The 72,089-nt window shown below is 41.3% G+C and overlaps 1 protein-coding gene and 1 pseudogene across 3 annotated transcripts; both read right to left on the reverse strand.

The window, feature by feature from the left end:
- Positions 1–24,921: 24,921 nt before the first annotated feature.
- LOC120434133 (immunoglobulin lambda-1 light chain-like) lies at positions 24,922–40,407 on the reverse strand. 3 transcript variants are annotated; one of them, XM_039601682.1, is made up of 4 exons: positions 40,099–40,399; positions 25,675–25,986; positions 25,468–25,542; positions 24,922–25,115 (listed from the first exon to the last, which is right to left on the reverse strand). In XM_039601682.1, the coding sequence occupies exons 1-4, from the start codon at positions 40,235–40,237 to the stop codon at positions 24,967–24,969; spliced, it is 675 nt and encodes a 224-aa protein (XP_039457616.1). In that variant the 5' UTR covers positions 40,238–40,399; the 3' UTR covers positions 24,922–24,966. The 3 variants fall into 3 exon arrangements, with proteins under 3 accessions (XP_039457616.1, XP_039457619.1, XP_039457617.1); XM_039601685.1 differs by lacking the exon at positions 40,099–40,399 and adding an exon at positions 27,878–27,972 and having other exon boundaries at positions 25,675–26,101; XM_039601683.1 differs by lacking the exon at positions 25,468–25,542 and having other exon boundaries at positions 40,099–40,407.
- A 31,207-nt stretch (positions 40,408–71,614) lies between these two features.
- Positions 71,615–72,089, reverse strand: part of LOC120434182 — a 5,196-nt pseudogene continuing 4,721 nt past the window's right edge.

Raw genomic sequence — 72,089 nt, forward strand, 5'->3', positions numbered from 1 at the left:
GGACGTCCTGGGGCCTTTCCCTGTTACGGAGTCAGGGAACCGGTACGTGTTGGTGGCCATGGATTATTTCACAAAGTGGCCGGAGGCCTACGCAGTGCCAGACCAGAGTGCATCGACGACGGCGGAGAAGCTGGTGGAGGAGATGTTCACCCGTTTTGGGGTCCCGGCTGAGCTCCACAGTGACCAGGGGCGTAATCAATCGAAGGTCTTCGGGAGATCTGTCGGCGGCTGGGGTGGAGAAGACGAGAACCACACCGCTTCACCCGCAAAGCGACGGCTTGGTCGGCGCGCTTAAACGCACGCTGGCCACCCAGCTCGCCATTCTCACCAGCCGCCACCAGCGGGATTGGGACCGACATCTGCCCCTGGTCCTTTGGTCGTATCGGACTGCGGTTCAGGAGTCCAGCCAGTGCACACCTGCCGCTTTGATGTTTGGACGGCAGCTCCGGACGCCCGTGGATCTGGTGTTCGGGTCCCCCCCCGAGCCGGAGATTGACGGTGGGCCAGAGATGGACTACTACAGGAGGCTGAGGGAGCCGCTGCAGGTGGTTCATGACTACACCCGCCAGGCCCAGGCCAGCGCCGGAGTACGACAGAAAAGAGCCTACGACACCAAGTGCCGGGGGGGGTTTCGCGCCTGGCGACAAGGTTTGGGTGTACTGCCCGGTTCGCAAGAGAGGAGTGTCCCCCAAACTCTGCAGTCACTGGCAAGGGCCGGCGGAGGTCGTGGAGCGGCTAACAGAAGTGGTGTACCGTGTTTGAATGCCGGGCCCGGGGCGCCTGGTGGTGTTGCACCAGGACAGACTCTCGCCGTACCGACCGCTCGCTCCGGCAGATGACGGGGCAGAGGATGCTGGCGGCACCCCATGTTCTGATCCGAGTGACTTTTCCCCCGCCGGTCGGGATCGGCCGGCGCGCCAGAAGAAGACGACTGGACATTTGCAGGACTTTGTGTGGGGTAATGGGGTCGTCGGGGACGACTGACCCCTTAGGTGGGGGCTATGTAGCGGACCAGGGCTGTTCGGGGATTTGTTATGGACATTTATGTTCTGTTTTGTTATTTACAGTTATGTTTTGTTGTCATGTTGCCATGGTTACAGGTGACGCGCTCTCTCGGCGACTGTGTGTGTTTCCAGGTGAGAGAGCGCCTTTTGTTGTTGTTGTGCTAGTGCTGCTGAGCAGTTAACTAGCGGCAGTGTTCTTCTGGCAGATAAGAATAAACGGCTGTGCTTCCTGGCTAACACGGCGGAAAGCAAGACCAAACGAAACCTCTGTCTCCTCCTTCTCTGAGCTCGCCACAATACTATGCAAACATTCAGGGATGAACTTACTCACTTGTTTTACTTCTCTGGGATAGTTTTCGCCGAGATGAAATGCCGCGGTTAGGAAGCATGTAGCGAGGCTCCAAATGCTCCAACAGACCGCCGACAGGTGTCGCAGACAACAGCCGCTCTATCACGTGACACATACTGCTCTGAGCTGTTTTATGCCAAGTAGCGCGTTTTGTGAGGTGATTATTTCTCTCCGATATCCGATCCAGTAATTTAGGTCAGTATCAGACCGATACCGATATGTAATATCCGATCGGTCCATCTCTAGTAATAACTGACCTCCTTAAAGAAGCTGTCTTGGCTGAAAACAAGGACCTCAGTTTTGTCAGGATTAAGATGAAGGAAATCTGAAGACATTTAATTAGTAACAACAGTGACGCCTTCGCTGAGGTAGGAAAGGTTGTTGAAGTTTAACAGCCAGTAAAGCTCACAGCCTCTCAGCTTGCCCATCTTCAGCCTTTGTTAACAGGACGCAGACACAAAATTGACAGACATGGCTCAGTGTCAAGCAGAGTCAAGCTAGCTTCATTTAGCAATAGGAAGATCATTTTGTTTAAACTGACGTCTGTGTTTGAATTTCTTTTAGATGTTTAATGTTTAATTTTCATGTAGGTTATTCTGAAATGTGAAACAGTGTTTAGAGACTGTCCTACCCTCCATACAAAAACATAAATGAAATAAAAAAGGTAAGTAGTGGGTGAATTATTCAACTCTGGTCTGTTTTCCTTCGAACATTTAAAAAACACACTTAATGTCACTAATGTTCACATCATTTATATGTCCTTATTAAAAGCTGTGATGACTTTTATTCTGCTTTATTCAAGTTTTAAAAGGTTTGAACCTCAAGTCTTCGCCTTCTCATTTGGATGCAGGAACAACATTAGGACAAATGTTTTACAAGACTCATGCACAGTCATGATTGTCTGGAAACTTATCAAAGCTCAGAGTGCTGCCACAGATTTATTTGGAATAAGTTCTAATCTTCCCAAATATCAACAGCATGAATCAGACATTAGATAAAACAAATCAAAGAGCCAGTATTCAAAGAAATATAGCATAGATATTAAAACATGCTGAAGGCACTTAGGACCCGTTTTCCAAAAGAAAATTCTAAAGGTGACCTGTAAACATTTAAAGGAGGCAAGAATGATTAAAAACAGACTTGGAGTTGAACACTAAATAACAATCCTGTCACATGAAGCTGTGTTTTGTTTTCAGGGCTTATTTGCCAAAGTTAGCAAACAATGCTCATATGAGCATGCTAACATAATTGTCAAAATAAAATAATCTTAATTATTAGAGCAGTAAACCTACATGAAGCTCAGTATGTTTGTGACTCTGAGATGGAGGTGAAATCTGTGAACCTGGGCTGTGGTTTACTGCTCTCTTCCTGTCACAAACACTGTTTGACATCTGTTCATCTGTTGGTTTTTGTTCAGGCTGCAGGGATCATTTATTATTGTGGGTATCATACTTCCAACGGGAGCAGTAGTAGGTGGCTGAATGATCGAGTTTAACTTTCTCTATCTTCAATTCAAAGATGTTCTGATTCATCTCAACTGAGAAATCATTTTTCTGAGGATGACCATAACCTGAATAAACACTACCATCATCAGTATAAATGCGCAGAATAACTTTGAATGTTTCTTTTTCTTTCTTCTGGTACCAGAAAACATAGCTGTTGCTACACTGTTCAGTCCAACAGCTGAAGGATACTTTTCCTCCAACTCTCTTGGTCAATGTTAAATCATCTTGAATCACCTTTACTGCCATGGTAACCAGTGCTGTAGAGACACAGACAGATAGATGAAGGTTAGTGTGACAGTGTTTGTTACAGGTTCACTCTTCTCTCCAAAAATCATCCTTCCTTTTTCATAATATTCTGCAGGAATAATGATATAAAGTACAAGTCCAGATAAGTCAATTCAACCAATAAAATTTATATTCTTGTTATAATAAGTTTTAATCATAAACACCATATTTGTGCTCCACACGTATCTCCTCTTTAGTGGAAAAATTGGAAAAGTCCTACATTGATTAAATTTTTCTATTAAAAAACTGTAGCACCGATTTAAACACAATTAAAATAAAGTAGTGACTATAATATGTATTTTTTAAATAATATGTGAATATTTTGGGGGAAATTTCAAATATGTATGTCATGGTTCGGAGTCTGTGACTCCGTATATATGTTTTAATTTATTATTATTATTCTGCGGTTTTGTTTATTCTGGGGTTTTGTACTGTCCTTTTTCACGTTTCATGTTCCTATTTTCTATGTCCCCCAGTCTGTGTTAAGTCAAAGTCAAAGTCAACTTTATTTGTCAATTCTGCCACATGTACAGGACATACAGAGAATAGAAATTTCGTTACTCTCAAACCCAAATGAACATTTAAATATAAGAGAGATTAAAAATGCAAGTAAAATAATTAAAAAGTAAAAATTTAAATAAATACAGTACAATATTACATATAACAAAAAAAAGCTATACAATATACAATATTCAGGTAAGGGTAAATGACATTGAGTGTAAACCAGGCAAGGTAGTGCAAATGGAGATTTGGTAATGTACGGTAGGAGATAGTGTAACAACAAAGTCTTATGAGGTAATGGCAGTCCAATGCTCCACAAAGTGACTAATAACTAGTGCAGGCCAGTGAGTGAGTCAGAGTGTGTGTGTGTGTGTGACAGAGTTCAGTGAGACCGTGGAGGAGAGAGGGAGAGGGGCAGAATCGGGAGGAGTTAAGCTTCCTGACAGCCTGATGGATGAAGCTGTCCTTCAGTCTGCTGGTCCTGGCCTGGAGACTCCGCAGTCTCCTCCCTGACGGCAGCAGCTTGAAGAAGCTTTGCATTGGGTGCGTGGGATCAGCCGCTATGCAAAGGGCTTTTTAGTGAGACGGTGCTGTAAATGTCCTGGAGGGAGGGAGAGACACCAATGATCCTCTCTGCAGCTCTCACTATGCGTTGGAGGGTTCTATGACAGGACGCATTGCAGGCTCCAAACCACACAGTGATGCAGCTCGACAGGATGCTCTCGATGGTGCCTCTGTAGAAAGAGTACATGATGGGGCTGGTGCTCCTGCTCTTCTAGTTTTTGCGGAGAAAGAAGAGACGCTGCTGTGATTTCTTGGCCAGTGCTGTGGTGTTGTGCGTCCAGGAGAGATCCTCTGTGATGTGCACACCCAAGAACTTAGTGCTGCTCACTCTCTCCACAGACGCTCCGTCAATGGTCAGAGGAGCATGTTGGGTGTGCATTCTCCTGAAGTCCACAACAATCTCCTTCGTCTTCTCCACATTCAGAGAGAGATTGTTGTCAACACACCACGTGGCCAGGCGTCTCACCTCACTTCTGTAGTCGGTCTCATCCCTGTTGCTAATGAGACCCACCACCGTTGTGTCGTCCGCAAACTTGATGAAGAGGTTGGAGCTGTATGATGGAGTGCAGTCATGGGTCAGCAGAGTGAAGAGGAGGGGCTCAGCACACATCCCTGCAGGGGCCCCGTGTTTAAAATGATGGTGCTGGATGTGTTACTGCCGACCCGCACTGCTTGAGGTCTTCCGGTGAGGAAATCCAACAGCCAGTTGCACAGAGAGGTGTTAAGCCCCAACTGGACCAGTTTTTGAGTGAGCTGTTGGGGATTATAGTGTTGAATGCTGAACTGAAATCTATGAACAGCATTCGAACATATGAGTCTTTTTTGTCCAGGTGTGTGAGTGCAGTGGAGATAGCATCATCGGTTGAGCGGTTGGGCCGATACGCAAACTGGAAGGGATCCAGGGAGGGGGCAGGACAGTCTTGATGTGTTGCATGACTAGTCGTTCAAGCACTTCATCAGGATGGGAGTAAGTGCAACAGGACGGTAGTCATTAAAGCAGGAGGAGATGACTTTTTGGAACCGGAATGATTGTAGTGGCTTTAAAACATGTGGGGACGACAGCCTGGATAAGTGATATATTGAAGATGTCTGTGAAGACATCAGTGAGTTCCACTGCACAGTCTCTCAGTGCACGACCAGGAATGTTGTCAGGACCCGAGCTTTACGTGCATTGATCCTGCTGAGGATCTCCTCACGCTGTCCGGGGACAGAGTCATCACCTGGTCACCAGGAGGGGTGGGGTCTTCTGTGCAGTGGTGCTGTTTTGGACTTCAAAGCGAGCAAAGAAAGTGTTCAGCTCGTTCAGCAGGGGATAGTGCTATCACAGGTCTGTGGTGGGGCTTGTAATCTGTGATGGTCTGAATGCCCGCCACAGGCTCCGTGAGTCTCTGCTGTCTTTGAAGTGGTGAGATATTTTCCTGGAGTACTGTCTGTTAGCTTCTCTGATACCACGGGAAAGGTTGGCCCTAGCTGTCCTCAGGCTCGCCTCGTCTCCATCTCTGAAGGCAACATTCCGAGCTTTCAGCAGCCTGTAGACCTCTCCTGTCATCCATGGTTTTTGATTGGCCCGGACAGTTATGGTTTTCGTGACTGTTACATCCTCAATACACTTGTTGATGTAGGCAGTAACAGTCTCTGCGTACTCCTGGAGGTCAGTGGTGTTGTTATAGGTGGCAGCCTGCTTAAACATGTTCCAGTCTGTGATGTTAAAACAGTCCTGTAAAGCCTCTGAAGCCCCTTCTGGCCACACTTGTATCCGCTTACGAACCGGTTTGGTGACTTTAACGAGCGGTCTGTAAGCAGGCATTAGCATGACAGTGATATGGTCTGAGGCGCCGAGGTGGGGGAGGGGAAAAGCTTTGTAAGCTCCTCTCCGGGTGGTGTAAACAAAGTCCAGTGTGTTATTTCCCCTTGTTGGAAAGTCTATGTGTTGTTGTATTTTTGGAAACACGCACTTTAAGTCTGCATGATTGAAATCCCCAGCCAGGATGAGAAAAGCATCAGGATGGGCTGTCTGCTGCTCACTGATGTGCTGGTACAGTTCATTCAGTGCCTCGTTCCTGTTGTTGACATTGGAGGAGGGAGGGATGTACACAGCGCACAGTGGTATGGCTGTATATTCCCTCGGTAGATAGAATGGCCGGCACTTAATAACCATAAGCTCCAGCACTGGTGAGCAGTGTTTGCAGACCGCAACAGCATCGCGACACCAGGCATCATTGATGTAAACACAAAGTCCTCCCCCGCGGGTCTTACCTCCCGCGACGATGACTCTGTCAGCACGGTAGCATGTTAGCTGGTCGAGCTGAATGGCACGGTCCGGGACACTGTCGCTGAGCCATGTTTCCGTGAACACAAAAGCACAGCAGTCTTTTACATTCCTTTGAGATGAACGTAGCAGTCGGATGTCGTCCAGTTTATTTTCTAGCGAGCGCACGTTGGCCAGAACGATAGAGGGGATGGCGGGTTTGTGTGGGCTAGCCGCTAGCCTAGCTCGGATGCCACCGCGCTTACCCCTCTTCTGCTTCCTCTCACACCGCTTGAGGCGCTTCCAATGTGGGCGAAGTGCAGGAGTGGGGGTCGGAGTGGGGGTCGGTTAAGTTGTGTCATTACGTGTATGTGTTTCCTGTTTTACTTTGAAGGTCTCTGTCTGATGTCAGTGCGTTCTATTTACGTCTCCTCTGCTTCGTCAGCTGTGATGTCTCCCTCCTGTTTCCCTCCTGTTTCCCATCCCCTGATTGCTGGTGTGTGTATTTATAGTGTGTGTTCCCTGGTCCTCGTTGCTGGTTCGGTATCTTCCTCCGTCTTCCTGTGCATTCTCCCCGCGTTGTTCTCCCTACATCTCTGTTTCATGTCTCAAGGTTTCAGGTTTGTTTTTGCTTAGCTTTTCCCAGTTTAGGTTACTCTTAGGTTTTGGTTTTGTCCACCACGTTCCTGTTTGTTTCACCTTCATGTTAATAAAGCTCGCTCACATCTAAGCCAGTGCCAGCGTCTGGGTCCTTCCTCACACTCACCACACGTCTGCCACCGCAGCCATGACATGTTTAGAGTCAGATGACAAACGTGAAAAATACAAATCTGGGTTTAACAATGTCATTTATTCCCTAGATTTTTATAACATCATCACTTCTGAGTTTTCTAAGTATCTTTTTAAACAGTTTGTTTACCAAAAGGCTCTTTTGAAGTCGCTACATAAATGTTTGACTATTAAATATAAACTTTATTTATAAACGTGATGTAAAAAGTTCCTAACAACACATTTATAAATCATTATTACTTTATTTTTAATATCAAATACGATCTTTTGTTCAAAAACCAGCAGATGGTGAAGAATTACTGAGATGATCAAATCCTAAATATTTATAACATCACTAATATTTGCAGAAATAAAGAATAATTTTAGTTGTTCAGTGAGATTTAAACATGTTTCCAGAGATTATTGAGCTCATTGAACTATTATTGAACTCACACTTTGCAAGATTCAAAGTCAGTGAGACAGCTGAGAGGCGTTCAAAAACTGCTGACAAAGTAGCAAGATCCTCCGCCCATTCACTGGAATACACAACAATGTCATCCAGATACACCCGGCAGTTTGGAACATCACCCAAAACTTTGTTCACTAGCCTCTGAAATGTAGCTGGCGCTTTACATAACCCAAATGGCATGACTGTGTACTGGAGGAAACTGTCCGGAGTTACAAAAGCAGATATGTCTGATGCCCTTTTGGTTAAATGAATCTTTCAACATATCCAGTTTAGTAATCAAGGTGGCAGGTCCGATGTCATCAATGCAATCATCGATGAGAGGCAAGAAGTACGCGTCAGGAACTGTCACAGCATTCACTTTGCGAAAGTCCGTACAGAACCGTGGACTCCCATCAGCTTTAATGACCAAAAAACATGGGGAACACCAGGGGCTATGCCAAGGTGTCCGGACAGTGGATGATCATGTGCTTCTTTCATAACAAGGAAGGAGTCAGACAAATCAAGTCATTCTTCTTGGATTGAGATCTAGTTACCACACAAGCAGGAAAAATGTTAGCATACTCTTGCTGTTTAACTTCTAAGCTTGTTTCAGGCTTATCCAGCATCTCAGGCACAGGCAGCACTTTTCCACCAGATAAATCATTCCCGAGGATGAAATTAACCCCTTTTATGTGCAGTGAGGGGAGGACGGCGACTTTACCAACTCTAATGAAAACAGAGGAAGTTATATGAACATTTTGCAAAGGCGCAGACACAAAAGTCATTCCGATACCCTGGACCACAACACTTGACTGACAGGATGACTCAACAGACAAAGGCAAAATACCCTCTCGAATGATAGACTGTGAACCACCTGTGTCTCTCAGTATTGTTACAGACTGGTCGTCAAAATTATCACCTGTTAAGGAAACACAACCTTGTGTGATAAAAAGTTTGAATTAAGGATCTATTTCACTCTGAGATGTTTGGGTTCTGGGAGGCAACACGTTTTTAATCAAACCCATGCCCTTGGGTTGTGGTGGTGTAGTCTTATTTTTTAGTGCAAGCCAATCAGCAATGACATGACCTTCTTGTGACAATAGAAGCATTCACGTACCTCTCAGGAAAGAAAAGGTTGCTTAGCTCTGGCTTCAGGCTGAAAACGATCAGGCTTAGGTGAGCGTGTGATCAACACTTTATCTGAACGAGGGGATGATGCAAACACATTTTTGTGGGTTAAAATGAACTCATCGGCCAAAATGGCTGCTTTGGACAGTGAGGCAACCTTTTGCTCATTTATAAACATTACAGGCTTCTCTGATAACAGATTCTTAAAATCTTCAAACAGGATTAACTGACGAAGAGCTTCAAAGTCTCTCTTCACTTCACTTGTTGTGCACCACTTGTGAAAAAGAACTGCCTTCTCATGTGCGAACTCTACATAGGTTTGACCATTAGACTTCTTGTGATTCCTGAACTTTTGTTGGTAGGCCTCAGGTACAAGCTCATAAGCACGAAAGATGGACTCTTTCAGTACATTGTATTTCATGGTATTTTCGATAGAGAGAGATGACACAACCTCCTGTGCTTTGCCAACTAGCTTGCATTGCAGTAGCACAGCCCACATTTCTTTTGGCCATTCTAGTGCTGTTGCAATTTCAAAAGCATTAAAGTAGGAATCAACTTCTGTCTCTAAATGTTGGCACCAAAGCAATATTTTTGCTCACATCAAACCTACAGGTGTTGCCAGATGAATGTGAAGGATCTGATGTAACCGGTGAGCTGGGTAAAGACTGGCTTTGTGTAAGCCTCATAGCTTCCACCTCTAGCTGTTTTAACTTTACCTCTTTCTCAGCTTCAGTTTCCAGCTGGCATAACTGAAGTTTGAGGTCGATCTCGGCCTTACGTGCTTTTTAGGTTGACAGGGGATTTCTTTAAATCATCCTGCCATTGTTCAGCTGAGACATCTGAGTTAGAAAACACAAACACTGCAGTTGTCTTTTCACTCGCGAGGGCAGCCATGGACGCACGACCTGCGTCTCATCACTGGCTGCGTTGTTTATTTATACAAGATTGTCTGTGTGTTTGTGTGTGTGTGTGTGTGTGTGTGTGTGTGTGTGTAAGAATTACAGAGTTATTCTAAGTTATTCTAAGAACTCAGAGCTGAGGTTCCCTTTTCTAAATCTGTATGTTCTAGAACAGTTAGAGGAAGCTGTAAGTTGTTTATCACAGAAAAGGTACATGTCAAAAGTCACGTAGACATTTGCTTAGTGATAAATAAAAGAATACATTTCATGTATCTGATCACATACACAATTTTCTTCTGACATACGTGTTTTTGGCTCTGTGTGCTCATATAAAAAAAAACATTTGAGATATCAGCTGACTCTTTTGCACAAAATTAATCAACTGAACACTGAAAACAATCATTATCAGCAACAGGTGATATAGATCTGAAAAAAAAAAAAAAAAATGTAAAAGTATAATTCAACACTGTTGCAGCAAATAACCAAAGAGAGTGATGCTGCATCTTGAGATATGATCATAACAAGCTTCAGAACAATAAAATAAATATTATATCTCAAATTACTATAATTATATTGCTCACTGTGTTGCTATTTTATTTTAACATGACAGTGCTATTTATTTATTTTCCTACTTGTAAAAAGGTTGAATTCCTATTATTGACTCTAGTGTGACTGAGCCATGAGGTAGAGCTGCACATATAAAACATTCCTGCAGCAGAAAATCTGCTGCACACTTACAGGATACTGTAAAGCCAAAAATCGGAACATAACCTGCTCCCAAACTGGTTTCTTGACCAGCATGAGTTACCATGGTGACTGAGTCAGGTAAAAAGAGCCACTTTTGTGACCATAAAAACTCTGATTTTATGCTCAGCATATCTCACTAAAGTACAGCACAGCCCCTCAGATTTTACAGAGCCATCTGCATGAACAAATGCAAAATGGATCCAGACTGGATGAGCTGGAATATGACTGGATCCAAACTGGAAAACTGTGTTCACTTCTCAATGTTGTAAATGGCAACTTGTATTTACCAGAGTTAACTTAGTTAAGTGATAACCAGCTTCATGTCACCATTTATCCTCATCGCCATGTTAGGGACGTGAATCCAGATAATGGAAAGACAGCCTGGTTATGCTGATCTCATTTCATAGTAGAGGGCTCTGCAGCCTATTCCAGGAAGCAGGTTTATGGGCCCAAATTGTGGTCATAAATATTTTGTACTTGTAAATCAGGATTTGTATGTGTAAAAAAGATTTGTGTGTGGACATGCACTCAGGTTTCAACTTACAAGTACAGATTTTGACCCTATTTTTTTTCCTTTCAGCAATTGGTCAATGTCATGTCAATCACAAATTTAACTATTGTTAGAATAAATGTACTTTTCCTAGTGCTTATTTTCTGATTATTTTGTTTTATGCATTTACTAACAGGCCTGTATATTAAAGATTATCTTTGAGTTATTAACTGTGTCATAGGTCATTAGATTGCTTAGCAAGACTGAAAAACTGTGCAGAACAGGAAGCTTTGTGCAGAGTTGCAGAGAGCATTTCCTGCATTTGCACTGCTAAAAGAGAAAAACAAGAAATGACCTCTGGAAAGTAATGGGAGGATCAGCTTTAGTAATAGCGGGTGGGATTTTTATGTTATGTCAATTGCCCGAACACAGTGGTCATTGCACGTCTGGTCCACCCGTTAAAGTGGGACAGACTGTCCAGAGAGGGAAAAAAGCACGACAAGAGAACTGACATGTACTGGGCATAGAAATAGCAACCTAGGATTAGATTGGTTAATTAAAAAAGAAAAAGAAACAAAAGGTATCAGACTGTATGACTTGCGTAGCCGCCCGCCCCGATGTGTTAACCGAACATGGCCCTGTCTATTCAAATGACACGTGGAGATTTGGTTTTGTGTTGTGTTTTGTGTTAATGGGGCAACCGTGGCTCAGGGGGTTGGAAAGGGCACTTGTAACCGGAAGGTCACCGGTTCGATCCCCGGCCTCTCTGTCCTGGTCGTTGTGTCCTTGGGCAAGACACTTTAACCTACCGCCTACTGGTGTTGGCCAGAGGGGCCGATGGGGCGATATGGCAGCCTCGCTTCTGTCAGTCTGCCCCAGGGCAGCTGTGGCTACAACTGTAGCTTGCCTCCACCAGTGTGTGAATGTGAGCGTGAATGAATAATGGCATTATAAAGCGCTTTGGGTGCCTTGAAAAGCGCTATATAAATCCAATGGGTTATTATTATTATTTAAAATATCCAGAAGTGCTGTTTAAATAGAAAACTGCTTAACTCTGTTCAGACTGTTTCCATAAATTGACAATAAAACTAATCCAGGACCTTTTACCCAAAGAAAAGCTAACTATACCTGATTGGATTTTACAGTGAGCAGCGAGGGAAGTCAGAAGTGGGTTTGTACTATCAAGGGGGTCTCAGGAAATAAGGCAGGACAGTTGACAGCCCGGCGTAGATGCGAGGTGCTGTTTAAAAGGTCCAATAACTTGTTTGATTTATTTGTTGTTGATCGAATTAATTATGCCTGTTATAAGAGATATGTGTTGCATTTCCATTCCCAAGAATACTGCTCAAGACGGTTCTGTAATCAGAACCCTGGGAGGCATTAAAACATTGTAAAAATAATACATGAACGTTGAGGAATACAATTGGAGGGATGCATGACATTTATGTTGAGGTAATGCAAAAGTTTTATTTTGTCTATTATGGTTTCTTTTGCTACATTCTTAGCTATTATTGTCACAAGCAGGGACGATTAATGGGATATCTCAGGGATTAGGTCATCTCTCTTTAGGAGAGATGAAAAGGAGGACTTTTAGGATAAATGTACTTTTCCTAGTGCTTATTTTCTGATTATTTTGTTTTATGCATTTACTAACAGGCCAGTATATTAAAGGCCATCTTTGAGTTATAAACTGTGTCATAGGTCATTAGATTGCTTAGCAAGACTGAAAAAATTGTGCAGAACAGGAAGCTTTTGTGCAGAGTTGCAGAGAGCATTTCCTGCACTTGCGCTGCTAAAAGAGAACAACAGGAAATGACCTCTGGTTTGTAAAACTAGACATGAAGAATTCGGGTGCTGATGACTTTGCAGCTAGGTAGCAGACATGTAGAATTAAAATAGATAAAGAGACGGTTCTGTAGGGGAGGGAGCAGACTATATTATACACATCCGGCCTGTAATGCTTCAGATCTGCAGATGCTTAACACCGTGCACATCTCCCTTCCGGAAAGTAATGAATAAAATGATTACAAATACTCTGACCACTCTGAGTCTGCATCTTCTCTGTCCAGTCTGAAGAATAAAAGAACCTGGGTCAGTACTATCCAGTCAGATAACAGATGGGCTTGTCTGTCAGAGGGTTGCTTTTTTGAACTGCAGGTCCTTGAACCGTTTGAAGCTGGAGGATCTTTATATAAATATCCTATAAGGCTTATACAAGTTGGGTCCTTTAACTTTTGGTAGCTGTTGAAATGATACAGTTATAGCAGTGGTCAGAAATACCATTATTACTTAAGTATTACTTTAACACAAAATCAGGTTTGACCCGGGACCACTGTTATGAGTCACACTATACACTATTCACATCGGACGCAGCGTGCGCTGTGCTCACCGCTAACTAAGAACGAAGGATCCAGAATTTGTTGTGCTGCCTACTGAGCTCTGCTTGTAAATCGTTTTTAGCGGCCGCTCTAGGTGCACCTGATCCTTGTCGTTTCAAAACATGTATCTCTCTGACTTTATCTCCTCTACGAGAGTTTGTGTTGTATTATGTTCAAATGTTTAATAAAAATGTATCACTCATTCGTAACGAGGAAAGCTTTGTAACTGTCCCGACTAGTGAAGTGTGTGTCATTTCCACAACACTGCTTTTCCTCCGAGGTCACCAGCGCCTTTGAAAATGCTCTGCTGGTCCCTGTGTAAGCACGTCAACCTGTGAGAAAAAGTTTACTTGGATACACAAAGATGTCTTCTTTCATGCTGTGGCGATAACAGACGTGTCCACACACAAATCTTTTTTACACACACACAAATTCTTTTTACACATACAAATCCTGATTTACAAGTACAAAATATTTATACCACAATCTGAGCCCATACAGGTTTAAAAAACTTGATTAACCCTGAGATCAGGAATTCTGAGTTTATGTCCGGAACAGCTGATCAGAGCAAATTCAATCAGCTCTGATTATGTTCACCCTGAGTTATCTGTGTTCATGAGAAGAGAAAGAAAGTCATCATCAGTGGAGGCTCAATACTAAAATTCACCATGACAACAAGTAAATAAAGCGCAGAGCTTCCATTTTAATCCAGTGGACTGAGGAATATGAATATGTGTCAGTGCTGATCTTGATATAAAAACAGGAGTGAAGAAAGGTTTTAATAAGTTTGGTCCACTGTTTCATCATCATAGAGTGAACAAAGTTTGATAAAAATAAAAAAAAATGTAATTTTATTATAATGCCCATGCTCATCATGAAAAAGCTTAAACTCTGATCCGATGAAGCTGAATCCTAATTTTACATTTGATATGAAATGTAATAATTCATCTGTAACCTGACAGGACAAAATGTAGGATACAGAAAGTGAAGATCAAAAATGGAGAAACAGATCAGACACAGTTTACTGATGGACCTGTATGATAGTTACCCATAGCAACAGACCCGGGGGCTGATCCACTCTCAGGTCAGTTTTTATTCAGTAAAAACTGTTTCTGCACCAGTTTATGACAACTTTATTCAAATATTTTACATCATCTCTGAAAACCAATGGTGACAGACATTTTTCAGTGTGATGGAGGCTATAGATTTTGTTTTGAGCTAATTATAAACCTGGGATGTAATCACTGTCTCTGAAATAATAATGACTAATTGATTGTAAAAGTGTTCATGTTAAGTACAAAAAATAACAAACTAAAGTAAAACTGGGATTTGTTTAAAACATAAAATTCTGCAGACAGATATGCGTCCTGTTGTCTTTTCCTGCCAGTGAAAAGGTCAGACAGCAGTTTGAAACTACATATGAGCTGAATTTGATCCTTTGATCTGATGGAAAATTAAACATGTTGCCCTGAATGACCACGATTATGTTTGGAGGAGAAAGGAACCATTAGCAAGCAAAAGAACACCATCCAAACACAAAGTACTGTGCCAACAGCATCATGCTGTGGTGGTGCTTTGCTACATGAGGGAGTTATACTTCACAAGGTGGCATGAAGAAGAACACTGATGTGGTTGTAGTGCAGAATTTTAGGACATAAGTAGGAAATGTACAACAACTACAACTTAAAGACAACTAAGTCAAATTAGTAGGGCGACCATCACAAATCTGATCTCAGTCCAATAAAAAATTATGGAGAGAAGCAAAATTCGACAGAGTCCTAAAAACCTGATTCAGTTCCAGCAATTCTGTCAGGAGGACTGGAACAAATCCCAGAAAGTTCCTGTAATTAAATGAATAAGATTCAATTTGAGGACATGTGAAGTTATGTGAGTTCAAACTCCTGACCTCAGCAGGAGTGTTTTACATGGAATCACATTTGCTGCTGTTAAATCTGTGTTTAGTCCAGTCAGCCTGATTTTTCTTCAGCAGCGATGGTGGGGAATGAAATAAAAATCTCCATGACAACAGTGTCACTAAGCACTGCACAATCATTTCTTGTAGATCCTGTTGTCATGGTGACAGTCTGCAAATTGTGACGACTAAACTAGAATCACATTTATTGTCTTCTATTTCTCCAACTGTGGAATCAGCAGGTCTGACTCTGCAGCAAAAGTTTTCCTTCTCAGTCTGCAGGAAAACCACCAGTTTGCTCAGGTTGTCTTTCAGGACACTTCTGTTGGCTTTTCATCTACTTCCTGTTTACTTTCAGTCAGAGATAAAATAATGTAAAAATCATGTTTATTCTGAAAGCTGAAGGAGGCTCAGACCACCTTTCTAATATAAGCTGCTTGCTCAAGATGACATGTTTCCAGATTTCTCTATGTGAGGATAAAGCAGGACTAACAGAGCTTCAAATAAAGACGGAATAAAAACCTTTCAACATCATGAACAGAAACACTAAATGTCCAACATTTCCTTATATGCAGGACTTTGGCGACAGTGGAAGGAGCAGCTCTCTTTTAATGGAACAAACCTCTGGCACAATCAGGTCAGGGCGGCCATGACCTGCTGGGTTTGGACAATCTGGGAACCCATCGATTAGTCTGCTGACTTAGTGTCTGGATACAACGCCCAATGTTTCTGGGCTTCTGGTTTATCCAGCAGATATCTGAGCCAAGACGTCAATGTCCTGTTATTGCTCATTGTTTATGAAAGCAGAGACATTTTTTAAAAAGTGAATAAAAGTCATGTCTGGATTCTATCTGATGGCGTGATGCATTTTCAGCAGATGGACTCTTTTGCTCTCCTCACAGACTGTTTACCTGCATGCAGCCAAAGCTCGAATGTGGTTGGTCAGAAACACAAACAGAAAGCAGAAATTTTGTCCTGTAATTCCAGATTCAACATTTTCAGATACAAAATCAGTTTATTTAGATCAGAGAAAAAAGAAGGTGATAGAAAGATGAGGCACCATGACTGATTCATCCTCTATAAACATCCACAGGAAACTGATGGAAATCTGTCCAACAAAATCAGCGTCCTAATGAGCCGCTGCTAGAAGGACAAAATCCTGACCTGACATCAGTCCAAGATTTGTCTTTAAAATGTCCTAAAGTGAAAGTGTCTGGTTAAATGTACTGAAAGGTGTTAAACAACAAGTGCTGCTGGAAGAGTTTTCATGAAGAGAACATTAACACTGTGAATGAGGGATGGACTTTGATTCAGTTTGACACAATCTGTTTTTCTTTCACTTTGAATAAATGTTTTTGTGGGACTGAGGATACATTTGTTTACATTTGGAAGTTTGATGTCATCTGTTCCTCTTGTTTCTATCTTAAAACATGAAAAATCTGTTCAAAACAGAAACAAATAGAATTGAATTTCTGACAGCAGTAAATAAAAATCGTCCCTGAGCTCAGTATGTTTGTGACTCTGAGATGGAGGTGAAATCTGTGAACCTGGGCTGTGGTTTACTGCTCTCTTCCTGTCACAAACACTGTTTGACATCTGTTCATCTGTTGGTTTTTGATCAGGCTGCAGGGATCATTTCTCACTGTGGGTACCTCTCCTATAACAGTTGCAGTAGTAGGTGGCTGAATGATCGAGTTTAATTTTTTCGATCTTCAACTCACAGCCGTTCTGTTTATTCACAGCTGAGAAATCATCTTTCTCGGGATGACCATAACCTGAGTAAATGTCACCACCATTCTTGTTAATGCGCAGAATAATTCTGAGTGTTTCATTTTCTTTCTTTTGGTACCAGTACCGATAGATGCTGCTACACTGTTCAGTCCCTCCACAGCTGAAGGAGACACTTTCTCCAACTCTCCTGGTCAATGTTAAATCATCCTGAATCAGCTGTTCTGCTGCCATGGTAACCAGTGCTGTAGAGACACAGACAGATAGATGAAGGTTAGTGTGACAGTGTTTGTTACAGGTTGAGTTTGTTGGCTCCTGATTGGCTGGAAACACTCACCTGAACACAGACAGCACAGAGCAGCAGCTGGGAGGAAAAGCATTTTGTGCAGTGGTGTTTCCTCTGGTGAACCTGGGGAGAAGTGGCGCTCTGATGCAGCTGAGGCCAAACAAGGACGAGCTGTGAGATCAGACGAGGGCCACGTGGTTTCTAACAGGTCCTCAAAGCTCCCATCAGCCCCTGCGGCCCACAGATAAGACTGCTGCTGCTGATTGACAGCTCAGCTGAAGCTGCTGTGTGGTTTCATCGTCTTCATTTCAATCTGACAGCAGATCCAAAAATCTGGGTCACATGATGCAGAAACACTCAAACACATTCAGGCTGCTGTGAATTTACTAACACACACTGTTACTGCTGAATTATTCGCTCATCCAGCATACAATAGATTTCATTGTTAATCATTTTTTGCTCTTCTGTTATTTTTCATGCTTTATATGTCGTGTGGCAGCTTTGAAACAGCCTCAATAAAACAAAAAAGCTTTTTCACTGATTTCCATTTGGCTTTGTAGAAAATACTCATGCATGGTGACGCCTAAAATGATCAGTCTGTAGAAATGTTAGTTATGACATGTTGTGTCTGTCAGGGGTTGCAGTGCGGATGAGGGAAGGAGGACCCAAACTCTGGACTCACAGGAAGGTGAAGGTTGGTGTTTTATTGCAGACGGAGTGAACGGACAGGACAGAAGCAGGAAATGGCTGGCTTGAAAACTGACTGAATGAATGAATGAATGACTGACCTGACGGAACTGAACATAGGACAACCTAACAGCTACAATGACACGACAGAGAACTGGGAAAACTAAGGAACTTAAATACACAGACTGGATGATGATGATAATTGGACACAGCAAATATACCGCTGAACATAATGAAACAGGAAATGATAGGACTGGAAAAAACAGAACATGAACTGAAAACGCTGGGTCAATGACCCAGGAATCCTGACAGTATATCTTACCCTGTGTGTGTTTAATAAAATCAACAGTGTCGCTTAGACACATAAAGAATATTGAGATTAAGTACATATAAACGATAGAGCCCAGAACATGATACTTTGAACCAAGTTTGAATAATTAAGAGAACAATTGATGAACATATTAGATTATTGAGGCGTCGCAGAGAGGTGTTTTCGTTTTCTGTCCTTTACAGAAGAAGGAGCAGATTCCAGCTCAAACCACAGCAAAACCACGAAGGGGTTGGTGAGAATCCAAGAGAGAGGGACAAAAGAAGCACAGAGAAACCTCTCAGAAGAGTGGTTTAGATTGAAAAGAAGATTAAAAGCCTGTTAGACAGAGGTTATAATGTGAGCATAAAGTAACGAAGGGTAATGGGAGGATTATCTTTAGTAATAGTTTGATTTTTATGTTATGTCACTTGCCCAAAGACAGTGTTTTGGCCGGATATGCTCTACCTGTTAAAGGGGGCGAAGAAACCAGGAGTAAATTTTTAAAGGAGAAAACGGGTAAACCAATAGAGACTGTTTCCACAGATTGACAAAAGTAATGTAGGACCTTTTTTATTAGGAAAAGCTAATTATATCTGGATTTTACCATGAGCAGTGAGGATAGTTAGAAGTGGGATTCAAAGAAATTAAATTGGGAAAAAAGGGGATGTAGTACCTAAAGGTAGGACAGCTCACAGCCCGGCGTAAACGGGAGGTGCTGTCGTAGAGCTGGATTTATTTGTTTGATTTATTTGTTGTGGATAGAAGTAATTATGAAATAATAATAAGGGATCATTGAAAATATACAACCCATTGAGGGGACGGATGACATACATGGTTGGGCAATTGAAAGGTTTCATTTTGTTGAGTATAAATGGTAAATGGCCTGCATTTGTATAGCGCTTTACTTAGTCCCTAAGGACCCCCTAAGGGCCCTCTGACCACCACCAGTAGGCAAACATGGGGTTAGTATCTTGCCCAAGGATATTTGGCATGCAGCCAGGATGCAGCCTGGGATCGAACCACCAACCTTCTGGCTAGTGGCTGACCTGCTCTGCCACCTGAGCTACAGCTACCCCAGTAAGAATTCTTTTGTTATATTCTAGCTCTTTTTTCACACGCAAGTAAACTTAATGGGATAAATCAGGAATTATGTTGTCTTTGCTTAAAAAAGACGAAAAGGGGGACTGTTACAAGATAAATATATATTCTTAGTGCTTATTTTCTGATTATATTGTTTTTTGTACTTTGTAATAAAGTCTGTAAGGAAGAGACAGGTCAGAGGATGACAGGTTGCCTTGGCAACAGAGACTTCAGTAAGGGGAAGTAAAGAAACAGGAAGTTTAGTGCAGAGCTGCAGAAGCATATTAATAAAATACAGGAAACCAGACAGAAAAAGCGGAACTAAGTAAACTGTGTGTGTGACATATAGCAGAACTATGTATAACCATGCTGGCTTCTAAGGCTTTCAGTGGGAGCAGACACCCAACAGTAGCAGTAGTAGGTGGCTGAATGATCAAGTTTAACTTTCTCTATTTTCAACTCACAGCCGTTCTGTCTATTCACAGCTGAGAAATCATCTTTCTGAGGATGACCATAACGTTTATCTATGTCACCATTTCTTTTATCAATATAAAGTATCACTTTGAATGTTTCATTTTCTTTCTTCTGGTACCAGAATACAAGGGGCACACTGCTACTCTACTACAGAGCAGCAGCTGGGAGGAAAAGCATTTTGTGCAGTGGTGTTTCCTCTGGTGAACCTGGGGAGAAGTGGCGCTCTGATGCAGCTGAGGCCAAACAAGGACGAGCTGTGAGATCAGACGAGGGCCACGTGGTTTCTAACAGGTCCTCAAAGCTCCCATCAGCCCCTGCGGCCCACAGATAAGACTGCTGCTGCTGATTGACAGCTCAGCTGAAGCTGCTGTGTGGTTTCATCGTCTTCATTTCAATCTGACAGCAGATCCAAAAATCTGGGTCACATGATGCAGAAACACTCAGAAACATTCATGTTCCCACAAACACATTCAGGTTGCTGTGAATTTACTAACACACACTGTTATCTGTTGCTTTCTCCTTTATATATCTTTTAGAATTTGTTCCGATTTTTATTATTTTGTGAAAAAAGATGAATAAATAATATTCACAGCATCTCATTTTTAATTCTTCTGTTTTATTGACGACAGTTTGAATTCACAGGAAATACACAAACACAATATCGGCCACAGATATTCATCACTTACAAATATTGATTTAGTTGTAAGATCATAATATACTTCAAACATTTTCAAACAGGTAAAAAGGAAACACGATGAAAGCAACATAAGGAAACATGAATCTGTAGAAACAGGCAGGTGTAGGTCTGCTGCAGGTTCACATCTGTGTCCTCTGATCATTTCATTTGTGTGTTCATCATCTTTATACAAACAAAGAGCAGAAGAAGCTACTTTGAAGCTACAGCTGATAGAAAAATGATCAGACACAGATTTGATTTTTCATAACAATGAATGTGTTTATTTCCCTCAAATACATTTGACAAGTTTAGGAAATCTGATATATTTTCATATTTATGTGACAAATATAACAAATACTTAAAAATTTATTTAAACGTTGTTGTTGATTTTCAAAATAAAAGCATATATAGTGATAGTCATTTACATAGTTCATACTCATAGTAAGAATCCTTTTCTAAAACAAACACATGTGGTTCGGTTGTGTGTTTAAAATATGTGCACACTGTGGTTCTTTCCCACATCTTCTAATGTGTTTTGTTCCAAGTTGGTTTCAGACTGAAGGATTCATTAAACCCTTTTTAAGAATCATTCAAAATGATGATCATCAATGATAATATCTATAAACAGTAATAAAAACAGGGCTGTGTTTTACGTCAGCTTCAGCTTCATTTATTTGTACCCATGGTTAGATTTCATTTGCAGTAGGCAGTCATCCACCTTTACATACACATTTACACAATAGTACAAAAGTACTTTTTGATTCATGAAAGAGAAATAAGACAAATGTTGCCTTTGTATCATCTCTGATATAGAAGGTATCATTTGAAGATGTGAGTGAAGGACACAAATATTTTGATCTGGTGTTGTTCTACATTTTCGGACTAAAAGACAGAAGGAAGAAAGTGAAAGTGACTGTGCGAGGGGTTGAAGTCCATGAAGTCAAGTGGAGGCCGCTGACTGCTGTTACTTTCTGCTGTACAGGTTAAACAGGGACTCACAGTCAGCCTGCTAGAACATTTGGATGAAGAGAAAAAGGAGGAAAAAGACTTTGAGGGAAAAATCCAATAAGATCAGCATGTTTTGAATGTGGGAATACAACAGTTTCCTCCACCATGACACACACTGGAGCCTCTTTTTGCTCACAGCTTCACTGTTTGTCTCAAAGTTCAGTTTGGAGGCCAAAATTGTTCCAACACATTTGTAAGTTTGCACTAATTTCACTGTGTGAGCCTTAATGGATGTAATCAAAGAATCAGTCAGTGAAATATGAAGCTGTGCTGTAAGTTTGGAGGAGAAAAGTGTCTCAGTGAGTTTAATGAGGTGAACACATGAATACAGAGCACTGACTGACACGTACAGACTCCTTTAATGAGTCGCACACATTTTTGTGACTTCATTAAATGTCAAAGTCAAAAATGACACCTAACAACACACAACAAGCTGCGACCACATTATTGTGTGTTTGCTGTTTGTGTGCTTTGTTTCCTGTTATGATAGCAGGCATACAGCCATGTTCTCAATGTCTCAGCTATCATTGATTATTTCTGCTTTTCCTCTTCTATTAGGCACTTCAACTCAATGAATGACACACAGAAAGATTTCATGACTGTGTTCTTCAAAATAAGGAGAATATGTTATCTGCATCTGAATGACTCATGTTGCCTTGTTTCTACTTTGTTTGCATATTTCTGCTTTTTGGAAACGATTTTCTGAATCATTCAGTAGTTTTTGTAATAATAATGACATTTAGCAACACTTCAAAATGATTCTCCAACATTTAATAGTTTAATAGTTTAATAGTTTAATTATTTATATAGCACATTTAATTACAACAGGAGCGTTGACCAAAGTGCTGTACAAGAATAGAACATACATAATAAAACAACTTAGAGTATTAAAAGCAAACACCAAATATGAATTAACAAATAACAAATAACTCTCATGCTGTATTAAAAGCCAGTAAATAAAGATGTGTTTTAAGATATGATTTAAAAAGACTGACAGTACGAGCCTGTCTGATGTGTAGGGGTAAATTATTCCACAGCTTAGGCGCTACGACTGCAAATGCTCGATCACCTCGATGAACCAGCCTCGACCTTGGTACAGCTAAAAGCAAAAGATCACTTGATCTAAGAGACCTAAGGGGGGTATAAGTCTGCAAGAGGTCAGACAAATACCCAGGAGCCTGTCCATTCAGGGCTTTGTAAGTCAACAATAAAATTTTAAAATTAATTCTGAAGCGGACAGGGAGCCAATGAAGGGAGGCAAGTACCGGGGAAATGTGCTCACATCTCTTAGTACGTGTCAGAAGACGAGCTGCAGCATTCTGGACCAACTGCAGCCTTGCCAGGCAGGTCTGGCTGACTCCAGCATATAAGGAGTTACAATAGTCCAGCTGGGATATAATGAAAGCATGAATCGCCCGTTCAAAGTTTTTAAAAGATAAAAATGATCTCACCTTAGATAAAAGCCTCAGTTTGAAGAAAGACCGCTGTACGACTGAGCTAATTTGTTTTTCAAAGGTGAAATTGCTGTCAAATATAACCCCCAAATTTTTGACATGTGATTTGACAAAAGGCTCAAGACTGTCCAGGTTAAAATTAGAAGTGTTGAGATTGCCGCTTGGTCCAAAAATTATCACTTCGGTTCTGTTCTCATTGAAGTTAAGGAAATTAGAGGCCAACCAGGATTTAACTTCACCGAGACACTGAAGTAAGGGTTCTAGTGAGGCAGGACTGTTTCCCTTCAATTGAAGATAGATCTGGGTATCATCGGCATATGAATGAAAACAAATGTTATATTTTCTAAAAATTAGACCTAAAGGCAGCATATAAATGGAGAACAATATTGGCCCCAGTATAGATCCCTGGGGAACACCACAAGTAAGGGGAGCTGAGGAAGAGATAAAATCACCAAAGCTCACAGAGAAGGTCCTGTCAGACAGGTATGACCTGAACCACTCTAATGGGGTGCCCTTTACGCCACAATGCTCCAACCGTGAGATTAGAATGCTGTGGTCAACAGTATCGAAGGCAGCGGTCAAATCTAAAAGCAGAAGCACAGCTGAGTCACCTGAGTCAGTGGCTAATAAAAGATCATTAAGAACTTTTAAAAGTGCAGTTTCTGTGCTATGGAGAGTTTTAAAGCCAGACTGAAACCTCTCAAGAACATTGTGTCCATTTAGAAAAGATTGCAGCTGAACGAACACAATCTTTTCCAAAATTTTCGACAGGAAGGGGAGCTTTGAAATAGGCCTGAAGTTAGTGAGGACGGAGGAGTCAAGATTAGGTTTTTTAAGTACAGGCTGTACAACAGCATGTTTAAAACAGGCTGGCACAACACCTGAGCTAAGGCTGCTATTAAAAATAGCTAAAATGTCAGAACTGACAACATTAAAAATCTTTTTTAGGAGATGTGTTGGAATAATGTCATTTGGACATGATGATGTCTTTGTGCCATTACATACTTCCTCCACCTGATCAAGACACACAGGCTCAAACTGATCAAAAACAGCAGAGCAGGTGAATATTTTAGACACATCATGTGAAGGCAGGGTGATCATAGATCGAAGCTGTTTTATCTTATTGATAAAAAACTGCAAGAACCTTTCACAGGTGTCTGAGGAACTATTAATACAAGAAGCTGGGGAAATATTCAGGGCAGAATCAATAATTGAAAACAGAACCCGAGAATTATTGGAGCTATTCTCAATAACATTAGAAAGAAATCTTGACTTTTCCTTTTTAACAATGTCCATTAACATTTGCTGTTCAGACTTGATCTGTTCTTACGTGTGTGATATCCAGAATGAAAAACTCAGCTCAGGTAATAAAATGGGAGCTGAGCAGACTGCAGGGGCTTCATGGTCTCTCCTTTGATTCCATTAAAGTTCATTTGTCAGCTCTGAGTTGAGGATTTGAGCTGTTTCTCTCACAGGTGAAGAACACAGATCCTTCCTGGAATCATTCTTGAAGCAGAGTTCATGCTTGTAACTGTCATTGTGTTATTAAAGTGAAAAGCCACAGCTAACGGTGTGGAGGCTGCAGAGCAGAAACCCACACAGCCCGTCTGCTGCAGGAGAGCAAGTTTGGATACAGTCAGTTTGTGCTTCACTCACACGGGTTGTTGTTTATCACACAATGAAAGTAGAATCAAATTCTTCATCTTGAAATCTTTATTATTCACACTTACAAACACAACTACACTGTTTGACATTTGAAAATCAACCAAAAACAAATCAAACAGAAAACTTGTGATAAAAATATACCTGATGATTTTTGTTACTACAATAAAAGTCACAATAAGTACAAAAAGAATTCTAACTCAGAGTAACAATACATGTAAAGATGTATTTATTTCAGATGATCTTCTAACTATTGAATAAAAAGCCAAAATAAGCACAACACATCATAACTAACATTTGTGATACTGATCAAAGTGATGAATGATGAGATGAATTGATGAGATTTGATGGTGAGAAAAGGCGAGCAGAAAACAGTCAGTCAGCATGTGTGCAGTTGGTGGACGCTCCCTTGTTTGTGAGGATCATCAGCAGAGAGAGTCCACAGCAGTACACCAGACTCTTCACTATCAGCACTGTGTACAGCAGGCAGAGCAGCTTCACCCTGCACTGAGACTGGAAGGACACTGAAGGACAGACAGACACAAAGAGACAGACAGACAGTCGGGTTATTCCTCTCACATCAAGGAGAAAAAGTCCAAATAGAAACAGTCACAGCTTCTTCTTCAAGTGGATGAATTGATGTAGTGTTTGTGTCCACTTGGGGCAGAAGAACTCCACAAGCAGCTAACAAACTGATCTCTGACATATTATGGTCTGTCTGCTGTTTGGTGCTGAGCAGCTAGTGTACAGTGGCTTTATCAGAGCTTGTTGGATGAAGATTTGATCAATTAATGACACTTTAAGTCCCTAAACTTGTTCCAGCTCCCTCACTGGACATTGGAGCTGTCCATGCAGAGAGGCAGCAGGTGATCTTACAGTCAGCTGGCTGCAGAGCTGGCAGGTCTGCTGGCTCTCTCTCTGGAGGACAGGAGGCTGCTGGAGCTGGAACCTCTGAAACAGAAAAGGAGTCAAATGTTTGGAGCTGCAGTGAGAAATGTCAGTCCTCTGCTCCTCTGCTCTCTTTGACAGCATCTCCACATGAAGCTGAATCACTGCTGAACACAGTCACCAAGCCTTCATTACCTTGTTGTGTTTGGGCCTCCACTGTGCCCCCCTCGTGCTTCACCCAGCAGCTGTATTTATATGTGTCAGAATCACTCCCATCAACCATCCTGATGGCAATGGTGCGTCCCGACTCTCTGAGCTCCAGCTGCTCTCCCTCAGCAGGGGGCAGCTCCTCCGCTTCTCCGCCGTTCTTCTTCTGTCTTTTCCAGGAGAACTGGACCAGAGGAGGAAACATGGCTGAGGCCACACACAGCAGGGAGCTGTTCCCCTCCAGGTGGGCTCTGGATGTTGCTGGGTACACGCTCACCACGGGCTTCACTACCTGCTCATCTGAAGTTTGACAGCAGCAACAAGCAGCACAGACACACATTCACACAGTCAGCAGCAGCTTCCAGCACTGCACTGCATTCAGTCTGATCCTGGAAACTACATGGACTCTGATCACCAGTGTTGGGACTAACGCGTTATTAAGTAACGCGTTACAGTAACTACGTTATTATTGTGGTAACGAGCACGGTAACTAGTTATTATGCCAAAACCAGGAACGCGTTACTCGTTACTGGGATTTACATACGCTCGTTACTCGTTACTTCGTGTGGTGGATATCGCGGAGCTTCCACAGATTCAATAACATTAGCAAGTGGCGGAAGCCAGCAGGTGGATGAAGGAAAAAGGAGGCAAGAGGAGAGACCCGAGGCGGTCGCCGGTCTGAGTGTCAGGTGAACTGGGTCAGATATAAACCAAGTTTAGGTGGAGTTTATTTTCGTTATGCTGACTTTTTCGTACTGCGTACTAGCTAGCATGACGGAGTTTCTATACAGCTGGGTGGGTGCTATGTTACTGATGTTGAACTTTATTTTGTTCATAAGGTTAGTTAGTAGAGTTTCCAACCGTCCCCTAAAAAACAGAATTGTCTGGTATTCAGAGAAAATATTACGCGTTTCGTACTGAGGCGAAAAGGAACACAGTTTGTCCCGGACTTCAGCTACAATGAAAAAGACACAAAGCTGAAGCTGCACAGCTGCCTCTTCTCTCATTCTCTCCTCTCCCGTTTCTACTTCAATCATGAAACTGATCAATGATCAGCTGATCGGCTTTTCTCTCTTGTTTATTTATCGCCCACTTTGCGCCAGAAAGAGGAAACCAGCGGATGTCGCGCTAAACAACAGCAGCATGTTTAAGCTTGATCAGCTGTTGTTAGAATTTATTTAATATTAATTTCTAGTATCAGCTGATGTTTGCTGGAGCCACAGCTGTAAAGCTGCTGGTCATGATATCGGTTTGGTTATCTGGTGAGAGGGAAACATGCAGATGAAACCAGGAGATGTCCTTACTGAATCATCAGAGCTGAACAGGTGATGGAGAAACAGGTTTACCTTTTAGGTGACATGAATGAGTTGAAGGGAAGTTATGAGCTGTTTCTGAGAGACAAATAACACCAGGATCCTTTTCTAAGTAGCTGACAGCTGGTAACTGTGCAGGGGCGGGTCTAGCAAAGTTTTGCCAGGGGGCCAGGTAGGGCATTAACAGGGAAAGGGGGGGACAAGGAAATACTTTTCTTTCTTATTCTCATTTAAAATGTCTCGCTTTTAAAAAAAACAATTATCTGAGTCTTACAACAAACTATTGATAGATTGATACATATATACCATCAGAACAGTGTACATCACTGTCACAACAGTGTTTATTTTCAATCAAAGGCTTTATGATTTTTCCTATAATAGTCAAAATGCCCGGGACGATTTTTTTGTCCCAGTCCAGCTCTGTATGCAGCTCATCTGCAGTCTGGAGTTACCTACATCTTCCTATTCAGAAGGCAGAATTTCCAAGTTCTGAGTACAATCAAAAGCACCACGACTGCAGTTTTTGTGTTGGATGTAAAAAGCAGGCTAGAATCATGGCGGTGGTCAACGACGGTCCAGGCGTGGGATTTCTCTCGTGGAAATGTGCACATTATTTTTTCCTTTCTATTGGTAGGTGGCACAATGCACTTGTGGCAAGTAAGCAAGCTAGAAGACTGGCAATCTTGCTGGGTATCCAGTTACGGAAGCAACACATTAACAAGAGAATTCTGAGTAAAACCAAAGTTACTTTCCCTAGTAACTAGTTACTTTGAAAGTAACGAGTAACTTGAAGTAACTGAGTTACTTTTTTTAGAGAAGTAACTGGTAATGTAACTAAGTTACTAATTTAAAGTAACTTACCCAACACTGCTGATCACTAAACTACTCATCAATACAGCACAAAGTTCACTACATACACTGGATTCAGCTTCATATCAAACACAGTCATCACCTCATGTCATCATGGCTCACATGTGGACAGTGGCGGTCCTAGCCTGTTTGGTGCTCTGGGCGAACACTCCCTCTGGCGCCCCCCCACCACCCACACACACACACACACGACATATTATGGATTGTACATTAACATAAAACTTGTTGGAACCATACTGAATTTCACCAGAGAAACACACACATACATGAAGAGAGAGAGAGTATGCATAGTATGCAAACGACTACCAAACAGCCATTATAATTCGTCATACAATGAGAACAGGACAAATCAAGAATTGACACTGACTAATTAATATTGTGCTGAACACACACTCTTTTCTACTCTGGAATATTCTCATCAATTTTCTTGATATTTATTTATAATCACCTCTGTTAATCATTGATATTTATAATTGAGTGATCTGTATATATTAGTGCTATTTCTTAAATGTGTAAAATCTGTAACATAATGTATTGTTTGGAGTTTAGTCTGTTACTGTTACTATTTTTACCATTTCTTTTTGGAGCAGTTGTAACCCACATAATTTCCTTAGGGATTAATAAAGTATTCTGATTCTGATTGGTTCAGGATGACCTGCCATTATCCAATAACACATCTGCTTACCTGTATCTTTTGCTCGTTTCTCCTCCTCTTCTTTTCTCTTTTTTTCTAAACTGAGCACCTGATGGCTTTGAACTTTTCTTGTCCATCTTCCATTGGTTTAATTTTGCACTCCATTATGAACACCCATCCCCCAACCCGAGGATCACCACAACATAACCTAACAGACCTACACCTTAGTTCAGAGATTCACTTTGTCTAAGGTTTATTTCTGGGATTTCGCACAACCCAGGATTCAAATCATGAATACATAATGGGCTTGGATTTACAACATTATGAATGAAATGTGCTCTATTTGGAAGCAGCAGGTCTCCCTCCCCTTTCGACGGGTTGTGTGTGAGACTTTAAATCTTAAAACTGTAAATTATACATTTTAAATTCTTATTGATCCCTTTACCCCTGGTCCTAAAGTGTATAATTATTTTCTTGCTCTTCTTATATTTATTGTTTGTTTCCTTGCACTGCTGTAACTGGAGCCTCGTCGTCTCGTCTCTCTATATACTGGACTGTATGTAGCGGAGATGACAATAAAGTTTACTTTGACTTCAGCAGCGAGCAGGCGCAACGAGGGCTCTCGCGCTCACTTTTCACATATAGAATTTCAAAAAAAAAAAACATCGGTGCAAATTATAAGTCTGTATCATAATGTCTGGTGTTTTCGTGTTTGTTGGTTTGTTTTTATTTTGTTTTATTTTGAGAGTTGGTTATTAGATGCTGCTCCAGCCAGCCAGAGAATCCCCCGCTGCCCCGCCCTCTCCTCCCTGTGCCGCAAGCAGCAGGCGCACCTCGCAAACGAGGGCGCCCTTACTCCCAGCAAATCGGTGCCTATGCCATTCCCAATATGCGCTGGCATGATGTCGGGGCAGCATGAGTACGAGCAATTTTTTTTTTTTTTTGCCGATGCCCGTGATGCCGCCCCCCACCACGATGCCGCCCCGGGCAACCGCCCGTGTTGCCCGTATCTAAAACCGCTACTGCATGTGGACCACTCAGCATGTCTTCCGGCGCCGTCTCGGATGGCAGCCTGTCTAGCATGCTCTCTACAGTCGAAAATTACTTTCCCCTTTCTTTCCTTTCCTCTTATTTATTTCTTTTTGTCTACTTAGTTAGTTTTTTGGTTTATACTTCTTCTTGTGTTGTCGAGAAATTTTTATCCGTGTTTGGACTAGAAACTCTTTGTAAAACTACTGAGATGACCGCGACGCCACGCTGCCCCTTTGTCTATAGCCGGGACCAGCTGCTGGGACTAAGACAGCATAGCCATGCTGGTGTTCAGCATGAGATCCCTGCGGCAATCAAGAGGATCTACCGCGGCTGCAGAGCCGGGAAAACACAAAGACTGAGGAGGAAAAGATTCCGTCCTGCTCTCCCGTCAGTAGTGACTGGCAATGTCAGATCGCTGGTTAATAAGATGGAGGAGATCGCGACGCTAACGAGGACAGAAAGTTTTCCGAGAATGCAGTGTTATGTGTTTCACGGAGACATGGCTGCACAAAAACATCCCGGACCAGGTGGTGGATATAAACGGATTTACGTGTGTGAGAGCGGACAGGAACCCAGGCAGCAGCGAGAAGAAGAGGGGAGGAGGACTCGCTCTTCATGTCAACAACCGCTGGTGTTCCCCCAGTCACGTTAAGGTGAGGATGGCTGTGTGTAACAAACACATCGAACTGTTAGTAGTCGGTCTTCGACCACATTATTGTTCATATTATTGTCCAGATCATTGATTGTCATAGTCAATGATCTGGCAGTGGTTTGGATTTCACTCGAGTTCACTGCAGCGAGCGTGGAAAGAACGTCGCACCTTATCACGTATAATTTGATTCACATATACGTTTTTGTGAACTCCATTGTACACGAAGCGATCTTCACGGGTGGGGGGGGCAAAACGATCTGGTCGATATGCCCCCGAAGGCCGTTAAGGCGCTACCGGCAGAGGAGGACAGCTATGTCAGTGTTAGCACGCTGAACGCTATGCTGGAACAGCAACGGGAGTTTTACAAAGATCTGATTCACCAACAGCAAGATAACTTCAAGACATTTGTCCAATTAATCATGGATGGAACTAACAAAAGGTTGGACAGCATTCTAAGGGATGTACAGGATGTTAAATCCAGCCTGCAATTCACGGATGGGGTTGTCACCGAGCTGCAAACTGAAGAGAGATGCATTAAAAGCAAACTAAAAGAGTTTGAATCGGCGGTCAGCAGCCTACGCGGGGAACACAGAGAATTAACAACCAAGATGGATTATTTAGAAAATCAATCGAGAAGGAACAACATTGTGGTGGATGGATTAATAGATGAAAAAGCAGAAACGTGGGAAGGATCAGAGGAGAAAGTCCGACGAATGCTGAAGAACAAGCTGGGCCTGGATAGTGACAGCATTCAAATTGAACGCGCTCACAGAGTCGGTCCATACAAGGAAAATGGACGAGCCAGGCAGATTGTGGTCAGACTACAAAGATTTAAAGATAAACAATTAATTTTCTCATCTGCCAAAAAACTGAAAGGTACTAATCTTTACATCAACGAGGACTTTTCAGAGTCCATCAGGAAGAAGAGGAAAGAACTGTTACCACAGATGAGAGTGGCCAGAGACAGAGGTGATATTGCCGTCCTGAAATATGACAAATTAATTGTTAAACCGAGGTCACAGAACGCCGGAATTAATATTTAGACTTCAGCTGTTGAGATCGATCGGTCTGCAAATGTCTGACCCTATACTTATTCCCGGATTCTCCGGTAAAGATTTTTCAGTAGCTCATGTTAATATTTGTAGCCTTAAATATAAGATTCAGGAAATTCAGTCACTGTTGTCAACAAATACGATAAGCGTGTTGGCTATTTCCGAGACTCATTTAGACGAGGCCTCTGAGAATAATGAATTTGAAATAAACGGTTATAAGTTGTATAGGAAAGACAGAAACAGATTTGGAGGGGGCGTAGCCCTATACATTAATGATAATATGGCAAGCAAACTACGAATGGACTTAATGTTTGACGATCTGGAAATTGTGTGGGTTCAGTTACACCCGCTCTATGGCAGGCCTGTATTAGTAGGTTGCTGCTATAGACCCCCAAGTAGTAATATGTTGTATGTAGAACGAATCTGTGAAATGCTGGAAAGAGTAACTGAGGAAAACAAAGACATGTTCTTATTAGGAGATTTTAATATCAAATGGTCAGCTCCTTCTTGTCCTTTAAGGAAAAAGATAAGTTCATCAGCGTCGTCTTGTTGCCTGTCTCAGATGATCACCATTCTCACCCGGGTCACGGTCAACGCAGGAGGTCATCATCATGTATTGATCACATATATACAAATGCCCCTGAGCATTGCTCTAATATTGTTTCTATTCCAGTCAGTTATAGTGACCATAACCATGTAGGTTTGACCAAGAAAATGAAACCACTGAAAACTGCACAAAAGATTATTTTTCATAGATCATACAAAAATTTCAATGCAGATAAGTATATTAATGACGTAAAAGAAATTCATTGGATTGACATCTGCCTCGAGCGTGACCCTGATATGGCATTATCTATGTTTATTGAAAACTTTTGCTACCTGGCTGACAAACATGCCCCCTTAAAAAGATTTATTGTTAAAAAGAACTACGCACCCTGGCTAGATAATGAACTTAAGGCTGCAATGTCAGAAAGGGATATAGCAAAAGCAAAAGCACATAAGTCTGTCAGTCCACAAGAGTGGGCAAGATATCGCGAGTTAAGAAATCAAGTAACTAAATTGAATAGGCGCAAGAAGAAAGAATATTATCAACTTAAGCTCAAGGAGGCCAATAAGGACAGCAAGAAGGTGTGGAAAGTTTTAAATAATATAATGGGCAGAGATCTTGCTCCGGTGGTGTCTCACATCTACACGGGTGGTACGTTTATAAGTAAACCTAAGGACATAGCCAATTATTTTGTGAATTACTACAGTAATAAAATAACAAATTTAAAATCTAATATGAGCAGAGGCGATCCCACCTTATCACGTCGTCTTATACAGGATGTTATCATGAATAATAAGCAATGCCAATTTAAGTTTGAGGCAGTGAATGTGGAGATGGTAGAGCGCTTATTGATATCACTTCCTGACAATACATCCTCCGGCTCTGATAACATAGACAGTAAACTGCTCAAAGTTGCAGCCAAGTTTGTGTCTCTTCCTATATGTCACATATTTAATAGATCTTTGGCATGCAGCTTATTTCCATTGCAGTGGAAAGAATCGAATATAATTCCCATTCCTAAAAACAAGAATGACGTTTTTAATGGTGTCAATAGCAGACCTATTAGTCTACTCCCCGTTCTAAGTAAAATTATGGAGAGGATTGTCTATGAACAAATTCAACATTACCTAACAGAAAATCAGTTACTCACTCAGTTTCAACATGCTTACAAACCTGGTTATTCCACCAGCTCAGCTCTCATTCACATGACAGATAACTGGTATAAATATCTAGATAATGGGAATTTGGCCGGGGTGGTATTTTTGGATTTTAGTGCTGCATTTGATTTGATAAATCATGATCTTCTGATAGATAAACTAAAATGTTATGGATTTTCACCAGCTGCTTTGTGCTGGATGGAAAGCTATTTGTCTGGAAGAAGGCAAAAGTTTTATTATAATGGTTATTTCTCGGAGGGCTGTGAAATGAACTGTGGTCTACCCCAAGGCAGCTGCCTCGGTCCACTTCTCTATTCAGTCTTCACGAATGATTTGCCGTACGTCCTGGATAAATCTCATCTTGTAATGCATGCTGATGATTCCACCATGTTTTATTCAGCCAGTAGCTACTCTGAATTGACAAGCGTATTACAACAAGATTTGCTGAACATGTTTGACTGTATAAGTAAAAACAACATGATTTTAAACGTGTCTAAATCCAAATCCATGTCAATAGGAAGTAGAGTACGCTTAGTCAACTGTCCACAACTAAATCTTTCCATAGCTGGATCGGTATTAGAACAGGTCACCCAGATTAAATTACTTTGTGTTACCATAAACCACCACCTTTCATGGTGTCAGCATATCAACTCTGTTATTAAGAAAATGGGACAGGGCATAGCTATAGCTAGGAAATGCTCCTTTTATATTACTTCTTCAATTATGAAAGATGTCATTAATGCACTAGTATTATCTCATCTAGAGTACTGCTCAATCATTTGGTCAGCAGTTAATAAGACAGATCTGAACAGTTAAAAGTAACTTTTTGAAAAACTGTTATATTTAGAGCATCTTTTCAGTGGAATAAGTTGCCTTATGCAATTAGAGAATTGGCTTCTATTCATAATTTTAAAAATCACCTAAAAGCCTATTTAGGCAGTTTTTAATTTATTTGTAAATATTGTAAGAGGGTAATGTCACTTCTAATAGAAATTCTGTATTTTGTTTGAGTGTTTTTTATATTCACATGCTTATATTTTCAGAATTGTAAAACCTTATTGTGGACGTAACAGCCAAATTATGTGGATATTTTGCATCCAATTCATTGTGTAACATTTTATTCGATGGTATTTGATGGTTTGGGCCCCAGGAAGACTAGCAACCACTGTTGTGGAAGCTAATGGGGTTCCTTATAAATAAACAAATAAATATTATTTACCGCGCAAGTTTTCTCTCGCCATTATCGTCATTGTTTACATCGCCCCTGACGCCAACGCGGCGCAGGCATATGACATCATCAGCTCTGTGACAGCGGACCTACTAAATCGTAGTCCCTCTGCGTTTGTGGCTATAATGGGCGATTTTAACTACACGAACCTCTCCAATGTTCTACCCACATTCAAGCAGTATGTGGACTGCAAAACAAGAGACAATAAAACACTGGACCTGTTTTATGCCAATGCTACTGAGGCATACACCTCCAGCCCTCTCCCTCCTCTGGGCAGGGCTGATCACAACCTGGTCTACCTCCAGCCCCTTTACAGACCTGCCGTCCAGAGACAACCTGCAGCTATAAAAACTGTTACAACATGGACAAGGGAGTCGGAAGAGACTCTGCAGGGATGCTTTGAGTCAACGGACTGGGATGTTCTTTGTGATTCTCATCAGGACAATATTGACAATCTGACAGGCTGTGTTACAGACTATATCAACTTCTGTGTTGACTAGGGATGGGTACCGGTGTCCGGTGCCATGATGGCACCGGTTCTGACATAAACGGTAGTAACCAGACCGAAAAGCAGCGCACATTTCGGTGCTTTATTTCGGTGCTTTTTTTTTCCCTGAGCCAATTCTAGCCAATCATTTTACGTTTCCGAGGATAGTAGGCGGGGCCAGGTACGTACGTTCTTTTAGAGCAGAGCTACAGATTAAAAATGCCGAAGGCAAAGCGATCAAAAGTCTGGCTGTACTTCACAGCAAAAGATGCAAACTCAGCAGCCTGCAACAAGTGCTTTAAGCTGATACTGTGATACTGTCAAAGGAGGTAACACCTCAAATCTGATGAAACACCTGGCGACGCATAGCGTTTTTTTTTTTTAAAGCTGAGAAATGCGCCGTGTTTGATAGCTTGCTGCGAGACCTCACACCATGCACATCTACTGCGGGTGTGGCGCCTGTTATCGGACCCGGAGTTAGCAACATCCCCCAAAAACCCGACGAGTAGAGTCCTGGCCCCTAGCCCTGCCAGTGTAGCAGAAATGATGACGGATGATGATGGCAGCAGCAGCCGTTCTTCTCTGCGTGAGTAGCTTAATGTTGTTCGTGTGTAATTAACGTTGAGTAGGCTAACCACGTTATTACATTAATGCATGTAAGGTGAACTAGAAAACGCCGTCGTAGTTACATGCGGCTGTCTTCTTGTTTGATGGCAGATACTCCCTTCACCCTGGCCAAAAAGGCTAAAATGACCAAAGAAAAAGTGGAAAACAGTTAAACATGAGAGGTTTTTGGACAAAGTTTGTGTTTTTTCCATTGTTTAAGCACTGCTTCCAGCCAGGAGTGATACCATATATGCCCTATAGCTGCAGAAAAGGCTAACATTGTTATCTTTTTACAAAAAAAAAAAAAACAGCTGAACATGAGAGGTTTTTGGACCAATTTTGTGTTCTCCATTCTTTAAGCACCGGTTTGAGCACCGTTTAAGCACCGGCACCGTTTCAAAAGTACCGGTTTGGCACCGGTATCGGATAAAACCTAAACGATACCCATCCCTAGTGTTGACACTGTGGTTCCCCCCAAAAACATTCTGTGCTTATCAACCTCGTATCGGCGTGGAGGATGCCATCATCTACCTGCTGGACCAGGCTTATTCTCAACACGGTCAGACCATCACTGCTGGGGAATAAGCTCACGGAAATGCAGGTGGACGCCCAACTGGTAGGTTGGATGAAGGACTATTTAACAAGTCGACCACAGCATGTCCGACTGAAGAGCTGCCGCTCAGATAACATCCTGAGCAGCACAGGGGCGCCGCAGGGGACGGTCCTATCACCCTTCCTCTTCACCCTCTACACATCTGACTTCAGGTACAAGTCTCAGTCATGTCATCTGCAGAAACTCTCTGATGACTCTGCCATTGTGGGCTGTATCAGGGATGGACAGGAGGAGGAGTACAGGAGTGTGGTTGGACAGCTTTGTTGAGTGGTGTGAGCTAAACGTCTTGATGCATTCTCAATCATCCAGGAAAGTAAATCTCCAAAAGTTGAATCTGTTCATCTGGACGTAGCGTTTTGTGGGAGAAACGTTTCGTCACTCATCCAAGTGACTTCTTCAGTCTCAGCTGACTGCAGTCTTCCCCAATCTTATAAACAGTACATTTGCATAACGACTGAAACCAGCCCACTGAAGGAACAATGGGCTGTGAGGTCAGTTCCTTAATCATAATTATGCAAATTCTCATGACCATTGATCAACAATCACTGACCAAAACCCACTGATCAAAGACCACTGATCAATGGCCATGAGTCCCATTCACAGAGAGTTGGGGAATGGCTGCAATCACAGCATTGTAAGATGGCGAAAGATGTACCCTTAGGCCCCCTCCTCGATTCAGAGATGGTCTTTCCCTCTTCACGTAAATGGCCTCCTTGACTCCGCGCTCAAACCAGCGTTCTTCCCTGTCCAGGATGTGTACATCCTCATCATTGAAAGAGTGTCCACTGGCCTGTAGGTGTAAATAGACTGCAGAGTCCTGGCCTGATGAGGTAGCTCTTCTGTGTTGTGCCATCCCCTTCGCCAGAGGTTGTTTGGTTTCCCCGATGTATAAATCCTGGCAATCCTCCTGCACTTAACAGCGTACACTATGTTACTCTGTTTGTGTCGGGGGACCCGATCCTTGGGGTGGACCAGTTTTTGGCGCAGCGTGTTTTTGGGGTTTAAAAGCCACAGAGACCCGGTGTTAAGAAAAAATGCGTCTCAACTGCTCCGATACTCCTGACACATATGGGATCACTACAGGTTTTCGCTTGGGCAGCGGTTGTCCTTCTCTCCTGGATCGGCTGGAGCTTTCTTTAGGTGCCTTTCCAGCTTTGACAAAAGTCCAGCTGGGATAACCACATTTACTCAGGGCCTTCTTGATGTGCTGTTCTTCTGCCTCCCTGGCCGCTGTGTCAGTAGAGATGGTGTTGGCTCTGTGTTGTAGCGTCCTGATGACACCCAGTTTGTGCTCCAGTGGATGATGAGAGTCAAACCTTAGATACTGATCCGTATGTGTAGGTTTACGGTACACGTCAGCTTTTAGATGTCCCCCATTACTGATGGAAATTTCACAGTCTAAGAAGGCTAACCTGCCACTTTTCATATCCTCCCTGGTGAATTTGACGTGTCGGTCCACCGAGTTAATGTGATCCGTGAAGTGTAGTACGTCCTGAGATTTGATTTTCACCCAGGTGTCATCCACATATCTGAACCAATGGCTTGGTGGTGTTCCAGGGTAGGACAGCAAAGCCCTCTTTTCCACTTCTTCCATGTACAAATTGGCCACGATGGGTGAAACTGGGGAGCCCATGGCACACTCATGTTTCTGCCTGTAGAACTGGGCCTTGTATGTGAAGTAGGTGGAATGAAGACACAGTTCCAAAAGCAAACACACTTGGTCGATGCTGAGAGTGGCCATCTTACAATGCTGTGATTGCAGGCATTCCCCAACTCTCTGTGAATGGTACTCATGGCCATTGATCAGTGGTCTTTGATCAGTGGGTTTTGGTCAGTGATTGTTGATCAATGGTCATGAGAATTTGCATAATTATGATTAAGGAACTGACCTCACAGCCCATTGTTCCTTCAGTGGGCTGGTTTCAGTCGTTATGCAAATGTACTGTTTATAAGATTGAAACCTGCAGTCAGCTGAGACTGAAGAAGTCACTTGGATGAGTGACGAAACGTTTCTCCCACAAAACGCTACGTCCAGATGAACAGAATCAACTTTTGGAGAGGTGTGAGCTAAACCACCTACAACTTAACATCACAAAGACAAAAGAACTGATTATGGACTTTAGGAAGCAGGCTCCTCCTCCTACCCCTGTCACCATCAGAGGGGCTGATGTGGAGATCGTTGAGGACTACCGGTACCTGGGGGTACACTTGGACTGTAAAATGGACTGGACCAAGAACACCAACGCTATCTTCAAGAAAGGGCAGAGTCGGCTTTTCCTACTGAGGCGACTCAGGTCCTTCAACGTTGGTAGGAAAATGCTGACCATGTTCTATCACTCGGTGTTGGAGAGCGTCGTGTTCTTTGCAGCTGTGTGCTGGGGAAGTGGGGTGAAGACAGCTGATGCCAACAGGCTGAACAAACTGATTAGAAAGGCTGGTTCTGTCCTGGGTGTCAGACTTGAGAACCTGGAGGAGGTGTCTGAGAGGAGAATGCTAAAAAAGCTTCTTTCTATCATGGACAACCCCTCCCACCCCATGCACGCCCCAATGATGGACCATGGGAGCAAACGCAGCAAAAGACTCATTGCCCTGAAATGCAGAACTGACCACCACAGTAAATTCTTTGTGCCAGTGGCAATAAGACTGTATAACTCTTCCTCACTCAGTAGGTGATTTTCCTGAGACTATTACCTTTGTTATTCTGTTCCTTTTCAGACCGTGCAATATTATCCAACAGTACCTTATTGAATATTATATATTTGTTTCATCCCCCTATCATATGCTGCTACTCTTTTATTCTATTGCACAATACTATGTCACTTTCTAGAATCGCCTGCACTGATAGTTAAGTTATTTATTCTCCAGGATACAGTCATTTATATTACTTCGTTAGAGTTATTTGATACCATGTCTTGCACTATCCTACTACTGTATACTACTATTCTTATTGTATATATTGTATATCTTATTTATCTGTTCTTCTGTCTCTCCTGCTGCTTTCAGCATGTACATGACAAAAGAATTTCCCTCGGGATAAATAAAGTTGTTCTTATTCTTATTCTTATGTTTTTAAAAGTTAAATTAAATTAATTTCAGTTTAATTCATCATGTGTTTGCTTTTTATTGTTTTATAGAAATTTAATTTGTTCCAATTTTAAAATATATACATTTGTCTTTATACAAGTGAAAATATATTTTCCATATTAGTCCTTAGACACGAGTTCTAACAGAGATCCTCTTCTGCCCAAAAATAAATTAATCTTTTTTCATATTGTTTTGTACTATTAATAAAATTACATATCATTTCACAAAATTCAGTTCAGCAGATAAAATTTCCATTCTTCTTGTCTTTGGTATATTTTACCATAAAGACCATATTTGTCTTTCAGAATTATTTATTCTTAAATATTTGTGTAAAAATTGGAAAAGTAATGCAGTGAATATTTTAAGTCATGTTTTTATTCATATAAAAACTGTAGCAACCATTTTAAAACACTAAAACTGAAATGGTGAATAAAACGTTGTCAATAATACAAGATATACTTCATGATATTTTTAGTCATAAAATACAAATTATTTGACAAAGTATATTTAACAAAAATTAGTATCGAAAAGTATTTTGGAAAATTATTAGTATTATTAACTTTTTATTGTGACGTACAAATCCACACACACACACACGACTTTATCTCAGAAATAAATATCGGAGCTTAACAATGTCATATTCATCCTAAATTTATATGTCATATCATTTCTGAGTTTTCTAACCAGTATCTGTTTTTATAATTTCTTTTACCAAAAAACACTTTTTGAAGTAGCTACATGAATGTTTGAATATTAAAAAATATTTGTTCCTCAACATAAAGCAAATATTTTCTGACACCATATTTGTTAATTTATATTAATTTAATTTTAACATTAAATATGATCTTGTGTTGAAAAACCAGCAGATGGTGCAGAATTACTGAGATGATCAAATCCTAAATATTTGTAACATCACTAATATTTGCAGAAATAAAGAATAACTTTAGTTGTTCAGTGAGATTTAAACATGTTTTCAGGGATTATTGAGCTTTTCTTATGTAACAATGGCTGCAGATGAATTCTCTACTAATGATGAAAAAACTAACATGTAAAGCCTGAAGCAGCAGAAACTGACTTTAAACACATTTTCAGCTTCTACAATAAAACAACTGAAGGAAAATAAATGTTTGTTCTTACCTGTTACAGACAGTTTAGTTCCAGAGCCAAAGATGAAGTAGTATCTTCCTCCCACAGTGAGACAGACTGCTACAAAAACCTGTCTGCTGTTGAATGTGTCAGCTGAGGTGAATGAGTCCAAATGAGGAAGCAGGATCATATTTCAGCTCCATGATGTGTTTCTCTAATGTTCATATCAACATGACTGTCTCTTCTTCTCTTTTCTTTTAGCCACACTAGCAGCACGGCTCTGATGTTAATGTCAGTCTGTTGGTCAGTCCACTACTTTAGTCCACATGAAAATAGAAAATCACTATATAAGCACCAGTCCATTTATCCCATCAATGATACCACCACTACAATGAAACATGCTGCTGATAGTATCATGGTTTGGCCCATCTGGCTCACCATCATTAATCACACAATCAATTTTGAATTATAGCAGCAAATTCTAAAGAAAACTATCAGAACATCTGTCTGTGAACTGAATCTCAGGAGAAAGTGGGCCATGCAGCACGACAATGACACAAACCAGTCACGTTTGTTTTCTTTGTTCCAAATAATGTTGAAAGAAAAATATTCCAGTGAATCCAGCGAGTGATGTGATGAGTCTCTGATGTCTTTCTGATGTGTTTCGTTTTTTTCCTGCACCTGGCCAACAACACTCACAAGTGATCCAACAAAAGCAGCCATATTCCCCACAACACTAAAGGTCACAGCACAAAACACTCACCACACAAGAATCTCATTAGCATCCATCAACACTGACATTATGCCAACTTAAAAACGACCTACCTGCCTCAGCTACAAGACCATGTCTTAACCCCCTGCCAAGTTTGGTGCCACTGATTCACTTTGAGCAACTCCCATCCTAAAACGCTAAAAACAAAAACTTGACCTGCCTAGTCTTTAGTGGTATACCGGGCTCGAGGCAACTTTAAACACAAACTCAAGGGTAGGCAGCAGACCAGGGGTACAGCCTCCCACCAAACCCTGAAGCGTACCCCCACCCAGGATAACCACCAAACACAATAAACTAAAACAACAAAGCAAAACAACAAACAAGTGCTTCGATGGAAGGGCAGCACAGCCACCCAGCTGAAACACACTTACTAAAGGGACGTTGCTCAATCACAGTGAACACCATCACTCACCCATTTAAAAGCAATACAAAAAACTGACATTCCGTCTCCACTAAAATGTCCAAACAACCCCGGACGAGCCCCCACTTATGTTACGACCCAGCTCAAAAGCCGCAACATTAAAAAAAAGAGACGAATACCAGAGTGTGGGTGAGAAGAGGTTTTATCTTAAAATGGAATACCAGGTTGGCTAAAATGGCTGGTGCCACCAAGGCAAAAACAAGTGAGCTCCTTGGACACTTGCGTCAGGTATGCTTTTATCCACACCTGACTAGGTGTGGCCAATTAGCACCAGCTAAACACATTGAGATGATTAGGGGCTGCAGAGGGTCGTAACAGTCCTTCAAACCACACCTGCTGCATTTTAGAAGTGAAACATGTTGGTCTGCACAGGCTCTTCTATTTTCAACACTTACAGGATTTCCTTTGCTGTTTCTTCTGTCCTGCACATTTTCCTCTGCTTTGTGCAGCTTGATGGAGCTTCTGTAAAAAATAGAGCCAGAGTTATTTTTAGTGGTGCAGAGCAAAGAGATGCTTCAGGGATGCTTCTGAAATGTGCTGTGGCATGTCTGCTGGAATCATCAGTGTTGTATTGAGTGGCCTCAATCAGCTCCAGCAGCCTAGTAGGAACACAAAGTGTCCATGCCTGCTGTTAAAAATAGTGCTTTGGAACAACCAAGTCCAACAGAGTCCAACAAAAATGGTGTGAAAGAGCTGGAAGCGAGCAGTTCATGTGAGAAAATCCAACATGTCAGAATTAAAGCTGCTTTGTGTCAAAAATGGAGTCAAATTCTTCCAAACTGATGTGCTGGACTGATTATCAGTTACTGCAGGTGCTCCAGCTGAGGAGGAGCAGGAACCACCAGAACTGCCAAACCCCACTGACACACATCACACACACCACAAATGTCACACTCACAGAGAGACAAAGATAGAAAACAGAGGGAGGAAAGATCGATGGTGGGGAGGCAGCAGAGGATCAGGGGACCATAACACCATCTTACACAGTTATTAACTAATGAGCTCATTGACTAATCTGAAACAACACTTTGATTTTTTCTAACAGCTTCATTGGAATTTCAGCTCACAGTGGATCTGCAACATGAGCAGCTGAAGACCTTCAAAAGCTGAACTTGAAGTTTAAACACACTTGGGTTAAACACACAGTTGTACTTCAGAAACTGTGGCAAAATCGTTTAAGGGCAACAACATCAAGTTATCAGAGTGGCCATCACAAATCTGATCTCAGCTCAATAAAAAAACAAAAAGTTTCTGATGGAAGAAATGTGACAGAGAGAGGCTGAAGTCCCCGTTGCTTTCCCCTGCCATCACATCTTTGAGGGGGTAAAAGGATTTAACATCCAGCCTCATGTGTTCGACCCAGATTTGTGGCATCACTGTAAAAAAAAGTTATCTTCCCTATGTGCTCGTAGTAAATCATATTTATTTCTATTCAAAGTTATAATCAAAGTATAATCCTGATCAATACGTTAAATAAAAAATGTAGTTTCAGAAATGAAAATAACTGCTGATCTTATGTAAACAGTGATTGGTGACGACCTACCAGAGGGAGGAGAGGTGGGGTGAGTGAGCACTTGTCAGAGCATAAATTGGAGCCTCAGAGATGTTCAGGGTTTGTTTCCAGCAGTCCTGTGAGATGAGCAGTTCAGATGATCGGATACCAGAAATTCATCATTGGAAATTCTAGCAGAGACACCAGAGACATGAAGAAGCTGCCCAAACAAAGGACTTAGAAATTCGACATGGATTTGGCTCCATCTCTTCTCATCACCATCATCATCATCTTTGCTGTGTTGGATTATAATTCTAAAGGTTTGGACTCCCATCATTTTCCTGGTGCACTGCAGCTTCTCCCAACACTGAGAAGATCTGGGGTCTCACTGTTTTCCTGAAGTATTGAATATTCAAGGATTCCTGCTTTCCTGTTGGATTGTTTCCATTAGCACAAAACACTGAGATGAAACAAAATTCAGCACTAGATCTGCTCATTCTCTCCTCCAACCTCTCTCATCCCAAAGATAAGGACAAAATCAGCATTAGCTCAGAGTAGGTTAATGAGATAATTATCATTGATGTGATTTGCTTATTATTTTGTGACTGTTATTATCATTTAATTCTGCCTCTGCTTCATTCCTGCCAAATAAAGTAAAATATCCTGTAATTACAGTTTAAATTGTAGACATACCCTTTTTAAACCTTTGTGTAATAGTAAAGGTAAATATAAGAATATTAATCATTTTATTGTAAACAGCTCTTAGAGGTTACTCCGGGCCTTTAAATATAACATTCCCTTGGGCCTGACTGTCCAGGCCTCTAACATCAACCCTGTTACTAACAAGTTCCACGATCTAGGGGGGGAGCTGTCATACTGAGGTGACTGGTAGGATTTGACCTGCAAGGCTACTCAGCTCTTTGTTTCTTGTCAGTGGACAGAGGGACAACACCTGGACTTTGGTCATTAGAGCTGGGCGAGTCCCCTCACCCACACCGGCTCCATGTGAACTCTACATTGCCTGCTGGGTAAGACCAGCTTAACTATAAATCAGCTGTGCAGATGTGAAACTGGTGATCGTTGGATCTCCACTTTTTACTGTGTGTATGCTTGTGTGTGGTACCTACCTTTTTTTACTCTAAGCGTACCAGCCAACCACTTCCCGACATGCCTAAGGCTAATGTAGGGAAGGTGGATGCCTCACAGGCAATGGCAGTGTCCTCAATTTGCTGTGTAGCCAGCTTCATCTCTCACCAGCCAGGGGCTACTGGAGGACAGCTATCAGGAGGACTTTGAGGCTGAGTCCATCCTCTACTCGGCAGGCTGCTACCTTTTCTGTGGGCAGCCCCCAGCCAGCTGATGTTGTTTGAGGTGATGGACAGGGCATTCACAGCTCTGGATATTGGGCCACGTTGGCCCCCACCTCCCAGCTGGCTATGTGCCAGCCCCCCTCCCCTGTCTATGGAAAGTGCGAGGCTGCCGACCAGCTCTGGGGATGGACCGTTGGTCACGTCACGACAGCCTTCGTCTCCACGGTCGGCTTAGCGTCTTGCTGGCCGATCATAGCGACCTGCTCCTTAAAAATGTTTTGTAAGTAAAAGATTTTAAGGAATGGTTCAGTATTAGTGCAAATGTTCTCAGTGTAAATGAAACTTTACAATATTTTAATGATCACAAAAATCAGATGTTGGTGGTGGTATGATAATAAAGAGACACATAACACACACCTTTTTCTGTGGATGTCCAACCAGGGTAACACACGGCAATCCCAACATGTAGGAACATAACCTTTGGGTCATCTGTGGGATGTTCTCCTTAAAAATCTCTTTGTTGATGAGCTGAATAATGTTTACACTTGATTTGAGAGAGAAGCTCAACACAACAGTCAGTCGTCATTGTCAAGTGTGGAGGAAGGAAGGCAGCACAAGTCTTGGCAGAAGAGAATATCCATGCTAATGGACACCATCCAAGTGGCCCCTGGTGTTGTTAACAGAAAATACAAAGTTACTGTCACATAAAATATAAGTTTAGAGAAAGCTCAGAGAATAAGATCCACACCTCTTGTAGTGTCACAGTTACACATCCTCATCTTTCAGAACAAGAAATCAGCCTTCAATAGTAATAGTAGCCTGTAATGAGTCTGTGTCCTTTATGAACTATTAGTTTATTAGATTTATATTTCCTGGGGTGTTATTCCCAGGAAATATTAGGATGTCAGCCTCTCTGATTTTATCTCTCGTGAACTCATTTCTAATCCTGTCCAGTGAAAGTCTGAACATCTTCAGCTCGGCCTCCTCTCTTTTTGTCAGAGCCACAGGATCCAAACCGGACATCACAGCAGCTCTCACTAACATCCTGTAAACCTTCCTTTCACTCTGGCTGTTATCCTTCTGTCACAAATCACCTGACAGTCATTTAAAGTTAGTAGCACAGTGTGGCTGTGACAATGCTGCTCAAACTTTCCTAAATTACATTCCAAGTTATATACTGCTCAAAAAGAGAAAGGGAACACTTGGAGTTACATTGTGTTGTTTAAGTGTTCCCTTTATTTTTTGAGCAGCATATATTAAGATCATTTAAACACAGCAGATTATTGTGAAGGACTTTAATGGTTTGCTGATGGATTCGCCTCCATCTCCTGTGTTCTTGCTGTCAGTGGATCCTTGTGACCCTGTAAACAGTGATGCACCTGAAAGTCACAGACAGATATGTGGGACACAGACAGACCTCTTCCACAGCAGATGTCTTTAGTTCACAGTAGGAAAAATACAGGTGTGATAATGATGACTGCATTCCACTTAGCAGAGGTCCTGCTTTTGTGGATCAGAGTCAGTTTCAGCCTGCTGTGTTACAGTGGACAGCTACAAATAACAGGTGTAGCCTGAAAGGTAGATCAGATGAAGGTTATGAGTTTTAATCCATGTTCAGATTATCCCCCCCGGCAGCCAGCTGTGCCAGAGTGAACCGAGCCGCAGGCCCAGAGGCCGGAGGCCCGAGGGCCCCCTTTGCCCCGGAAGAGGCCTGACCGAGCAACAGGCACCAGGCCCCGCCAAGTAGTCACCGGGAGTGAGCTGGTACATACCTGAGCGCCCAGACCCGGACACCAAGAACCACCAACGCACCGACCCCTGAGGGCATCAGTTACCGGCAGGGAGTGTGGTGGTGGTGGTATCTATCACTCTGAGATTACTTTTTTTATTCATAAAGTTGTTCTGAGACAAACTGCTGCTGCCTCCAGCTGACTGGTTCCAGGTGTTGCAGGTATGAATCCTCCTGATGGTTCAGCCTGAGAAGAACTGAAGTTAGAACAGTTTTAAAATGTTTGCTGGCACAAAAACACAACCTGACATCCAAGGTAAAATACTGTGATTTAAAAGTGGAACTACAGAGAGGAGTGGCGATATCACGGCCACTGAACTGTGATTTTTAAATAAATGTTTTAAAGAACAAACAGTGTGCTCTGTAGAGCTGCTTGATAGCCAGAATACACAGAAGTCCTGCTCTCACACCGACAGCAGTGACGGACAGGTACAGCTTCATGATGGCTGCCAAACACACAAAGAACATGACAGGATCAACAACCTGTTAAACAGTTTTGGCAGTTTTTATACAAAATGTCATCTCTGTCATTCTAACTGTAAGCGATCATTAGCTAGATTAGCCACACTGTATTAGTGGTTGTTGCTAGCTAGTTAGCGATGCTGCACACCTGTTACTCCCGTAGTCTTTATGCTTCAATGATTCCACAGGTCTCATTTTTTCTTATCTCTTTTAGACAGAGATGACATCAGCAGCAGACTCCACAGAGACCCAGAGTTACTGTTAGTATCAGAATTATATGGATTTTAAACAGTTTTAGATCCAGTTCACACAGAGCGCTCTACAGCCTGGTAACATGGAAAGTTTAAATGAAATAAAGCTCACTGACAAAAGGTTTCATAGAAGTGTAATTTGTTCTTTTCATTTAATAACAGGGTCCAAAGTCCACATTATTATCAACAGCTACATTCACCCTGGGGAAAAACAAGTGAACGTGACCATGAGGACCAAGCTGGGTTTCCTGGGTCCAGAGGTTTGAGAAATGTCCTCCCTTTCATTTATCACAGCTTCTGTTGACCCACGGAGGAAGACTCCTGATGTGTCATTTCAGAAACATCAGGAACTGAAGGTCACCGCAGGGATCAAGCAGAACTCGCAATCTTCACCAGCAGCTTCCTCAGAGGGAAACCTTCAGACCTCCACTATACGCCCAAAATAGAAGATGGACATATCTGGCATTTCATGAGCAGTGTGATAGAGACCTTTACTTTGTGTGATGTTAGAAGTATTCACATCATCCTCAGATGAAGCACAGAGACTCTGGACTTTTACATAATGATGTTATATTCAGTCCTGTAGAAAGTTATATATTTAAAATATATATTATCCTTTCTGGTTAATCTGGTATGAAGGACTCTGAATGACTTCATGGTAAAGAACACAATATTGGCAAAACACAGTGTGTGTGAATTCCAGATTAAAGTTTTTAGTTCAACATACAAGTGACGACCTTTGACCTTCATCAGGTTTAATTTAATTGTGTCAGAGAAAATCTCATGTCCTCTTTTTGCAGCTGACTACATTCAGTGTTTAAAACAGAAGCTGTGCAGGTCTGAGATCAGCAACTTTCTGAAACACCAAACTGAGTTCATATTTATGCTCCTATATAGTGACACAGTTACATGGATGATTAATCCCTTTGACTTTTTGTCTATAACTTCATCAATAAAACAGCTGCAGCTTTCACTGACAAAGACTGAACATATAGGATGATGTGTGTGATGTCACTGGGTGGTGCTGAGGGCAGCTCCTAAAATCACAAAGAGAACAGAATCATCACAAACTGTGAAATATAAAGTTTATCCATCAAACCTGAAATAAAGCTGACTCTTCTCTGTCCTCACACACTTCAGGATCTGAAGTTCTACAGTTCTGCTGACAGCTGATAGATGAGCTGGTTGTTAAAAAAGACAAAGTCTTATATACTAACACATTATCCAGTTTAATATTTACCTTTGAGTCATTGGTGCTTTTTAAATGGAGATCTCAAAGATGAGATGATGAGCAAGTTTCCAGTCCTGGTTCAGTCTGCTGAGTATTGGACAACATATATTATTTATCTGAAAGGATGGAAGATGTACAGAGTACTGCACATGTAACTTTGTGAACAAGACCTCATTAAGAATAAATCAGACTGATCTTTAACCTGAATATTTCAAACAAATTCAGTAGAGAAAAATCTATAGATAAATATACAGTCTGTGCTAAAAAAATTCATCAATGGAAAAATTAAACATAAATTTAACTTCAGCTCCAAACGTCTGTAATATGTTCCAGTGCATCAATGTTGGGCTTTGTTATTTTAATGGTGTTTCTTGTATTTTGTGGACATCAGCTGTGTCAGTAACAAACACATCAGAAACTGGAGCTGATGTTACAGTCTGTGAGTGAAGAACACTGTGAGAACATTTTCAGTCCTCAGTGATTCATCTTCAGTTCAAACTGTTTAATCTGCTGTTAATGATTAATGAGGGATTATTGAAGTGCAAGTTTGGTGTTACTGTCCTTACAGATGTGGAGACAGAAACATGCTGCTGTTTATATTTAATAATCAGCTCTGCACAGGAGCTGAAGGAGAGTCCAGCCTGTCGCTCTTACAGTCTCACACTCATAATAAAAGTACAGTAACGTCAGTCAGTGACTGATCAGTGACTTTTCTGTTTCTCATATAAACGTTTCAGTGCCTCATCTTCAGCTGCAGGTCTGAACATCCTTCAGTTCAGTTCAGTCAGAGCAGCAGAGCTAATGTCTGAACTACAGCACTGACTTTAATCAACATTCAGGCTCACAGTGATTTCTTTAGTCAGGGGAAATTGACTCATGTGCACGGATTAGCTAACAAACATGACTTTCATCATCTTAGCTAGCTAATGTGATTGGTCACGTTGATGGACAGTTACACATAAGCGCTGTTTTAAGTTGCTGAATTAACCATCAACAGTTACTGTTTGCTGTGTAGCCATGGAAACACTGAAAGCTGTCACTGGATCACTTTAATGCTGAAGTGTTATGGGTCCGAAATTGAGGACGAGAGTAAAACAATGATGGTCCAGAAGAGGTCGATCAAACAATTGATTTTTAATGAATACACGCAGCGTGGGGAGACGTACACTGGAAACCATCAGTCGTAAATCCCCAACCAAAAATACACTTCAGATTGCTTTTACAACATCAGGGTATTATGACGCCCCCTCTTGCGTTTACAAGCACATTATTTGCATCTTAAGAACATTGTTTGCCTCTTCTACAGACAGTGATCAATTCTAAGAGATAAATGCAGAGACAGGAGTTCCCCTTTCTGGCATCCATCCAAATATGGTGGTGAGGTCCCCATGGACTTGTCCTCCTCTTTGCGTCACCTGTTGCTAGGCAAACTCAAATGCAACAAGAAGCTGAATACATTCAGGCCTTTGCTCAGCTACTATTTTACTGTAACAATATACTCAGCATATAAGCTTTTAAGATTATAGATTTAACTCAACGATTTAAGTGGTTGTAACTGCACCTGTAATAAACATGTTAATATTTGATTATGATAACCCCTGTAATACAAATTATAACATAATGCCAGCAACTTCAATAAATGCTTGGATGAAATGATAATTAATACAATGATAAAGATGATGGTTATGCAAAATAATCCCTGTAATTCCACAGAAGAAATCTTAAAAAATTAAGGATTCATGGACAAGTTCTGAAGCCTCAGCACTCCTGTTCAATAAAAAAATTATGGAGAGAAGCAAAATTCAATACAGAGTCCTAAAAACCTGATTCAGTTCCAGCATTTCTATCAGGAGGACTGGAACAAAATCCCAGAAACTTCCTGTGATTAAATGACTAACATTCAATTTGAGGAAATGTGAAGTTATGAGAGTTCAAACTCCTGACCTCAGCGAGAGTGTTTTACATGGAATCACTTTTTTGCTGTTAAATCTGTGTGTTTAGTCCAGCCGCTGCTAGAAGGACAAAATCCTGACCTGACATCAGTCCAAGATTTGTCTTTAAAATGTACTAAAGTGAAAGTGTCTGGTTAAATGTACTGAAAGGTGTTAAACAACAAGTGCTGCTGGAAGAGTTTTCATGAAGAGAACATTAACACTGTGAATGAGGGATGGACTTTGGCTACGTTCACACTGCAGGCGAAAGCGCATCAAATCCGACTTTTCTGACCCTATGCGACCCATATCCGATCATGGTATGACAGTGTGAACGGCACAAATCCGATATTTTCAAATCCGAACTGGGTCACTTTCTCATGTGGTACCGAATCCGATACATATCCGATGTTATAGAAAGCGACTGCTATGTGAACGGTCATGTCGCATTAAATCCGTCTTTTACGTCACTGACACAAGACAGATGCCAATTATCAGCGCCGGAGAAACGTGCGAGAAGATATCGCGAACGCTTCCTGGCCATCCAGTGTAGATGTCAGTGAAACTGTTGGGAAGACAACGTGAACATTTTATTTGTACTGTATAATCTGCAGATTCTGACAGAAATCTGAAACTATCCTTTGAAGCACCGCTCCTCTAAAACAGCAATAAGGATCATTATTAGGTTATTTACATTATTATGTAAATAACAAAATAACTTAAAGCAAAAATTGGGAAACGTAAAATGCGAAGTCTTTATATTAAGGGCCATCAGTCAAACAACATTGTTTGCTCTGGGTCTAAGCAGAGCGCGTTGTGTGTGACGTCTTCTTTTGCGCATGCGGGCCGCTTTGAGGGTTCACACTAGAGCGCGTTTGCTGTCACATTTTATTTGTAGTGTGAACAAGCAGACAAAAAAATCGGATTTGATCAAAAAATTGGAATTGAGCATTAAGACCTGCAGTGTGAACGTAGCCTGTGATTCAGTTTGACACAATCTGTTTTTCTTTCACTTTGAATAAATGTTTTTGTGGGACTGAGGATACATTTGTTTACATTTGGAAGTTTGATGTCATCTGTTCCTCTTGTTTCTGTCTTAAAACATGAAAAATCTGTTTGAAACAGAAATAAATAGAATTGAATTTCTGACAGCAGTAAATAAAAATCTCCCTGAGCTCAGTATGTTTGTGACTCTGAGATGGAGGTGAAATCTGTGAACCTGGGCTGTGGTTTACTGCTCTCTTCCTGTCACAAACACTGTTTGACATCTGTTCATCTGTTGGTTTTTGTTCAGGCTGCAGGGATCATTTCTCACTGTGGGGAGCTTTCTTCGCACATATGCAGTAGTAGGTGGCTACATGATTAATTTTAACTTTGGATATCTTTAATTGGCAGATGTTTTGTTTAATAACGGCTGAAAAATCATCTTTCTGAGCATGTTGGGGATTTGGACGAACTTCAAGGGTATTTACGTTGATAGCAAGAATTAATTTATATTTTTCATTCTTCTGGTACCAATCTACAAAGCCAGAGTTATCACACTGTTCAGTCCCTCCACAGCTGAAGGAGACACTTTCTCCAACTCTCCTGGTCAAAGTTAAATCATCCTGAATCAGCTGTCCTGCTGCCATGGTAACCAGTGCTGTAGAGACACAGACAGATAGATGAAGGTTAGTGTGACAGTGTTTGTTACAGGTTGACTTTGTTGGCTCCTGATTGGCTGGAAACACTCACCTGAACACAGACAGCACAGAGCAGCAGCTGGGAGGAAAAGCATTTTGTGCAGTGGTGTTTCCTCTGGTGAACCTGGGGAGAAGTGGCGCTCTGATGCAGCTGAGGCCAAACAAGGACGAGCTGTGAGATCAGACGAGGGCCACGTGGTTTCTAACAGGTCCTCAAAGCTCCCATCAGCCCCTGCGGCCCACAGATAAGACTGCTGCTGCTGATTGACAGCTCAGCTGAAGCTGCTGTGTGGTTTCATCGTCTTCATTTCAATCTGACAGCAGATCCAAAAATCCTTATTTATTCATAATTATGTGAAAATTGTAAAAACTGAACCTTAAAAATAGCAATTAAAAAGTATGTAAATGAAACGATATATAACAAAACTTATAGTGAAAAACAAATAAGGTTCGGTTGTGTGTTTAAAATATGTGCACACTGTGGTTCTTTCTTCTAATGTGTTTTGTTCCAAGTTGGTTTCAGACTGAAGGATTCATTAAACCCTTTTTAAGAATCATTCAAAATGATGATCATCAATGATAATATCTATAAACAGTAATAAAAACAGGGCTGTGTTTTACGTCAGCTTCAGCTTCATTTATTTGTACCCATGGTTAGATTTCATTTGCAGTAGGCAGTCATCCACCTTTACATACACATTTACACAACAGTACAAAAGTACTTTTTGATTCATGAAAGAGAAATAAGACAAATGTTGCCTTTGTATCATCTCTGATATAGAAGGTATCATTTGAAGATGTGAGTGAAGGACACAAATATTTTGATCTGGTGTTGTTCTACATTTTCGGACTAAAAGACAGAAGGAAGAAAGTGAAAGTGACTGTGCGAGGGGTTGAAGTCATGAAGTCAAGTGGAGGCCGCTGACTGCTGTTACTTTCTGCTGTACAGGTTAAACAGGGACTCACAGTCAGCCTGCTAGAACATTTGGATGAAGAGAAAAAGGAGGAAAAAAGACTTTGAGGAAAAATCCAATAAGATCAGCATGTTTTGAATGTGGGAATACAACAGTTTCCTCCACCATGACACACACTGGAGCCTCTTTTTGCTCACAGCTTCACTGTTTGTCTCAAAGTTCAGTTTGGAGGCCAAAATTGTTCCAACACATTTGTGAGTTTGCACTAATTTCACTGTGTGAGCCTTAATGGATGTAATCAAAGAATCAGTCAGTGAAATATGAAGCTGTGCTGTAAGTTTGGAGGAGAAAAGTGTCTCAGTGAGTTTAATGAGGTGAACACATGAATACAGAGCACTGACTGACACGTACAGACTCCTTTAATGAGTCGCACACATTTTTGTGACTTCATTAAATGTCAAAGTCAAAAATGACACCTAACAACACACAACAAGCTGCGACCACATTATTGTGTGTTTGCTGTTTGTGTGTGAGAAGGGATATTTTACTGTTATTTTATCATTACATCAGAAGCATATAATAAGCATTGCATTAAAGCATTTATTGAAGCTATTGACATTACATTAACGTTTGTATTACAGTGATTGTTATAACCTCATGTTAATCTTCTATTTACAGGTGTTGGTATAATCATATAATCTTTTCATTGCAGGTGTAACCATGATCATCTTTATACATATTGCCTCTTGGTGCTTATTATGGAGTTGTGCTCACGTCAGTAAGGGTTAAAAGCTACAGTCAGCGGGATGTCTGGCTGATCTATTGAGGAAGTGACGTAGGCGTAGAGGGCCGCACATGCTTACAAGACACTTACATCATGTTATTTTATGATCCTTTATTTAGATATATCTTTTGTCAACCTTTAAGTAGTGTGTATTGGCAATAATTACTCATTAGTTCATTTATGTATCATCATCATCATTAAGTGTTACTTCATGAGAGAATTTCTTTAGGCTGTCGGCCTTAGGTTACAACTTGTATTACAGGTATTGTCAGGATTCCATATTAACATTTTCTATTACAGGTGCAGTGATAATTCTTTTGTATATACATGCATTGTATTTTTGTGCTTGCTAAAGAGGGGGCTCGGTCAACTAGTGGAGGGTGGGAAACTTTGTTCAGCGAGGACTGAACAATCTATTGTGTTAAGGATCTTGAGCTATAGAAAGAACACGCTTACAAAACACATATATATCATATTATTCATCATTATCCTTTATTCATTTATATTCTTTTATTAAGCTTTGAGTAGTGGCATTTGATTAGAACATTTATTCAACATATTACCTGTATGGTTTCAGTTAGGTTACTGCACACATGCAGAGTTGGCCTCTGTCTTTATAGACAGAGTGAATGCTGAGGTCGAGGCACACACGCACACACACAAGCAGCAGTTAAACTCATGTGTGGGGAGAGTTCAAATATTTAAATAATAGTTTGCAAGGCCTTGTAGCTGTTTGATTATGCTTGCAGGAGAGACTGTTTGTTCCAGGGGATAAGCAGAGTTAGAAGATTACTGGGAAGGATCTGGCCTCAGGAAGAAGAAGATGTTCTTTTAATGTGTTAAAAGTTGTCAACATTGATTGTATTGTACCTACTTTTACGCATGAGGGGCGTTCCAATACCCTGATTTTCATAAAAACTATTGTTGTGTGGTTTTCGGGAGAGATATGGTGCTGCCTGCGCGCAGTGTCCCATCTCCACACGTGTGCATTAAAATCATCGTTTGACTTGACCCGCCGGACCAGTGTTGTTATTTTGGTTTTCCTCCATGTATCCATCCCCAATATTTTGAACTCGTGACAGTTTTGGGGCTCGTCCTGTGGTATTGGGGTGGAAATTGAATCTGGAGGCTTGGACAGTCCGAGGTGGTCGAACGGACAGGTGCGAGCCAGTGGTCTGAAGTGAGTGGGCAAGCCGGCACATCTAAAAGGTGAGGCACTACCTGTTGAATTATTCCAAAGTGTGCCAAATTGGACATTGACAAAATTAAAAGTCTGCTCACTGAAAGTACTGGTGAATGTCTGTTTTGATTTTGGTGAAAATCTCATGAGAAGTTGAAGTTGAAATAAGAATAATGGAAGTTTTAAAGTGGGTTAGAGTCCCAAGTATTGAGTAAAGTGAATAAGGAAAAGGAAAACAGTGAAAGTGAGTTAGAGTCTCACGTAGAAGTTAGGGAATTGGTTATTTTGTGGGTTAGAGTCCCCATTGATCATAAGGTCGGACCTGCGTCAGTCATACGCTTGTTCTGAGGTGTTGATTGTTGTTTAAAAATATTTAGTGGGTTAGATGCCCCATCGGGCATAAGGTCGGACCTGTGTCAGTCATACACTTGTTTTGGGTGTTGACTGTTGCTTCAAAGTATTATAAATTGTTCTAGAACGGCAGCGGGGCTGCTAAGAAGCGCAAAGCCCGGAGGTTGTGCTCCCTCTTTGGTTCGGACGCGGACCATCGACCTATCGGTGAATAGGGATAACACAGTTGGCTTGACTGCAGATTACAGGGCAGCCTGGAACAAGCTAAGAGTCTGAGGCTCTTTCTTTGCGCTTTTTTGGTCGACAGAAACCCGGTTTCGGGCGTGAAGCTTTAACTTAAAACTTCGAGAAAGCCTTGGCTGTGAAATGCCAAAAATAGAGCTTCAGGCAAAGTTTGGGTTGGTTAACGCTTTTAAATTCAGTTAGGGCACTAGCAATCGGGCCACCGTCGGGGGCGGATACTGGCTAAAATTGGTCGCAAAAAACTCGGGGAGTTTATCGGTTGGACCGTTAATTTTAAATTTGTCGAAATTGTGTAGGCAGGAAAAGGCCTGATAATCTCTGCAGCTGTAAATAAAAGACGTCTTTGTAATATAAAATAAGAGGGCATATTTCTCATATGATTAAATACAATGAATTTTCTTGAGGATGTGTGTGTTTCTAGGGATAATGACTACTGGATTTATACATTTATATTGAGGAGCGGATGATGGAGGCTGAGTATGTGCATAGATAATGTGAAGACTGCTTTGCAGCCGCTGGGTGTGAGTAGCTGTGTGTCTATGACCGGAACTCTGCATGCCCATACAAGGCAACTGCCTGACTGTGGGAAGTGTGAGCCCAGCGAGAGAGAGAGTGAAATCTAGGCAGATGGAGCGGATGGACGTCGTAAGAAAGGAAATACTAATTGTATGTTTTAGTGTGTTAATACAGGTGGCTACGGACCTGGACCAACCGCCCACCACAAGCACAGCGCCCAGAACAAAATTATAGTAATGGGAACCACACTCAGCAAGAATCAGCAGCTGTGGAACGGACAGCAGTGAGGAGAAAATTAGAGGAGAAATTAAGGGAAGCTGTAACACATAAAATTGGGGCCAACGGACTTGTGGAGGTTGGGAAGGCGTCCGGAGCATCACAACGGAAGGTGAAACAAAAACACACACAAGCAGAGAAATGTGAGAGGAAGGCTCCTTTTAAGGTAATGCCTTGTTTGAGAAAGAAGTAAAAAATAAACCGCCTACAAATGCACACACACGCACTGAAAAAACAGCTTACACTCATGAACATGTGAAGATTTTCCAGCAAGGTTAAAGCAGCGAAACTTAACATACACCTGTTGTTTTAATGATGAAGTTTATCCATTACTAACAAATAAACTCTCTGGGTTGCAGGACAACAACTTAACTTCAAAAGAAAGAGACTGGTATGACCAACCAGCGATGAAACAACAAATTTAGTGGTTAAGAGTCAAATTGTGAGATGTTTTCTGCTGATTGAATAATAGAAGTGATTACTGAAGGAAGGAAATTGCTTTTTGGGCTTTTGAACATGATCTTAAGAATTTTAACATGTACCTGTGTTGTCCTGTCAACTTGGTGTGTTATGAGTTGATTATAGGGTGAGAAAAAACAAAAAAAAGGGGGAGAGAAGGCTGACACAGGGCCTGGCCCGGTGTTTCTCCCCTCTCTGAATCACACAGCCAAAACAACATCATTTTCCCGTTCGTCTGTTTTTGTTTTGTTTTTGTTTTTTCTCTTTATGTTTAATTACAGGCTGCTTTGCCAGCCCGGAAAGCCGAGGCTGACCTGGACTCCTGCTCTCCCCTCTACCATCTTCGACGTGACCCTGACCAAATGCTGCAACAGTTGGACCCATAACAACAATCTGAAAATGTCAACAGTGCTGCAGGAAGAGGATCTCATGCAGCGAAGACGGAGAGCGTTAAACCCAAGGCCCGTTTCACTACACGGGGGAAATTTCCAGACAGCTTCAGCTGACGGAGCTGTGACAAGACGCCCAATAAGCCCGGAGGAAAAGTAAGGCTGAGCAACATAATGCTGACTTTGATAACTCTGCATTAACACTGTGCAGGGCAGTGATGGACCAACACGGATGATCGGGCAGCAAAAAGGGCGCGACAGAGACAGGAGGAGTAACTGAGGTCAAAAGGCACCTCAGAATCGACAAAAACATAGAGGAAGATGCCGGTTTCACCTGCAGTGAGCATGGACACTGGAGAAAAGGACTGCCCCAATCGGGGCCAGAACCAGGACGGACTGAACTTTGAGCAGCAGCAGCAATGGTCGAAAACGGACTGAAAAGGAGGAGGGCAGGACCCCAGGCCACGCTTCAGGCCGTGGTTTACCCAAAACGCCAGAACAGGAAAGTGATGAACACACACACACAAACACACACATCTACATACACTGATTCAGAATGAAGAGGGACACACACATGAACACATGTGCACTCGTTGATTGAGTGAGAAATGACACACACAAATCGAAATGCTGATTCACTGAGAAGTGATCCACACACGTACACATGCACACGCTTGTGCAATGAAGAAGTGATGCACACACACACGCTGATGCAATGAAGAATGCTTTGCTAACAAATGCTTATGCTGATACGCAAAATGCTGCACACAAACATCCAAATACAGAATTTGTTATAAGAAGCCATTGATTACTTAAAATGTGTTTTATTATTGGTTAAATGTGTTTTTTTGTCACCCAGAGGTCATTTGGGTAGATTTAACCTCCTAGGACCTGGCATCCACATATGTGGACATCACATTTTGGGTTATTTAGACCAAAATACTCAATTTTGCTCTACAAGGGCCTGATATCCACTTATGAGGACATTATACTGCTACTGTTCCATCAAAATTTTAAACGAATATCCTCATATGTGGCTCTTATTTTCCTTAGAAACAAAAATAAGGTAAAGAAAAAAAATCTGGTAGTTCTTTGTTTTTACATTCATTGGGCCCCAATATGCCCAAATATCAGAGAGAAATTGGAAATGCATGTTGTGGAAGAGTTCGGGTCTTAGGAGGTTAAGGGACAAGGTCTAAAACAGTTTGGTTATAAAAACAATGTCTGTGTGTGATGTCTGTTTATGGCTCAAGGCCTTGACTGAATCCTTTGCTGTGCTTCACACAGCCTGAGCAGGAGCAGTGGGACAGAGTGAAAATGATGAACTAATGGGGTGAGTTTTATTTTGGAGCGCCGCATTTTCTGTGGTTGAGATTTAATTCAAGGAGGAACAAAGGTGCTATGGTACCTGAGGTTCTCATTCCTACACAATATTGTCCTGGCAGGAAGCAAAACGTTCCTGTGAATTTCTGGTTAATTTTTGGGTTTTGCTTAGCGCTAGCTTGATTTTGTCAGTGAGCTTTGGCTTGTGTTCTTTCTCTAAGCGAGAGAGGGATGATTTTATGTTTGGACATGTCTGCAACGGGCCCTAGTTTGTGTTATTTTTATTAGTATTTTGTTGGTTACGTCTGTTTTTGCTTTTGTTACAGTGCACTGAGATAAGACAATCGGGGAGGTGTGATCCACCGGTGGTGATATTTTGATATTTTGTGAGTTCATGATTTAACAATCAGCTCTTTAAACCAGGCCTAACAGATTGAAACTTAAAGCGCTATGAAATATTCTTACTGGAAACAGTTGCAAAGTGTTTTTCTCCATGATTATAATGGGCTTGGGAGAAATTCACTTATATGGGACGCTGATCACGTGGTAAGTCCTGAGTCTAGAAGGATTGCGCGAGTCAATCCAGTCCAAAAAACAAAGAATTGTTTTCCTTTAAAATGATGACGTCATCTTGCTGGTGATGGATGCTCGAATAGGTTGCGCGTGAGACTCCCTTATCAGCAACACCTGGTATGAATGTGTGTGAAGCTATGCATGTGACTGGACTGTGATAGACTGACGACAAAAGTTTTGACTGACTCGATACTGAGACAAAACGACACAGACTTTAGGATTAGTAAATGTGGAGCAACAATTCACCCAGCCTGCAACAGATGGGTGGATACTTTGTTGTGTTTTGTTTTTGCAGGAGCAGGAGGATAAGAGAGAGCAGAGGGGGAGACTGTAGCTTCACATAAGAGTGTGGAACTGCAGACTTAACCCTTTGGTGGCTAATTTTGAGTTACTGATGTTTGCATTAAGAAAATTGTGTTTATTAGCTGTGTTTCGAGTAAAGTATCACATTATATGGTTGGGAATGTCAAATGCTAAAGTGAAGAAAAGGTTTGATTTTACTAATGACTGAACATGTTATTATTAACCATAGCAGGCCACTGAAAAAGTCAATTAATTTTTATAGAGAAAAAGCCCAAACTTTAATAATATGTATGAATAACAGGGAAATGGAAAACTTCACATTCAGAATGGAGATATGAAATAACAAACACTGGTCCATGTGATTTAAGTTCACCCATGAAATAGTCAGAATTTTAAAATGTAGAATATAACCGACGGGGGCATGTGATAGGATGTGGTGCTGCATAAGAACAAGAGCAAGCTAGAGAAAGAGAAAACTATTGTGTTTAGTTTTGATAAATTCGAATTAAAATGTACCATTACACTCAGAGGATCAATATGAAATCAAAATATGTGCAAATTCTGTATGGAGTACATGACTGGTGACTGTTCTGTCCTGAGCTTTTGTTTCCTATAGCGCCCACTTGACCACACCAACAGCTTTTCGCCACCAAAGGAGGGAAATTGCGAATATTTGAGGGAGAAATATTATGAAAGGTGAGAAAGGTAAGCCCCGATGGGGGTGATAAAACCATGGATTTGAATTGAATTCTTATAATTTGACACCAAACATAAAATTTCTCAAAAACTGTGTTGTTGTTGTAAATTTAGTTTGTGTTGCATCTGATATGTGCTAACATAGAAGTCATTATACATGGGGTCCACTCGTTAAAGGGGGACAGAGGGCCTTAGGACTAAGAGGAAGAAATGGACCTCGCACACCTGGATTCTCGGGTGTAGGTGATCTCTTTTTTTTTTTAAAAGAGATCAAAGGGGGAATTGTAAGATTATTATATCGTTTTATGCCATGTTATACCCCTAATTAAAGATTGTGAAACTATTATGTAGGTTTAGTTTGCATTATTCTCCTGAATTAGAAGAAGGTGATAACTATTACATTTGTTAAACTGATTTGTATCACATTGGGCGGCTGATTTATTGTGAATGGATGATATTGTTTTATGATGCATTATACGGCTGAGTTATAAGAAATACTGTTTTCAGGGAGTTATGACCTTATTTGGCTGATTAGAAGAGAGCAGAATATACCGGAGAGGTTTTCTGCCCCATCTCATCAGGAGGAGATAAAACGGGAGCCAAGGCCGCTACTTAGGCGCCGTGTGAGAGAAAGAATGTGCATGCCTCAAGATTCTTCAAATCTTGACAACAAGCATAAGATTCTCCAAAATTTAGAGACAGAACGGAGTTCTGGGTAAACATAATTTAGTGAACCACAGAAGGATGGAGGTTTGGAGTCTATAATACTGTGAAATAACATGCAATCAAATGTTGACCATGTTGATTACGTTTATACTAGTGTGCAGACATTGGCTAATCTGACCAGGGAATGTAGTAAACTGGATTGTCGAAACAGTCGGCGTTAAAGTCACCTTTCACTGTCCAGATTAGGATGGCGTTGGACATCCGCAGGGTGGAGAAGGGTTGGTGTGACCAAGGTATGGTTTGGCTTGTTGTATGTATATTTCAAAATGATACAGCTCTGGATGGACCAGTTACCAGGCCATGGGAGGATGACAGACTTTATTAAATGAGGAGAAGAATTTTTCTGGGATTGGAGAACCCTCTGGGTAAGTGGTTGACTTAAACATGCATAAAATAAAAGCTATCATTTTGTTATTGACTGTTAATTGATTGATAATTGGCCACATTTACAGCTGTATTGGCTTGTTATAGACACAGTCTACTTCATGTTCGAGAATTGTAATTAACAGATTGAAGATAGTGACACTAAGAGAAGAATATGCAGTGCCACACTATCAGATGCCCGTGACGGTTGGGCTCAGTGATGAATCAGGTGAGCTGGATTCATGGCTGAATCAAGACATAGATTCCCCTGCTGTGCTAAGTGAGGGATAAAAAGGGGGAAATAAAATTTAAAAGAGGCATTTTTATATGTGAAGTTCATATTAATACAGGTTTTGTTTCTAGGCAATTCTGCGGACACAAGCTCTGGGCGGAGCCCGGAGTGTAACAGATTTTGACGTAATAACTAAATTGATTTCATTCCCTAGCACAGGATGACAAGGCTGGAGCAACGATACTGAGAGGAGAATTTCTGATGCTTTCTGAGATATGATGTCACTAACCTTTTCTTTTAATTTTCCAGCTCGGATGAATTGACACGAGGGAGTGTGTCAAAAGGGGGGAAGTTGAGTTTTAACATCAAGCAATGTTTTTTATGAACATTTCTATGTCTTTACTTGTGTGTTTAATAATGCAGTTATGGTTAATTTGTTTTTGCTGTCTTTGATTAGAATGAGTGGCTAATAATTGTCATACACACATTGCAAATGTGCTCATAATGAGTTGGCACTCGGTGTCTTTTGAAGGTCATAAGCTTCATTCAGCGTGATGTCCGAATTGATAAAGTGTAGAAAATGCTTTGAGTGCAGAGGGCTAAATGCAAACACGCTTACACACACATAGATTATGATTAGAATAAGTCCCTGGGTCAGAGAGCCCTGGACATGATATTCTAAATTAGCAGTACTGGAAGAACAATGAACAATGAAAAGTAGATTGTGGAGATTAGGCAGGGAGGTGCTTTAGTTTTCTGTCTCTTACAGAGAAAGGAACGGACACCGGACGACGGGTCTGATGAGTGTAAGGAGGCATCACCAGAGGAAAAGGGGGTGTGGAGAAACAAAGGAGACAGTTTCCGGCACCTTGGACGGTGGTCTCGGTGGAGCAGGAGACGAGGGGGAACAGGTCCCACGCAGACTACTGGAACGAGTAAAAGCACTTGTGTCCAGTTTCACCAAACAGGTGGCGTGTGACAGGCCCAAGGGGAAAGGAGAGGTCCCGGACGCAAAGGCGGTGTGGCTGAAAGTCATTAAACGCAAGTGGAAGGAACCCCGCTGGACGGGTCCATATGAAGTAACGGCCCGGACAGCTACAGCGGTCCAACTGAAAGGAAAAGGCGACACCTGGTACCACTGGTCGCAGTGCGCAGCGGCACATGAGAGCTTGGTGGGGGAAAGTCCACCTCCACCCATCACAGGTGAAAATCAGAGGCAGAATAAATCCTCTCACCTGTGCAACGGGCCGACCGGTAGTCTACCCGGGAGGCCGAAGAAAGAAGAGCAGCTGAGGAGGAAATCGTTGCTCCTGCAAGAAGGAGCGGTACCAAAGTGAACATCTGAGAAAGAGGCTTTAACAAAAGAGCTTTGAACTTTTATGATTTTTACTCTATCACTTTTATTGTTTTTTACTTTTTCATTAGAACATAATGCCATCACGATGATCAGAAACCCGTGATGGGACACGAATTATCAAGATATTACTTAGTATCGTATGTTTGATGTCAGTTATGCTATTAATCACAGCTGTATGTTTTTTGGTTTATTTGTTGCAGACCGGCCCACGCAAACTGTCTGAGCACGGAGGTCATGCCAGCCCAGCACCATCCGAAACACCACTTAGTGAAATCGAACCGTGGGCGAGAACGAAACGCGAGGTCTCAGGTGAAAAGGATGAGGGTCTCAGCACATATGGTGGATTGGAATTGAACTATGTTAACGGTTCCACAACTTCCTTTACCTTTGATCTGTGTGATATTTTTAATTGTAAGGGAGCAAGCAGTAGCTGGAGAGGATATAACGTGTGGGTCTGTTGGGATTATTCAGTGAGTACACATTGTGAACGAGGAGATCGACCTTATAACGGTTGGTGTCGGAACTGGGATCAGGTAAGGGGTTACACTGGGGAAAACTGGGAACCGTTAGACCTGGGATCAGAGAACGAGCTAAGACTTCAAAGAGATTATAGTCCATCTCAGAATCCATTGACCTTGTCATTAGGAAATTGGCGTCGGATACGACCTGTATATTTAGTCTTGGGCGTGGAGACTACAGGAACTGATCCTAAGAGTTTAATTAAGGTTAATTTCCTAGGAAAGAACAAGCCCGTAAAGTTAGTTAGAGAGGACCCTAGAACACATGTTGGTATCGATCCATTAAATTATGTTGCATCTGTTACAGGGCACAGGGGAAACGGGTCGTTGGACGCGGTACGAGGGGAGCGGGAACCAAAGGATAGACGAGTCCTGGCAGTTGACTACAGCAGATTGAAACCTCAAGATCTGATTGAACGCGCCACCGGGTTCAGTGACAGCAACATCTGGCTGGACTGGATGGCTCAAAATGCTAGAGAACAACAAGTGTCTAACTGTATAGCTTGTGCTTCTGCTAGACCGCGTTTGTTTACAGAGCCTGCACCGCTGTATCCAGAGGATCAGTGGGGTTATGATTGCATGTTGCGGATGACTAGAGAAGCGGTGAGTACTGGGAACTGTACTGTATTGTCCAGTTTGTTTCCCCCTATTGATAAACAAACCAAAGCAGGACCTTTTACACCTAGAAGAGGTAACTATACTTGTTTTAAGTTTTCCACAGGCAGAGTAAAGTATAGGGTGGGGGACATCGACCCAAGTTGGTGTTCTGTCACCCGGACGGGGAGGACCACAGACAATGTGAGTGATGTAACCACTTTAATTGGGACCTGGGCTAGAAGCGGGCTGTATTATTACTGCGGGCACAGGACTCTTTTGGTTCGTGTTCCTCTGGGAAGCGTGGGGACGTGTGCAATGGTGAGAGTAGGAGCGCCTCTTACGCTGATTGGAGACCAGGTAAAAGTGATTCCACAGCACAACACACGCACATTGACAGCCAGGCGCAGGAGACACATTTTGGTTAAAAGAGGTGGTGAGGGAACACACGCCTATGACCCTAGGATGGATTCACCCACCTGGATCGACTCCATTAGAGTGCCCAGGGGAGTTCCAAATGAACATAAACTTGCTGATCAGATAGCAGCCGGTTTTGAGAATCTTCCAATAATCTCTGCCTTCTTTCCAGTGACCCCAAACAAAAACGTAGACAGGATAAATTATGTTCATTACAATTTGCTGAGACTCTCTAACCTTACCGGAGACGCAGTGGAGGGGTTAGCGGAGCAGAACACTGCTCCAGATGGGTCAGTAACTCGAGCTCTGGAGGCCCTGAAGAGTCTGTCTACAACCATGCATGAACACTCGGGGATTGATAATCCGCTGGGGGGCTGGCTGACCTCGGTGTTCGGACGGTGGAAAGGGGTTGTGATCTCGGTCATCCTTTCCTTCTCTGTTCTGGTGGGTATTTTGGTCACATGTGGTTGTTGTCTCATTCCTTATGCCAGAGGTTTGCTGGAAAAGGTAATTATGAGGGCGGTGGACCCAGGAGTGATTACTCCGATGTCCATGATGCCGGTGATGGACACGGAAGTGGCTTTGTAGGTTGGGGGTGTGACACGGCGATAGCTGTGGTGACCTCTGGATGTTATTAAGAGGTCAGGAGAGGAAATGAGAAGGGATATTTTACTGTTATTTTATCATTACATCAGAAGCATATAATAAGCATTGCATTAAAGCATTTATTGAAGCTATTGACATTACATTAACGTTTGTATTACAGTGATTGTTATAACCTCATGTTAATCTTCTATTTAGAGGTGTTGGTATAATCATATAATCTTTTCATTGCAGGTGTAACCATGATCATCTTTATACATATTGCCGCTTGGTGCTTATTATGGAGTTGTGCTCACGTCAGTAAGGGTTAAAAGCTACAGTCAGCGGGATGTCTGGCTGATCTATTGAGGGAAGTGACGTAGAGCGTAGAGGGCCACACATGCTTACAAGACACTTACATCATGTTATTTTATGATCCTTTATTTAGATATATCTTTTGTCAACCTTTAAGTAGTGTGTATTGGCAATAATTACTCATTAGTTCATTTATGTATCATCATCATCATTAAGTGTTACTTCATGAGAGAATTTCTTTAGGCTGTCGGCCTTAGGTTACAACTTGTATTACAGGTATTGTCAGGATTCCATATTAACATTTTCTATTACAGGTGCAGTGATAATTCTTTTGTATATACATGCATTGTATTTTTGTGCTTGCTAAAGAGGGGGGCTCGGTCAACTAGTGGAGGGTCGGAAACTTTGTTCAGCGCGAGGACTGAACAATCTATTGTGTTAAGGATCTTGAGCTATAGAAAGAACACGCTTACAAAACACATATATATCATATTATTCATCATTATCCTTTATTCATTTATATTCTTTTTATTAAGCTTTGAGTAGTGGCATTTGATTAGAACATTTATTCAACATATTACCTGTATGGTTTCAGTTAGGTTATTGCACACATGAAGAGTTGGCCTCTGTCTTTATAGACAGAGTGAATGCTGAGGTCGAGGCACACACGCACACACACAAGCAGTAGTTAAACTCATGTGTAGGGGAGAGTTCAAATATTTAAATAATAGTTTGCAAGGCCTTGTAGCTGTTTGATTATGCTTGCAGGAGAGACTGTTTGTTCCAGGGGATAAGCAGAGTTAGAAGATTACTGGGAAGGATCTGGCCTCAGGAAGAAGAAGATGTTCTTTTAATGTGTTAAAAGTTGTCAACATTGATTGTATTGTACCTACTTTACGCATGAGGGGGCGTTCCAATACCCTGATTTTCATAAAAACTATTGTTGTGTGGTTTTCGGGGAGAGATATGGTGCTGCCTGCGCGCAGTGTCCCATCTCCCACACGTGTGCATTACAATCATCGTTTGACTTGACCCGGCCGGACCAGTGTTGTTATTTTGGTTTTCCTCCATGTATCCATCCCCAATATTTTGAACTCGTGACATGTGCTTTGTTTCCTGTTATGATAGCAGGCATACAGCCATGTTCTCAATGTCTCAGCTATCATTGATTATTTCTGCTTTTCCTCTTCTATTAGGCACTTCAACTCAATGAATGACACACAGAAAGATTTCATGACTGTGTTCTTCAAAATAAGGAGAATATGTTATCTGCATCTGAATGACTCATGTTGCCTTGTTTCTACTTTGTTTGCATATTTCTGCTTTTTGGAAACGATTTTCTGAATCATTCAGTAGTTTTTGTAATAATAATGACATTTAGCAACACTTCAAAATGATTCTCCAACATTTGCTGTTCAGACTTGATCTGTTCTTACGTGTGTGATATCCAGAATGAAAAACTCAGCTCAGGTAATAAAATGGGAGCTGAGCAGACTGCAGGGGCTTCACACTGTAAAATCTAATTAGTTCCCAGAACTCAAAAAAATTATGGAAACTCGTTGCCTCAAAAAAATTGAGTAAAGCTTAGCTAAAAATGACTAAGTTAGGACAACTTATTTACTTTGAGTACTCTGTACAAGCTCATTTGTTCCCAGAACTCAAAAAAATTGGATCAAGTTTACGTAAGATGACCAAGTTAGGGCAACTTACTCATTTTGAGTACACTGTACAGCTTTGTTAGTTCCCAGAACTCAAAAAATTATGGAAACTCGTTGCCTCAAAAAACTAAGTAAAGCTTACTTAAGATGACTGTTAGGACAACTAATGTATAAGTTGTCCTAACAGTCATCTTAAGTAAGCTTTACTTAGTTTTTTTGAGGCAACAAGTTTCCATAATTTTACTATAATACTGCAAGTCTGCAGTATTAACAATAACTTGATATTTCTGACTGTACAATACTAATTGTTTACCTACTGACAAACATGTTAACTTCAACTAAATGAAAAAACAATTTGTGGTACCATGAATATTTTAAAAATAATTAACAACAATTTTTGTAATGATGTTAAAATCAGCCCAACTTTTATTTTCAAACACAACAAAGTATAACAGCCAACATACTGGACACTGTTCTGCTGAACAACAAACAATTATATTGCCATCACTGTTATAATCTTACAATGAAACAAAGTCTCAGATTTAATTATTCTGAAAATAAGTTTTAAGTTTGTTTTGTACTTACATTACTTATATAATCAAAATAAAATATTTGTTGTTCTGTCACAAGTGCAGTCTCTAATTTAAACAACACATTTGTTTTCCATTCCAACACAGGAGCTGGAATGTTGTATTATTTTAAGGATGCTTGTTTCCAGTCCAGGCATTACTGCCTGAATGACTGTCATGGATCGAGGTGATCCAAATGTAGGTGCAGAAGAAAGTCTTTAACTTCCCTTAAGTACAGTGGCAGTGGATGTGGGTTGGAGATGCAATGAGCTTGAACCTGCAGGCGACCATCTTCACTGACCACACCATCTGTGACGGAGGACTCATCTCTCCTGGTGTCCTGCAAGCAAACAATCATATTTTTGGAACATGAACTTAATTGCTTTCTTAAAACATTTTTTCTGCATTTGGTATAAAACAGACTCCAATTTAGACGATCTCAGGCTCCCTCCCCACCGGAGAGGTGACATTCAATGTCCCAAATTGTCAGTCTGGATAACCCTGACCACCACCCAACACACAATAATGTCATGAAAGCATCATTTTAAAAAGGGCTATGCAAACATGGCCTCCCCTCTGTCAGTGCGCCCCAGGGTGGCTGTGGCTACAACGTAGCTTGCCATCACCAGTGTGTGAATGTGTGTATGAATGGGTGAATGACTGGATATGTAAAGCGCTTTGGGGTCCTTAGGGACCAGAAAAGCGCTATATAAACTCTGGCCATTTACCAATAACTTTCATTCTAATGATGTGCAAAATGATTTTGGGCACAAAACAGATTTTGCTGTTAGAAAACTTGCAGACTTCACTATATACAGTGTAGACCCTCTAAACTAAGTTTGGGGATGTGATCTTTCAAGAAATGCAGACCAAACTGTTGTTGTTTGTTCACTTACACAGCATGTCTTGTAGAATTAACTGTGGTCACCAGCAACAGCATAGTGCAGTCACATCTCAAGTCTAATAACAGAAGACAGGAAAAGATCAGTAAAGAAACAACTTCCCAAACCAAACCACAAATAAAACAACAAGTAAAACAGGCTGATCTAAAGTATGATTAAAGTTCAGCCTGATTAATATAAATGTCACTGACAGTTGCTAATATATTGGAAACCAAAATACTTACCACTGAGTTGATGTCTTTCTGTCCAACAACAGGAGTGCTGGTCCCGAGCCTCAAAGACAGTAAGAAGCAAGCAGAGGAGAAAAAACAGAACATTTTTCAGAAACTGATTTGATCCTTAATGGCTGTGCAATCATTGTAACATAGAGTTTGCTTATGTTGTTAAATAAAGGCTAGATTTGACATTAATAGATGCCACAGATGTTGTAAAGCTGCCACAAAGCATGAAAAAAAAAGACATCTCCGAAAACGTCGGAGACATTTTGCAAATATGTGATGTCTTGATAAATCGAGCAGATATTTGAGCATTACATAGCTACATTGTCGCCTGAAAATATCTTAAAAGTTTATTTTGTGACCCAGAAAAAGTAATAAGTTTTCAGCAGCGCTCCTCCGCCATTGCCGCGCTTACAAGTACGCACAGGCTCCGACAACCGTGGCCGATGCGATCCTCCTTTCCCCAGACTACCCTTTCTGGGTCACAAAATAACCTTTAAGATATTTTCAGGCGACAATGTAGCTATGTAATGCTCAAATATCTACTTAATTTATCAAAATATCACATATTTGCAAAAGTGCTTCCACGTTTTCGGAGAGCTCTGTTATCCACCCCCACACCCCACACCTACCCCACCCCTAACGGCTGCACCTCCCGAAGAATTTTGTCTGGGCTCTTATCTCACTTATTTATTTCAAACAATCAACAGAAAATTTCACCACATAGTTTTATGTAAGGTTTTTAAGGCTGTGGTGTTAAATTTTTTAAGTAAGACGAGCCCAGCGGCAGCAGCAACGCTAGGCTAACACTAACTAGCTAGCAAGATTTTAAACCTGGTGCTAAACTAAGAGAAGCCACAAAATCAGTTTGAATAAGAGTAAACATTTACTCACCAAGTCAGTGTATCAGGTAAAGATCCACAGCAATGACAACAATAATATCTTGAGCTGACGCTTCTCCAGGTTTGCTCAACATAGTCCATAAAAAATGCACCGTGAACATGCGGACTGATCCGAGAGGGAGGAGGACGGTAGTCACGTGGCATTTTCAAAACACATCTTTCATCCTTCCGCACTGAGAAGCAAAACTTCCAGCTTACTTAGTTTTTCTAAGTTAAGACAAATCAAATAAATGGAGTTTATCAGCGTTTTTGCATAAAAAGTACTGGTAACTTATTTAAATTGAGTTCTAATAACAAATTGATAAAAATTGAGTTCAGCCTATTTAATATTTTTAATTAAACACAATATTACATTTTACAGTGCATGGTCTCTCCTTTGATTCCATTAAAGTTCATTTGTCAGCTCTGAGTTGAGGATTTGAGCTGTTTCTCTCACAGGTGAAGAACACAGATCCTTCCTGGAATCATTCTTGAAGCAGAGTTCATGCTTGTAACTGTCATTGTGTTATTAAAGTGAAAAGCCACAGCTAACGGTGTGGAGGCTGCAGAGCAGAAACCCACACAGCCCGTCTGCTGCAGGAGAGCAAGTTTGGATACAGTCAGTTTGTGCTTCACTCACACGGGTTGTTGTTTATCACACAATGAAAGTAGAATCAAATTCTTCATCTTGAAATCTTTATTATTCACACTTACAAACACAACTACACTGTTATTGCTGTTTGTTGGACTTTGAATGCATTTCAATCACGTTTCTGCACAGCTGCATGATTCTGCTGTAAAAACTGAGTCAACATGTTGCCTTTGTGTTACTTTTGTTTCATCTGCACATTTTCAACACTTATTTTCAAATTTCATTTTTTTACAGTGACACATGTTAAATGTTCAAATATTTTTGGAACATCCATAAAAAGACAATAATGTTTAGTATTTGTAACCTCATGTTTAATAATCCACATTTAACTCTTTCACTCTTTGGTGCAGTTGAGGATGCTGTGTTGTTTTTTCTTTGTGAATTTTTATGTTTAAATGCAGTTTTTACTGATTTTTGTGTTGTTGATGATCTGAGAGCAGACACACAAACACACAAACACTCAAACAGGCTCAGATGAGGTTTTGTGGGATGACAGGAGGAGAGAATTTTCAGTGAGGTGTGTAAGACTGCAGCTCTGCTTCCTGATCCCTGCTCTTTATAGTCATGTTTTGGGGGATTCAGCAAATTTGGGCAGTTTTCGAGAAATAAGAGCTGCTCCATCCAAAGTGGGATGGATGTGGTCTCTGCTAACAAGAACTGGTTTCTCCCAGAAAGTTTCCCAGTTATCTCTGAAGTCCACATGACTTTTTGGACACTTTGGTTCCTGCTGGTCTGATTGTGGAGGCCCAGAGAAAACTATGAAGTCTGACATTGTTTTGGTAAAGTTACACACGACTCAATATTAATTTCAGTGACCTCCTATTGATGCAGCTTAGTGTCATTACTGCTGCTGTAACAACTCAAACAAGAGACGCTCATGACATCGACTCCACACTGCTTTTCTGTCTGAAAAACTGAAGAAAACCATGAATCAACATATGAACATTACCTGATGCTGCTGAAGTGAAGCAGAGCAAAGTTACAGAGGTTTAATTATGGACACGGCTAAGCATTTTGCAATTTCGCTTAATTTAAAAAGTTTAATATCTTCAGTATTGAACAGCAGAAATTAGGCTTTCTTGTCAGAAGTCAGAAATTCATGACGATGTTTATGTGAAGCAAAATGTGAAGCTCAGTTTGGATCTTCTTTTGCTGATGGTTCAGTCAGATTTGGAGAGAGACAAAGCCTATGTAAAGTAAAAAAGAAAAGAAGACGTCAACACAAAGCGCATCAGAATCAGTGAGCTGTTGACTTTCAGCCCCGACGGTGTGTCCGTGTCGTCGGGCGAAAAAGCCGACATTTCACTCACGTCTGTGCGGAATCTGTGTACCTGCTCTCATTTACGTTTTTAGCTGTTTGGTGGTTGTCGAAACTTTGTGAGGTTTAACCTGAGATTCTGGCGTTTCCGGCAAAATAAATTTATATTTAAAAATCGATTCAGGATTTTAATGAATCGATATCTTTAGAAAAATACTGTGCAGTTATATTTCATATTTGTAAAAATATTTTTTAAGCCAGTCCATTTTTAAATTAAAATGATCAAAATTAAAATATTAATTATTAATACAATTTGAAATGATTTGTGGGTGAAGTTAATAAATATTCAGCAGTGGTTGAATCATAAAATTGATAAAGAGGGTTTCTTTGTTTGGCTTTGTTTCTTTGTCCCAGTTTAATTTTAATAAGAATTAAATTTTTTTAGATTTTGCAACTGGACTTTATTATTTGTATTTATTTTACTAGTCTGAGTAATTAACCAGGTTAATCAAAGCCACCTTTATTTCACGTTATAAAGTTTCAGTATAGATGTGAACCGATGGGTTCTTGTTAAATTATTTTTTTTACAAACATTATTGTCTTAATTTATTCACTTTTTCAGTATTTTTAAATCATAATGGTGTTCTATGTGACTTCTGTGGGATTTAATGTTTAGACTTCATCTTGTATTTTCCTGCTGTGATCGTACTAAACATCAACTCTGTAACAGCTCTGAGTTTACACTTTGTCTCTCGCAGACATGAACACAGATGCTTCCTGAATAACTTGAAGCAGAGTTCATGCTTGTAACTGTCATTGTGTTATTAAAGTGAAAAGCCACAGCTAACGGTGTGGAGGCTGCAGAGCAGAAACCCACACAGCCCGTCTGCTGCAGGAGAGCAAGTTTATGATCTGTGAATGCTGCAGTCACACAGGTTATGTATCACAGAAAATGAGAAACACATTCTTAAAATTCAAATCTTTATTTTTACTTCAAACAAATAACTACCCTGTTATTGTAGCATGGTGGGTTCTGAATGCATCACCCGAGTTTTTCTGCAGAGATGTACAAAAAATAACTTCACATAAAGAATCTACGCTTCAATCAAACACATGAAATATGGTTATTATATTCATTTATATTAGACATTTAAGATGATTATATGTGAAAAGATCAAATACTCAATAAAGAAACACTGAAACAAGTAGAAGTTGATTTATGTTTCTGACTGCTGAGCCAGGAAATCTGATGGTGAGAAAAGGCGAGCAGAAAACAGTCAGTCAGCATGTGTGCAGTTGGTGGACGCTCCCTTGTTTGTGAGGATCATCAGCAGAGAGAGTCCACAGCAGTACACCAGACTCTTCACTATCAGCACTGTGTACAGCAGGCAGAGCAGCTTCACCCTGCACTGAGACTGGAAGGACACTGAAGGACAGACAGACACAAAGAGA

Source organism: Oreochromis aureus, linkage group 18, assembly GCF_013358895.1.
Source record: "Oreochromis aureus strain Israel breed Guangdong linkage group 18, ZZ_aureus, whole genome shotgun sequence".
Taxonomy (NCBI): domain Eukaryota; kingdom Metazoa; phylum Chordata; class Actinopteri; order Cichliformes; family Cichlidae; genus Oreochromis; species Oreochromis aureus.

Excerpts from the sequence above, each read along its gene's own strand:
- LOC120434133 (XM_039601682.1), bottom strand. The coding sequence starts at position 40,237 with ATGATCCTGCTTCCTCATTTGGACTCATTCACCTCAGCTGACACATTC. Across the intron at positions 25,987-40,098 it reads AACTAAACTGTCTGTAACAG|ATGAGCAGGTAGTGAAGCCC; the intron begins GTAAGAACAAAC and ends GTCAAACTTCAG. Across the intron at positions 25,543-25,674 it reads GGAGGCCCAAACACAACAAG|AGGTTCCAGCTCCAGCAGCC; the intron begins GTAATGAAGGCT and ends TTTCTGTTTCAG.